General features: G+C 43.2%; 2 protein-coding genes across 5 annotated transcripts; one reads left to right on the top strand and one right to left on the bottom strand.

Moving 5' to 3' along the window:
* Positions 1–23,338: 23,338 nt before the first annotated feature.
* On the bottom strand, positions 23,339–52,617 carry LOC126543698 (uncharacterized). 3 transcript variants are annotated; one of them, XM_072285059.1, is made up of 6 exons: positions 52,524–52,617; positions 46,067–46,238; positions 42,024–42,187; positions 40,764–40,837; positions 35,398–35,481; positions 23,339–23,470 (listed from the first exon to the last, which is right to left on the bottom strand). In XM_072285059.1, the coding sequence occupies exons 1-6, from the start codon at positions 52,562–52,564 to the stop codon at positions 23,460–23,462; spliced, it is 546 nt and encodes a 181-aa protein (XP_072141160.1). In that variant the 5' UTR covers positions 52,565–52,617; the 3' UTR covers positions 23,339–23,459. The 3 variants fall into 3 exon arrangements, with proteins under 3 accessions (XP_072141160.1, XP_054934117.1, XP_050046761.1); XM_055078142.2 differs by lacking the exon at positions 23,339–23,470 and adding an exon at positions 32,938–33,309; XM_050190804.3 differs by lacking the exons at positions 23,339–23,470; positions 46,067–46,238; positions 52,524–52,617 and adding exons at positions 32,938–33,309; positions 45,500–45,831.
* LOC126546220 (uncharacterized) lies at positions 27,730–65,843 on the top strand. Of its 2 annotated transcripts, none has more exons than XM_055078143.2 (7): positions 27,730–27,899; positions 51,437–51,532; positions 53,603–53,673; positions 56,594–56,689; positions 59,273–59,326; positions 64,542–64,589; positions 65,614–65,843. In XM_055078143.2, the coding sequence occupies exons 1-7, from the start codon at positions 27,800–27,802 to the stop codon at positions 65,683–65,685; spliced, it is 537 nt and encodes a 178-aa protein (XP_054934118.1). In that variant the 5' UTR covers positions 27,730–27,799; the 3' UTR covers positions 65,686–65,843. The 2 variants fall into 2 exon arrangements, with proteins under 2 accessions (XP_054934118.1, XP_050050328.1); XM_050194371.3 differs by lacking the exon at positions 27,730–27,899 and adding an exon at positions 50,931–51,076.
* Positions 65,844–72,089: the final 6,246 nt, after the last annotated feature.

Here is a 72,089-nt window from a genome sequence, read left to right as displayed (position 1 = left end):
CATTTTACTGGAATGTACGAATCTCCAGGCCAAGGCTACACTGCAGGCCGACAATAATAATGCGCTGGCACTAGCTTTGGGCGATCACTAACTCTGCGAGCAGCCCGACTGGAAATCTGTTGACTCTAAAACGGTGACTCGAACGGTGACTCGAACAGTGGCGGCGTACATGGAAACAGCCGAGTGTCCATGAAAAGAAAAAAAATGAGAATGGCAATAACATTACATGTTTATGTTCTAGTTTTCTTTTTTTTTTCATATTTACAGGTCATCTTTTCTTTCATATTTTACAGGTCAGATCCGAGCTTCATCCTCCCGTAAATCATCCGATTCAAAGAAGGCCACCGTGATTATCATTACCATCATTGTCTAATTTTTGTGCTTGTGGCTTCAGGCATGCTTATGTCGTTATTTATTACACTCTATCTGTCAACTTTCCAACCAATCATAGCTTTATAAACATAGCAAGGCTATGAGCCTTTACGGACAACGAAAATCCTTGAAAATTGTTGGTATTACGCGATATCTTGTTGAAAACGGTTACTTTGCAAGGTCACAAAGCCACTTGAAGTGAAAATAAGTTTAGGGAAACACATGCCATATATACATCCCTGTGATGGTTGAGCCACCTTACCACACTAGTGTTAGAGTTACTTGAAGTAATTTTTGAAGGAACCTCTATGGTACTGACATGGCTTCTGATATTGCATGGGTAGGTGAACTGTGAAATCGGAGTCCATGGTTCTGGTAGCATGACTGAGATCCACCGGAGTTTTTGTAACGTGGCTGCTACATCTTACGTTTTTTGGCAAGGCACCTACTACTAACCCCGGCAGAAGTAATGTTGTTTGCACTCCCTAGGTGCCTGGAATATGTTCCCACAAAATTTACTAAAAGAACTCTGGTACTAGTGTCTACGGGAGCTGAACGCATGGCAGGTCAGAGACCATGGGAATTATTCTTAGTACATGCATTTGCATAAGCGTCATCCTTCTGGCATCAAACGACTTTGTAACCTTGCAAGTTTATTATATATAAATACAATACTGCGTAATAAACGCAACAATTCGCAATGATTACACATGAGCGCAAAGTAATATTGCGTTCTGATATAGAAATACAGGATTTCTTCGAAATTTACTCCATCAACGGCAGATATGGAGCAGGGAATAAAACCGCAGGAATGAAGATTAGACAAACTTATTTGCCAGCCACTTCCCATGGTAGCTTTACGATTGAAGCATCAGAGTTGCCTCTGGGAATTTTAGTAGAAAAATCTGAGGTTGTTACCAAAAGAAGTAGTGGTGACGTGCTCCCGCAATTGGCTCTGACATAACTCTGGCGAGCGGCCGAGCGTCCTTCTTGATCACGATTTCTCCGATTACGAGTGACCTTCACAATGCCAATCGGGACGTGGAAGAAATTAGTCGGGTGTACCATGAAAAACTAAGCAGGCGAGATCAAGTACCGATTTGCATAAGATACGGAGAAGTTTTGTAACAAGAAAGCATGGTCAGACCATTGTACTCACCTTGCAAACAGAGTACACAAGTAGGAAACGCAATGCGCCGATGAATGTCCATTCTACGGAATGTTGGTATTGTCATATGATAAGAATACAAGTGTGATCCTCGAAAAAAAGGCACTTCTTGAGACAAGTCTCGAATTATTCGCCTTATAGAATTTTATCTCATTTATATGTTATGCCAGCATGTCAATCAGCGCTGATGTTTTACTGCAATTGGGTGCTATTGAATTACGCTCAAAAGGAACAGCTGGTCCAGGTGAGATGCTGTAATGAGCTCCCCGGGTTCATTTTGGCTGCCTTCGACTTGAAGCAGACACGTTTTGACATTCTACTTTCATCGGAACTTGACACAGGGGTCAATGGTCCAGCCCATGACTTCATGATCAGCAAAAGAATGCCATAGCCTGTTAGCCACCATGTTGGGTAGTTGCGTGCTCCTAGCATAACTAAGTCGCTATGCAGCGCGGGCCAACGATGTTTTTTATAAAGCATATATATTATAGTGTGTTTAATTAGAATTCATTTGCTGAGCTATCAACAGCTGAAGTATCAACTCCAGCATTAAGTACCCCTTGCTTAAATAAACATTTTGAGGCAACAGACACAACTTAACAAATATGGTACATTTAGTTTTGCGGGACTAAATTATATGGCATGCATCATGACCTAAATATTCAACACCACAGATTAGTTTCACAATCGTAAAATTAAAGAAAGGGGTCACTGCAATAATAATATTATATCGTGTGGTTTAGCTGTCAATGCTACTCCAGTTGATATAAGCAATATCACACAGTGCAATACTCTGAGCATTATTTTATCACAAAGATTTCTTTCACTCACATGAAGCTGCCGAAAGCAAAGTTTTTAAGCTTTGATAATGGTATAGACGCCATCCCCGCGGTTGCTTTTTTTCCCTATTATGTGACCGGCAACATTAAAAAATGTAAGCCGCAAAACATAAGAGGAAGCGAATAAGTAAATTGCAAATTTATTCAAAGAATAATTTTGGCTGTTTCCTGTGGGTAGCACGAGATCATTAAAAGAAGAAAGCTTTCAAGCTAACCAATCAACCTATAACATCTAATCTTGCAAGAATGTTTCATGGTTTTCGCTTAGTGTTCCAAGTGTTCATCCAGCTTTAAAAACTTAGCTTTTTCTCTCCAGGCAATAATATTATCCGAACTTTCTTTTTTCAGCTAACTATACCATCGAGACTCATGTTATCTTCTGGGAACCCTACAACTGCTTAATCTTGCGTCACCATTACGTTGCCAATGGTACGAACACTGCAGCTGTTTTTTGTACTTACTCTAATTCTGATATCTGCTCATTCTAATTCTGTGGTGTAGGGGCCGGCAAAATGCTTATTTGGAAAAGCAGGAAATGTTGAGTTTCTGCTCGGAAGTGATGAATAAGTAGCATTTACAGGGAGCACTACTCTAGCAGATTGCACCTAAATAAAAAAAAACATTGAAGCGTATTTCATTTGCAGCAATCTTACGGGAGACAAGGAAAAACTGAGCGAACAGCTTGAGCAGACCCGAGTGCCCCATATCATATTTTCTTAAGAGCAGATAAATTGTCTTTCTCAGCACTCGCCGAAGTCAGTATGCGAATTCTTGCTGCACTTAAAACAGCGTTAAAATCACCCGGTATTTTGTACCATCCTGATCATCATTTCATAAATAGGAAAAGTTAAGAAAAGTTAGGCATAAAGTCTACAGGCTGTACTTGAGCAATAAAAGAAAAAAATATCCTCATTCAATAAAGTGTAGCTATCTGGGCCTTTAGAGGCTGGAAAATTCAGATTTAGCAGATATATATAAAATATGCACAATATAAAACATGCTTTGAACAAGATTGTAAACATTGTGCAAGCTTGTGTTGTTTCGGAAGTAATTCCGAACTATAAACAATATTGTAGCGGCAGGAAAGGCGAGGGAAGTCCACCGGCAGCTAACGGCGCCTTTGATGATGATGATGACCTTAGTGTGTTTGGCGCATACCCACTCAAGGGGATTGGCCAAGAGTCTGGTTGATTTTAGATCTGATGATAATAATTATGAAATGAACATGTAAAACACGAGTAGCAATGGGTGCCCTATTTCATGATGATGATTATGAAATGAACATGTGAAACACTCGTGCCAATATATTCAACGAGACAAAAAAGTGATATCTGTTCTCTAGGGCAAGACTGTACAATTTCGGAGCTGTTCAGCAAATTATTTCAAAATTTATTCAGTTAGCGTCGGCCTAGGTGAAACAATAGGTTGCCTAAATGAAAATCCTGCTTCTGGCAGTCCGTAAAATTCAGCTTTTTTGTCCAAAATTGAATATAATTTCTTGAAACCGTGTTGGAGGTTGTCCCGGTGGAGCATTTCTGCCTTGCAAATGTTTATGCTTAGTGAAGTTCGAGTTACCAACGAGTTAAAGGTAGAGTAATATGGGGGGGGGGGGGGGGGGTACATACAACACGTTTACACTTCGTCTCACCCCTTTCGTGCAATCCAGTGAAAGCTGTACCAGAGCACAAGTCAGTGAATCGGTTACGAGAGCTGACTGCATATTCGAAAGAAGGGAGGGTGCCTTGCTTACGTTTATAAATACGTGCCCCGTATTTGTACAGTTGTCGCAGTTACTTGTCCAGTTTCGCACTATTGAATAAAAGGAATATTGCGACGTTTTTGTACATGAATTTGTGTGCTGTAACTGCATCGCAGCCAATTGTCGCGTTGTCATTCTTTACGGCGTTTTTGACGTATTCTAGCATGCGCGTTTTTTAACCAACTTGTTCTTCGACGTAGTCATTGCGTATTTTATTTTTACGCGTCCGTGCAAGGGGTTGTGCAACACACTGTAGCGGGCGTAGACCCTGTGAGGTCATTATTTCTTTACTGCCTTTCTGCCCTCCCAAAATCTCAGTTGTTATATAAACATTACTCAGATTTCATTGCATGCTACTCACTTGTTCGCGAAGCTGCCATCCATTCGTCATACTACAGAGAGCGAACAGGTGCTGACGATGACGGAGCTCTTTTTCTAGTTCTCTCTTATGATTGGCTCACGTAGGCAGTAGATTGCTCTCGGTTCATTGTACAGAGTCCCTTAGATGGAGCATATAATATTCTCGACGTCATAGCGAATGTCATACGCTACAATATGGTTTTCTGTACCATCTGCTGCACAAGTTCATTCCTCCATAGCTCGCGATTTTTTTCCTGCCAAGGGCGCCATTCTCGTCCGGTATCAGGAGCCTCGCACTCCCAAGCAATTTTCTCTGGGATAGGCGTGACGGGCTCTCTGCCGTCAGGACCGGTGTAACAGTGTCACTAATTGGCTCCCATGAACTCGAAATAATGATTAGTGCATTTTAGCTGTTTATGTCTCACTGAAGCAGCCCATTTATATGATACAATAATTGTTCTTCACAACTCTGGTGTGCACACCATTAGCATAGTGCACGTTTCTATGCCTGCAAATTTATCAGCATCCTGTCAGAATTTCTAAAGAACGAGGAAAAGGCGACACCGCTTAGAGTTTCTACAAACTCCATTGTATTGATTGAATAATATAGGAAGCAGCAGCAAAACACCGAAACTTGTCTGAGGCCGGATCACGCATATTGGCTTCTCCTGTTAGCAGTTTCAGTACCTATGTAGACCACTCGTCAAGAGACAAACGCTGGTAATGTTGTGTTACTGTGACTACCTTTATTTATTAAGGCGCGAAGTGAAGCACCAACCAATTGAGTTGTGGAATAGTGGTTACGTAATAAAAAACACCAGTGATTAAACTCTGTAGGCTTTTGGTCGGTGCTCATATATCTTCTCGGCCAGGCGGACTGCCGTCAAGCTTTACATTTCACTGCTACGGTTATGCAGGTTTTGGATGTACCTATTGGCGCCACATCGACGCACTGAACAAACCGGATCATTGCTGCCAGTTCATTTACGACGAAAACTGTGGTACGGTCCCGAAGCACAAGATTTACCACCTGCGATGTCCTCCAGGAAGCAAATGCTGAATGCCAAGATTCCGATAGTGCTACTGAATGAACACGCACAGTGTCGTTCACAGTCATCCCATGTCCATGTCCAAGCCTCATTTTCTTGTACTGCCATGTACAGCATGCCCTGCATGAGCTGATGCATAAAGGTGGTGGAAGAAGATATGAGTTATGTGGGGAAACCTGCCTCAATTCAAACTTCTAATTTTTCTGTGTTACGACTGATGAACTTGCACCAACGGCGCACTGGGAATCATCTTCATTGTTTCAAAACAATTTGCAAGAGAAAAATTACTATACCGCAAGTGCTTGGTAGAGCACGTGCTACCCAATGATGGTTGGTAGTGTAGGATATATTATTAGTGAAACATATAATTCTTAAGCATATAAGTATCTTTTTAGAGTAGCAGAAGGTACTTCATTTAGTACAATACGGCTTCAGTCGCTGTTTTTCAGCAATCACTCAACCCGTTCAAAACATTTGATTTCTCGAGCACCATTATTAATGGGAATGAAATGGAGGTCATATCTTCATGATTTTTCGCAAGGTAGTTGTCAAAATCGCAAATGGCAAGCTACTCCACAAGTTGAGTTAACTAATACAAAATCATAATTTACTTCACCTATTTGCAAAATACAGATCAGCTTATTGCGCTAAATTAATTTCTTCTAAAGCAGCATTTGTTGACTTCAATATCGCCTAGGGTTTGTTAGGTTCAAGGCCCGCTTTTATTTTGGTAAATCTTAGAGAGATTAATTCAAGACCGTTCTGTCCGTGTTGAACTCTATGCTGATAACTGTGTACAAGTTCGATATGTTGAAGACCAAATGTGATTGAATAAAGACTTGAAACAGTAATAATAACTTGTCATAATTGGTAACTGGATGTCATTTTAGCAAAAAAAAGCTGTACATGCTAAAAAAAGGACGTTCTTTGATCTGTATCATTGCGGCGCTACTTCGTTCAGTCAGATGTTACAGAATATAACTATTCTAAACATTTGACTACTAAGACTCCCTTTAGTAATAAACATATCGATACTGGTTTATGTAACCATCTTCGTGAGCTGTTATTTAAGGTGTTCTTTAAAGTAGGCAACGTCCGCAGCGCATCTCTTTGTTTGCAGTACAATAGTACCACATGTATTAGGATATGCAGTATTAACACAGGATTTTGTCACGAAAATAGCATTAGTAAACTAGGAAATGTGTCAAAAACGGCAGCGAGATTCACTCATAACTTTTCTGGCAGCACATACATCCCTGAGCTCCCTAAACGAATTGCATTGACCTTGTAGTATACAAAGAAACCGTAAGTGTCACTCAAAGTGACCGTTTACAGTTTTTTAAAGACCTTCAATTTCATAGCGAAATAAAACGACTAAAATTCAAAGTGTCTAATTGTGCTGTGATTACTCTGAAACGCGACATGAAAATTTTTAAGAAGAATTTTTTGGTCGGCGACAGCGATGTCACGCGGTTTTGTGGGTAAACTGATAGGGCATCAGATTTCTGTCAGAACTATTACTTTGTGTTAAACGGTGAACTTATTACCTTTTTATTACCCGTTTCATACCGGCGCCGCATGTGCAATCAATCCAAGGTCTTTGTGCGACGGTCAAGGAAGCCCATTGTGGTAAGGAATCCCTACGCTGGCGTTGTGAGGACGCTTGCATGTCTCAACAGCACTACGCGTTTTCGACATCCTGAAAAAGACGTCGACCTTCCCACCACAACCTCAACGTTACTCGCACTGCTCTGAGCATAGTGGCTGCGCACTTGGTGGCGCTCTTGATTGCACGGGGGTCGCGCACTTCAGCATGCATCAATGCACCACTCAGTTCATCTGCATGGAGACAGAGCCACTTCTCAGCACGTGATAACTGGAAAGAAAAAACAAATTACTCTATGACACAAAGTTATCTGAAGCGCATCAGATACAATTTTACGCCGCACAATAACATATACAAGCGAAATGACTCTCCATACGTGGGATTTTCGTTACTTCGTGGAACATAGATTGGTTGACAATGTTTCCCGTCGCGCGATGGCACATGTCATTATCGCGCTGCTTTCAGAGGCAAATTATAGTTACTTGTTAATGAGACATACGTATTCACATTTCCGTCAACGGGATGCAGGTTCTTCTCATTCCTACCACAATCCAGACACATGTGCAAGTGTTAGAGAGCCCCTTTAAATATTTTGTTTCGACTAATCTATGGTCACCGCGAAATTGCTCCGGTTATGCCACACGTAAACGACGTTTTCAGTTCATAACACCCTTTCTCCCAAGAACTGATTGTTTCTGCTGTTTTTTTCTAGAACTCTCACGGAATTAAATAACCTTACTGACAGTATTGACACACAGGAATCACAACCATTATTTGAATTAGACTTTAAATAGGCGCATGTTTTGTTTCTGGCTGTTTAACAATTTATGTTGCCTATGCTGCTAACCTTTACCGTTCATATAAAATTTCGTTAGATATGTAATTTTCCTTAAATTTTAAGGCATTTCTATGTATTTGTATGCTTGCATAAGCTTGATGTACTTCCAGCTACTTATCCACCCTGCAAAGATCTTTGTAACAGATCACACTGTCCACGCCAAAGACTTGAAAAATTACAGACCGATCAGCTTACTGTCCGTTGCCTACAAAGTATTTACTAAGGTAATTGCAAATAGAATCCGGAACACCTTAGACTTCCGTCAACCAAAGGACCAGGCAGGATTCCGTAAAGGCTACTCAACAATAGATCATATTCACACTATCAATCAGGTGATAGAGAAATGTGCGGAATATAACCAACCATTATATATAGCTTTCATTGATTACGAGAAAGCGTTTGATTCAGTCGAAACCTCAGCAGTCATGGAGGCATTGCGGAATCAGGGTGTAGACGAGCCGTATGTAAAAATACTGAAAGATATCTATAGCGGCTCCACAGCCACTGTACTCCTCCATAAAGAAAGCAACAAAATCCCAATAAAGAAAGGCGTCAGGCAGGGAGATACGATCTCTCCAATGCTATTCACAGCGTGTTTACAGGAGGTATTCAGAGACCTGGATTGGGAAGAATTGGGGATAAGAGTAAATGGAGAATACCTTAGTAACTTGCGCTTCGCTGATGATATTGCCTTGCTTAGTAACTCAGGGGGCCAACTGCAATGCATGCTCACTGATCTGGAGAGGCAGAGCAGAAGGGTGGGACTAAAAATGAATCTGCAGAAAACTAAAGTAATGTTTAACAGTCTCGGAAGGGAACAGCAGTTCACGATAGGTAGCGAGGCACTGGAAGTGGTAAGAGAATACATCTACTTAGGACAGGTAGTGACTGCTGATCCAGATCATGAGAGTGAAATAATCAGAAGAATAAGAATGGGCTGGGGTGCGTTTGGCAGGCATTCGCAGATCATGAACAGCAGGTTGCCATTATCCCTCAAGAGAAAAGTGTATAACAGCTGTGTCTTACCAGTACTCACGTATGGGGCAGAAACCTGGAGGCTTACGAAAAGGGTTCTACTTAAATTGAGGACGACGCAACGAGCTATGGAAAGAAAAATGATAGGTGTAACGTTAAGGGATAAGAAAAGAGCAGATTGGGTGAGGGAACAAACGCGCGTTAATGATATCTTAGTTGAAATCAAGAAAAAGAAATGGGCATGGGCAGGACATGTAATGAGGAGGGAAGATAACCGATGGTCATTAAGGGTTACGGACTGGATTCCGAGGGAAGGGAAGCGTAGCAGGGGTCGACAGAAAGTTAGGTGGGCAGATGAGATTAGGAAGTTTGGAGGGTCAACATGGCCACAATTAGTACATGACCGGGGTAGTTGGAGAAGTATGGGAGAGGCCTTTGCCCTGCAGTGGGCGTAATCAGGCTGATGATGATGATGATGACACTGTCCATACAGTAAAAAAAAAGACGCAAATAGGAATAAGTTCTTAGAACACAAAGTTTTGTGAATTCGGCTCCTTGTTTTTGGCTTAAAGCTGGTGTTTGAAAGAAATTTATATGTACTTTTACAGAAATAACAGACACAGGAAAAATTACGCAGCCCGTCCCACCCTTCATGTTGCTATCCGTCTCACACTTCATCCGCAGCCATCGGCAGGCAAGTGAAGTGTGTTCGCCTTCCGTCAGAGGGAACAGCCGCGGCCTGTGGAGGGTAAAAACAGCACTTCTTTCTTGAAGGTGCTTTTGATACTGAAGATAGCAACTACGCATGAATACAGGGGGCTTTCCTTTTGCGGCAGAGCATCCTTTAAAAACGTAGATTGCGTTCATACATTAGACGTCCAGTCGTTCGTGGCGATCCCAAATAGAAGAAGCATATATATATATATATATATATATATTATTCAGAGAAACAATCTTGCAATTTGTCCAGGGCGAAAGGTACACCGTGTTGGAATTGTTGCTCCCCTCTTACGCAATCCTCCACCTCACTTCAGATCGTGAAAGACGGCGCCATTGTTTCGTTCGGTGGGAAACCTAAGGGACTTTATAGCTCAGAAAGTGATGCACCAGTGTAACATCTACGCAGTCGTTCGTTTTGCCCACTTAAGGCTCCGTGCAGGGCGTGTTCGCTACATTGCCGGAATTCGCCAGAGAGGTTCTGCAGGGCTCGTGCCGGTAGTGCTGCTACTTATGCACGATTAAGAAGTGGTACTTAACTGGGGGTAATGAGTTCTATTAGTAGAGGTCGTGTAGAATGGTCCTCAATATTTTGTAGTCTGGCATCGCTACAGGAGACGTGTACCCTGTATGTGTGAAAGCACATGCAGCAAACAAGCACTTACCCTTTTCAGTATAAGGATGATGCTTGATAGTGCAAAATTTGCAATCTACGTAGACCAAGTTGTACACATCTTCAGGTTGGCTAACCAGAATAAAATCAAAGCAAACGTTGTTATTTTATAACAATCAATGTTAAGAACAATTTAGGCAGCTCTCTGTCGCATGTCGTAGTATCCTGTTAATCATTTTATTAAGTGGCCTAAAGTTTAATGCTCCGATTTTTGTGCCATTTTTCTCGAACAGCAGAACATGCAAGTTGTGCGCTGCACAAGGCAGCGCGAAATAATCGCATGTTTTCATTTTATGTATACAGACATTCTAACATGAATCAAGCGCTGTAGATTAGTCAGAAAGTGAGGCGCTCGCAGGGGCATATATATAGGCATCTTGCTGCTTGTGGGACGAAGTACTGCTAGTACCTACTGTGTCGCTTGTGTGTGTGTGTGTGTGCGTGTGCGTGTGTGCGTGTGCGTGTGTGTGTGTGTGTGTGTGTGTGTGTTTGTGTGTGTGCGTTTGTGTGTGTTTGTGCGTGTGCGTGTGTGTGTGTGTGTGTGTGTGTGTGTGTGTGTGTGTGTGTGTGTGTGTGTGTGTGTGTGTGTGTGTGTGTGTGTGTGTGTGTGTGTGTGTGTGTGTGTGTGTGTGTGTGTGTGTGTGTGTGTGTGTGTGTGTGTGTGTGTGTGTGTGTGTGTGTGTGTGTGTGTGTGTGTGTGTGTGTGTGTGTGTGTGTGGTTAAGCAACGTTAATCGCGTCCTTCATTTTATAAGACCCTACAAAAGAAGCAACGGCCGCAACGTGCCGACGTTTCTAGCTTTGTAGCATGGTGCTTTGTAGCATGGTTAAAAAGAACATTAGGTTATTTTTAAAAAATAACGAAGGAGACGCCATGGCGTCGGGGAAGCGTGCTCATCTCGCAACCCAGAGGCCCGGGTTCAATTCCGATCCAGACCGAAATTTTTCATATGTTATTTTCAAAGATATTGATTTACTTTGTATACAGGAACCTCACTGTACAGTTTGACGTCAAGTTGAACATTTTTTGCGTGTTCTTACTCTTTGCGCCGCCAGACAGTTTTCGTACAGCCTCTTCGTCGCGCTGATCGAGGCCAACGGAATTTCGCGTAATGGGGCATATAATGCTTTCACATTAGAAATAATTACTTACCCTGCTGCCATTCTCTTATTTTTGCACGTCATCCCTCAGTTGCGGAAGTGATGAATTAGAGCCGGAAGCAAGCGCGAGTCCCACGAATGCCAATACTGCGCATTCCACAAATATGTTGTCTTTCTCGACTGCGCCGATGTAGCTCCGCAGTATTGTAGCTCAACCTATAGTATTGCTCCAAAAAAGAAATAGCGGAGGAACCACACTTTATGTGTATTTTGTCGGTCAACAGTCTGAAAGTTGGTATAAGAGCCTATCCGGTTCGAAGAGATGTTATGCGTACATTTTAATGCTATATTTTTTTGCTAGTCGCATAAGCGGGTGTCGCCTTTTAGCTGCGTCACAGCATTCCTGCTTGCAATATTATGTAATGATGATGCAAAGATTTTACAGCTCTACTGCTTCAGCAACCGCGTGTTAACAACACCCATCCTTTCTCAGTCGTGATACCCGCAGCGGTGGTGTAGTGGCTATGGTCCTCTGCTGCTCAACTCGAGGTCGCGAGTTCGATTCCCGCCAACAGTGACAGCGTTTGGATGGCGGCGAGATGCAATCAACATACAAGGTCCACATTATTATGAGCGTAATTGCGATACTCGGAAGCTCTGAAAGACGATGCTATGCTGGTATAGAAAGGCCTCTCGACAAAGAATGAAAGCATGCGACACATTCACATGCTGCTTGTAATTTAAATAGTGTCTGGTCTACACAGGCTGCTTATTTCTGGTAATTATGTAAGCAGCTATGAAAAGGCAGAAGTGGTCAACGCGGTCATGTAAGGGTCTGTTTGATAAAATTTGCGCGGGTGCTTAGTGGGACATTCACATCCTGCTTTATTTTTTTCCCATATTAAGATATTATTAGCTTTCAGATTTGATTTCATGTACAATTACCTGATGTAGAACACACTCGCAATGCTTTAGACACAATGAGATCAGTTAGACGCAAAGCGACCCTCTCCTTATGTTCATATACAGTGTGATTCAAATTTATGACATTCGAACATACAGCGTCCGTTGAGGTAATCCTTTAGACAGAGCGCGATGCTTCTTGACATGTCCATTGAATAGCGAATCCAAATGTAGGACAATTCCACATATTGCGTGCATTGAGGGCGAGAATAACTTCTCATGCTTTCTAATTGTTTTTCATATGCCTCACCCCTCTAGGTTTTTCTTTTTTTTTTGTTTGTGTTACCCATTCGCTGTAATGATCCACGTACCTTGTGAGTGCTCACGAAAACAGGATGTCAAAAGTTTTATGTGAACCTGATTTGTGAAAGTGCGGGGACCTCAGCAAACAACGTTTTGCTGTTTCACTCACATCGCTCCGGAAAAGACTGCTTTGTGCAAGATTTTAGCTTAAAGTGATAGCCAACCAATTTTCATGGTACCTACTTTTTTAATGCAATGCAAACCTTACCGTCAGAGGGTCTAGTGAGTTGGCAACGCGGAAAACGCGATGGAAAATTTTTTATCAGAATTTTTCGATCTGCAGTGAGCATGTAATCGTTATTGGAAACATGCTGAAAACGGTGATAGGTGAGCGCGATAGCAATTATATGCCGGTATTAGTGGGAGGCAGACGATGAGTGCCGCTGTAATTGTGAGAAAGTATTATTTTGTTTATCAAGTCGATGTTCCTGCCATTTATGCTTTCCGAAGCGTTAAAATATATCTGCGATAATAGCTACGCGTTTTCGTGGTTTCCTGTCCAATTGCTGTGGTACTTAAAGGAACACTAAAGTCAAACAATAAATCAGTTTAGACTAATGAAGAATTGTTTCAGAACCCTGCAGGCAGTCATTTTAAAAAAATTGTTTGATTATTAGATGAGAAAGTGAAGGTCCAAGTACCAGTATTTGAATTCCGCGCCGAAACCCCAGCGACCGTACGTCAGCGTGACGTCAGGGATTCAAAAGTATGTTTTCGCATTTGGGCCGCGTTGGCTGAGTAATGTTTCCCGAAACGTGCCATGTTTAATATTTGGTTCCTTTAGAACACAATGTAGTCAATCTGTACCGCTATATATAATTAGTAGGCCCTAGAAGATGCCATAAAAATCCATGACGTCACAGCCCCCAAGTGCGGGAACTTAAGTAGGCGTCGCCACCCGTATTTCGTTCTTGCGCTTTTTCTGGCTTACCAAACGTCTTATCGTTGTAAGAGTGGTGTTTTTGGTGTTGTAGAAAGGTAATTTACTGATGCAGAAGAAATCATTTTTCACTTTAGTGTCCCTTTAAGGAGTCAAAACGAAACCAATCAGATTGAAAACGAAACGACGCTCTTACGTGTGATACGCAGTTCAGCGGGTTGCTGTAGCCATGCGTGTGCTTTTGATTTCCGAAGCATGGAATAAAGCGCAAGTGTCTAATAACACAGCAACTGCAATTTTAAGCAATAATTACGTTGTACTTAATCACAACCGACTTACCTGCAGTAATCTCATATACTACATCCGAAGTACCATGATTTCACCTCCAGACCTCTCCACTTACTGGTTTTTCAGTTTTTGCCAATTTAAAACTATAGTTCCTACTTAAATCGTGAAGAGCGTGCTGGATTCTGTCACTATAAATCATGGTCATTTCCTTTCCATCAACATCTCAACACATTCTGGCTAGTTGTCAGTCCCTTTAACATTTCGCATCTCTCAACAAGGAACTTTCGTCACCAACACATTGTCAACACCACGGGTGTATATTTTATTATTCGCTGAAAAGGCAGTAAACATTCATAAACAATGATTTGAATAATGTTCGTTCCTATGTAGTAGATGTGGTGAATGAGCCTTATTTCTCGTAAATAACGTGAAGGTCCCTGTAAGGGCTGCAAGTTAAGGAAGCTGTTTGCTGAGAAGAAGCCGTACGTCTCTTTTTTTTTGCGAGAGCTTGCCCTGTGGCATAAAACGTTTTATGCATCAAGCGATATGTGCAGAGTAAACGCACATATAACTATGCGTATGTAAATGTACTTATATGGGAAGCCTTATAGTTCTGGGCCAACTTCAGTTGACCATTTCAAATGCGTATGAAAACGAAGAGATGCTTTCACTGGCCATCCTCTCAACAAATTTGAATAAAATTTGTTGCATTTCAGAAAGGAAAGTATGGTCGGCATTATATTGAAGGCGAAATTTTACGAGGAAATTTTACAAGGATTACCGAGAAATTCTTCAAGCAGTAAAATATTGAAGCACGAAGTTTACACCTCTGCAACTCTGCACCAAAAAGGTATCTAAGCAAGCATGACACGCACGATGACCCAGCTTTGTAGGCTCTCTTGTGGCTTTTTCCGTCTTTCGAATTCCAGACAGATTAGTTGAATGCGTTATTGCTTTCTTAGAAAACCGCATTTACTGGATGGGCCACACCTGCCAACGCCTATTTATTTATTTATTTATTTATTTATTTATTTATTTATTGATTTATTTATTTATTTATTTATTTATTCATACAGTACTGCTAGCCTCCAGATGGGGCTGTGAGCAGGAGGGGGTGACATAAAAAACAGAATAAAGTGTTCATGCATAAAAGAAATCAAGACACAACAAGCATGTTGCACAAACAGACAAGAAGTTAAGAAATGCACTCATGAAAAAATCTGCTGCAATGTTCTGTGAAAAAATAAAGGATAAAAACAAGTAAAGCACACGAGCAGCGTTTGAGCTACTGACGATTGCAACTGATTGCAAAAATGGTTACAACTGAAGCGCTTGCAGAAATGTATAGGAAGTTGGGCATACCACAATAAAGGCTGATAATCGGTTCCATTAACAAATTGTAATTGAAAAAAGACATTAGCGAATGTTTCAGTGCGGCAGGAATATTCCTTTATTTTTATTATGATGCGATCGGGTTCACCTGGACACTGGCCCTACGTATGTGTACTTGTGTATACCAAGTTTATCGTGGAATAGCAAGTGCATGTACTTTAGTTCGTCACGTTGGCGCCGCTTTTGTAAACAATTTAGATGGCTAGAACAATCTAGCGAATTTATTTGAATATCTTGATGTTGTCTGCATAAAGCAAGAAAAACCATTTCTTTATGACACTGAATACTACATCATTTCGAAATACACAGAAGAGAAGGGGCCCAAGGACAGAGCCCCGTGGCACATCACTGGTAGCTATATACGTGCTTGAGCACTGCTCCTTCGAGGTGACATAGCATTGTCGGTCTGACAGGCATCCTTGCAACAACTACATTAAAGATACACCACCGCAAATACAGTAAACACCACTTTCATAGAGTTTTAAGAGAAAAGGGCCATGACTGACAGCACCAAATGCCTTGATTAAGTCAAAATGAACAGTGTCCAGCTGACTCCTTTTTTCGACCGCTTCCGATGCGTGGTTCATCAAGGTGACGAGCGTTGTGGCTGTCGAACTAACAAGTGTACACCCATGCTGATTAGGCATTTGGCTCTTTCGCACATTGCATCAGTGTGTGCAGCAGACTCAGATTTTTGGGGCAGTGCAGAGGAGAGATATTGGTCTATAGTTGTGCATGTCCATTTTAGAGCTAGCTTTATGGGCGGGACTCATTTGTGAGCTTTTCCATGTCATAGAAAACGTTCGTGCTGTGAGACAGGTGTTGCATGTGCAAGTTAATATTGGACTAAACGCCTTACTGAATGATTTCATTAAAGCGATAGGAATTTCATCAGAGCCACATGATAGCGACGGTTTTGAACTTCGAATGTTTTTGCATAAGTTCTTCACTAATAGGCGCAGTGATTGGCGCGTTAGCACTGAGCAACGGAAAGACGGAAGTAGGGCCACGGTCTCTGCTGAACAGTGATTGAAAGTGTTGCGCAAACGCACCTTAGATGTCCTCGATAGGTTCCTGATTGCTTGTTAACCGAGGAATAGTATCTGCTTGACTCAACATTGGCCACAGTTGCTAATATTTAAGTAATTGTCTAGGTTTCTTTTTAGAAAGAACACTTTCGACTCAGCTGATGTAGGTAAATGTGATCATGGTCGTACAGGTTCTTACAAAGACTTCAGTACTCCTTGAATTCCCGTCCACTTTATACGATCTGCCTTTCGCTGTTCTGTGGACGCGTTCTTTGCATTTCAGTGATTTGCGGTGTTCGTTCGAGATCCAAAATCGGTAGCGTGAACGGCGACACTAATGTCTCAGGAAAAAATACATAAGCGTCCCCTCCTGCATGACCTTAGTGAAGTGTTGAACTTGCTAATTTGCATTATCAGGCGTTATCATAGCGGACCAGTGTGCCTCGGATGGTGATCAAACTGATCTAATCTCCACGAGCGAAATTATGCTGCAGAGGGGTCGACGTTCTTGCTGCCCTTCTTTTCAATCCTTCTATGAGTGTTAGAATTGTAAACAAGAGCGATACTCGTCAGATCGAACCAGTTCTCCGTCATCATGGGTGACACGCAGGCTTTCACTGCTCGGCAAGCAGAAATCATATATGTAAGCATGCCAATTCGGCACGTAGTTCACCTGTTGAAGGTTGTTGAAAGAAAACGAAATCAAGAAATATAGTGTTTGCAGGAATATAGTGACAGCTTGTCGCCTTCTTTTACAGGTGTTTTATTATCTCCAAGTAGTATAAATTTATGCTTCGAGTAAGAAGTGATGTTCTCTCTTTAGTGTAGGCTCTCATGAAATAAAGATGGATTACTCGAGAATGATCTACAAAATGTACCTAATAGTAGGCGCTCTCGCCCCCTCAGGGCAAATCTACCCAGAAAGCTTCGGGCACAGATTAAAGGTCCGCACACAGCATGCACGCAAGGGTACTAAGAACAGCGAATAGGACTTCTCCTCCGATGCTCCTATTGGTGTGACGGTTGCTGAGGTATACGTAATGGTTAGTTGAAAAATAGCCTGATGCCGATATATCGGCAGAAAGTAATGCTTCTGTCAAAATTAATATGGAAGCAGGTGAAAAAAAAAGAAAGATAATAATAAGAAAAAAAATAACAAGTACAATTGTGTTATAGTTTCAGAGCGAACGTTTATTCATCTTTTGCACCAACCAAGCACGTCAGTGCTTTTGAGTTGTCGGCCGAAGCAGGCAATTAAGGCCCTTGATTTACTTCGTTTCATTACGTTTTTGCCCGCGTCGCACTGGTTTTGCATCACCCAATTATGACAGGCACTCATCGTCGAAGATTTTGTACTTAGGTGATGTTCCGCAATTCAGGTCGTAGATGAACTCGCAGGCGTCACCGGACAAATGCATTGTGTCCGCCCGACGCCATAAGGAGCAGCCTCGTCCTGCACAACAGAATTATTTTTTTACAAGGAGACCTCTATGAATTGTGAGAAAGTTCATGCAGAAACTATCTAACATAATTCTTCAAGGAAACAGTAGCCGAGGCTGCCGCGGACGTGCGTTCACCGATTTCAATAGTTGTCGACGATTTTCGCTTCAGTAAGCAATTTTACTTTCCTTCGGCATTCTGCATCGCAAAGAGCTCATTGCCGTCCGGAAAAGAATGGGCCCCGGGACCCCTAGTCCTCTCCCACGGTTGCCCTCTCCAGTCAAAGGCGCCAGCCCCCGCTTTTACGAGTGCCGTCAGTCATGACGAGGCTTCAAGAGTGGTGCCCGATGCTTTTTCCTGCCCTCCAACCTATGGTGCTCGCACGCTGCCCTTTCTCTCCGCCAAGGTACCCGGCATCCGGCGCCTAACCAAGCGAAACAGTGGCTAATGAAGGCTACTTGCTTTAAAAATACGAAAAATAGTTTCATAATATGTGAAAAGGTTAATTGGGGAAACTTAAAACAAGCGCTTGAGACCAGCTCACGAGAAAACAGAACACAGAAGTTCGGTGATAAAACACAAGACGAACTAATCAGTCAGGCACCATTAGGAAGAAATGAAATTGTTTATGTTACGTCAGTAAACAAAGCCATGTTTTTACATATGACTGCGACATTCTGCGCTCTCTTTAATTGTCTTCAGGGGTCACACTGCGTAAAACTTGTATTTTACGCACTGGGGGGACGGACTGCCATTTAATATTTCAAGTCGTGTCTAAGCAAGCCTTTTTTGGCAGGACGTTGACACAATCAAATTTGCTCGAGGTAATGTTTGTACCAAGTGCCTTGGTGGCGCATTAGGATATGTTGTAGCCAACACTGCTTCACTCACCTTCACCAGCGTAGCGATGCCGTAGAGCGACGCATAGACTGCAGTCGGCGTAAATTACGTACAGCACTTCGGTAGGCAAGCTAGCTGAAATAAACAAAAGATTGTAAGCAAAGTACGTAATAAAACAAAATATTTTAAATTTGGTATCATTTGTTGCTCTACACCAGTATACCCACTTTGCTTGCCTGAATGATGTGTTCATTCTGTAGCTACCTATACAAGAGATCAGTGTCCGTGCTTACCGGAGATGGTCCAACAACTGAACATTTTTCCAGTCGAGATGTTCCACAAGACGGAGCATTGAGCCCCACTCTTTCTAATCCGGATCTTGTCGGGCTGGCTGAATTGCTACCGAAGACGGCTCACTCTACGCCGAACCTCTGTGAGCTTGGTCTACTGAGGCGACGCGGCTCTAAACACGCGCAATAGGCGTTCAAAAGGCGGTAATGGTAACATCTTTCCATACCTTCGCAGGCAAGGATAAAGTGTCTCTGCGGAAAAAGGCGCATTGGTAGCGTTTAGGCACAAACCGATCGCTTTCTACACCGTATACGTCGATGGTCGGTCGGTTGAGTGCAAGAAGACGCACGGATACTTAGGCGTTATTGTCCGTCGCGATGGAACCTGTAGTCCCCACGTCAATTACCTTAAAGAGAAGCTCGCTTGCATTGATCATCTGTTCAAGTTCATCGCAGGTAAACCATGGGCACTATCCTTGTGAGCTCTGTTGCAGCTACGCAGAGCGCTTTTTCTCGAATTTCTTCGTTAGTCTCGCAGCCTTGTCCAACACGTTGCAAGACGAACATTCACGCACTAGAGAGCGTACAAACCCAAGCACTTCGAACATGTCTTGGCCTCACGTAATGTGCTTCGATGGCTGCAACAATTGTCATTGCACGGGAGTGCCCGGTCACCACACGCATAACCACTGACACCCTTAGCACGCAAATAGGGCATTTTTCAAGGAATGCCTTCGTACTTGTTGGCCAGTGCGAACACGACAGGCTACATTCTCAGCCATTGCTGCCAGTCACAGAGACTTACTAACAGCTGGCTTCAAGCCAGTGAAACACCTCACGTCTGCGTTGTGGTGCCATCGGCAACATCAAGTGTTCCTGGGAATTCCAAGAAGGCTGACGTGACATCAAGAGCCTTGAAGCTGCTGTCTATCTTACTCATAAATGAGTCCTGTTTTGAATTCATGCATACATACACCGACGGTTCAGCCCGTTACAACAGTTCTTCCGGTGCTGTAATTGCTCCTTCATGCTACGTCTCCACATAGGTAAGGTTTTCGTATGTTTTGACATCGACAGCAGCGGAACCTGTGGATTTTGAAGGTGCCGTCGATTATGCGATTCAGCAACCACCGAACCGATTAAATATGTTTTGAGATTCCTAGGCCACCCTACTAAAGCTATACTTTGCCTTCCGTCATGGCACTCATGAGAAAATAGTTTTAGAACGTATACATGCTAACCACCAAGCTTTCCAGAATGAACAAAATATTGCAGTGACTACCGACATATGCGTATCTACCGGAGGGAGGGGGGGGGGTGGTACTTGTCCCCTTGCTTTCAGAAGTGAAGGGAGCAAAGTAGGCCATTTACTCTCCCTCTCCCCTTCTTAAAGCGGGAACTGTGGGCACCACACTGTCATGTTTTCCTTCAGAATAACGCCCCAGCAAGATTGCTTTATTTACGTATGCCCTGCTTGGGCTGTTAGCATTGTCTTTCAAGCCTCGCTGTCACGCACTGTAGAAGATGACGCTCGGATGGAGGCACTAAGCAGTTAAGAGCTACGGTTCTTCGTAGTGCAAGCCGCCTGCGATAGGTGCCTTGCAAGTCGGCATTGCAGAGGATGCTGTCGCCGCGAAGTCCAAAACAAGTTTCACCTTTTGCCGCAGGCATAACCCTGTGTTTGTTGGCGCCATCTAACCTAACCACCTTTTAAAGCTCATAATCAGCCTTGCTTTTTAAATATTTCTAGTCTAACCAGTGCTGCAGTGTTAGTGACTCTGTCAGTAGATTTAGCGATTTTCTTGTATGTTAATCGACATAGTTGTCTTTAAATTAAATTTCAATTTAGCGACTTCTAAGTCTGGAGAGTTGCATTGAAAAGCGGCCCTCTAGAACAATGTTTATTATTCAAAAGCTACCTGTGCGAGGCCGAAGCACGCTCTACGACGCATAAGCTCCGTGACCATGATGAAGCAACGGTTTCCTGCACATCGGTAATCTTCATATTGAGATTGTGCTTCAAGGCGCCGTGGTCATCACAGACCAAATTGAACTCGCAAATTATATTTTTTTTATTCTTCACAAAACCGACTTGCATGGTTTAAAACGCAGTGGGTTCGGCATCATCACTACATTCAATCTATTGATGGTTGTTCACAAGGGTACCCGTAAATAAATACGCGAACACAAATTGGAATAAAGTTTATACTCAGATTTGGAGCAGAGCAGGTGAGTCATACAGACCAACTATACAGAAAGCCGTAGATATTGGAACGGCTGAGCTCGTCTACGGCAATCTGAAATAACTGATCCCGTCTTTCACGGTTTTCAGGTCAATAGTTCATGGTGGCTTTCAGGTAGACCAAGGGGGGAAGCGTAATATTTTATCTTTATAAAGCTCGGATAGTAGTCATCAAGAACGTTCCACAGAATTTACTTCTCCCAACACGGACGTTGAAAAACAGCAAAATTGAGGTGGAATGTAGACTGAATGCGTTTTTCGTGCTAGGAAAAAAATGCTATTAGTGATTTTTTTTTAAATCCTGAAGTGTTTGCAACATTACTGTGTGAAGGTAAGCGAGGAAATTATGCTGTCGTAGTACGTTGTGTAAAGATATTGGTAAGATAAAAGCCACCTACGCCTTACAGGTAAATTCACTGTTTATTCGTAAGCGGCCAGGACATTAGGCAAACCCAGAAGGACTAGCCAAATTTACGTCCAGTTAGCCTATATTACAATGTTTCAAAACGACTGTGATATATAAAATTCACTTGACAGTTTTAGCGACAATTCCCACGACTTTTGTTTATAATGCACGGACATGCCACAAAACATTTTGACAATACTAGAATGTACTGGTTCAGTATGTGCAATTGACAATCAGGACTCTCAATGACAAAGGTAGATCTCAGTTAAATTTTCAGCCTCTTCCAATGCTATGATAATCGGCACTACACACACACACACACACATATATATATATATATATATATATATATAAACGAGTAGAAAGGGGGTTAACCGAGGGGCCCGTTTTTTATTAGTCATATCATAAGAAACCAACAAACACTGACACCAAGGACAACATAGGGGAAATTACTTGTGCTTAATAAATGAAATAAAGAAACGATAAATTAATGGAAATTAAAGTGGGTGGAAAAACAACTTGCCGCAGGTGGAAACCGAACCCACAACCTTCGTATTTCGCCTTCGATGCTCTACCAATTGAGCTACCGCGGCGCCGTTTCCCCATCCACTTTCTTGGGTATTTATGTGTCCTTGTAGAACCCTGGGAGTGCTAGCCAGCGCCACCTCTCACAGACTTTGGCGGCGGACGTGTAACGTCGTTTTTGACCTCGTCGACGTGACACCTGCGGCAAGGCATTGCAAAATAGCTTGATTCGTAGTAGACGGAATTTTCGGGGCTGTTTATATAAAATGAGATTGCCACTGTGTTACACTTACGGTCGTCAGGCACGAAGGTGCCGAAGTTCCTAGCCACATAGCAGGATGAAGAGTCAAGAGTAAGATGACCTTTCCTGAAATATTTGAGCAGTACCAACCAGCCTGTTAACAAAATACGCTACCGGAGAGCAATTTCTGTGACCATGCTTATTACACTCCTATATGACAAATTTCTGCAGTACATTTGGTCACTTAAGAGCGATGTGTCTCTGATTTGGGTATTGCTTTACAGACAACGCACCATTCCCTAAAATGTTTACCTGATTTCCGAACAGCACCTAAAGAATAATCGGTTAAAATGCTGTCAAAATGCAAATGCAGTGTCTTTAGGCTGATGTGAAATAGTTCACCCATCTTTCACTTAATTATATTTCACACACTCTCAAATGCGGAAGAATTGCTGCCACAAGAGCCTCGTGGAGGTGCCCAGCACTGTTAAGGCAACGCCAAATTCCAGGATCAATAATAATTAAATAGGAGAACTGCGTGACTTATTTGTGTACTTACTGGTAATAGGGGGTATCAGCTAGACAAAGTTTTGAAAAACGACCTTCATTGAGAGCGTAAGCTTGCAATAGGGTTTTTTTTTTCGGTTGTCACTAGTTGAGGAACGTTACATTCCTGACGAATCCACCACCAAGATTTCACACTGTCTTCTAAACAGTGCAAATCTTTCGCTCCGACAAAACATCCTTCATTGATTGATGCCACAAATTACCCAATTTTATTTCAGCTAGGGCATAATCGCAGGTGTAATCTTTAATAGTGTTCCTTGTCTGTGTACAGTGGTAAATTAGGATAAATTTTCCGGATTCTCTGGCGCGTTCATTTTCCACAGCACGAGCAAAACGATAGAACATAATACATTTAATATAATATATATAATAACATAAGATATTTAAATGGTGGCTTGAGGCCTGTTTGGAGAAATGGATACACACATGCAGACACTCCGAATGCACTTACACTGTTTCAGAATAGCCATAGGCGAAATTTGCAGGCGTTGTGAAGTTTTCGTACTTTCCAAACGTGCTGAATGTAACACACTTAGCTTCTCCCCCCATGTTTGGGTCGTAGTCGTAGTTGCGGTACATTAGGTGCCAGTTTCCGTCGTTAGGGTAGCACTGCATGTATACATGTAAAGATCATCAAGAATGCAAGGCACTAATCAGCCAAACGCAGTAGTGACACCGTCTCCTCCCATCACTTCGAGAAAAACAAGACAAACAAATTTAGTGACAACTTGAGCGCGCAGAGTGCAGTCATTGCATAATTCATGTTTATGCTCTGTTACATAGAAATTATTGTAAAATAGTTTGTTGTGGTTGATGTGTGTGAATTTCAAAACATCACGTTTGCTTTTTACGATATCGTTTTCTCTCACCTAGCGTCTACGAGAGTTGTTGAACGCGGGAATCTGAACCTTTCTGGAAGTTTTACTGGACGAGTTGACACTTTAAAAATTGTATATTGTAATATGTGCAAAAGAGCACTCAAATGCAAGACAAAACGTGGGCCGAAAGAGAGAAGGCGTAGCTTTACGTCCAGAATACGGGCGAAAAATGCCCTCGGTGCGGGAGAAAAAACACCACAGTCCGTGTGAGAGTTCCACGGCATAAGCTTATATTTAAGTTTTCCACGCATGTGGACAGCTAGTGCTTACACGACTGAAATGGCTAGGCTAAGATGTAGAAAATTGGCAAGGATTCTCACCCGGCTGCTATCCTGGTATTCTTGCAAGTCACTCCGCAGCTCGGGATACAAGTAACGGTCGTCGTACGCACGTACAAGTTGTGCGAATACCAGCACAGCGCCCGCGAAATGCATGTTGCCCTATTCAGCAATACGCCCGGCTTTCTAGAGCCGAAGTGCAGGAGCGAAGAATCTTGGGGTTTTTAACATGGATAGCTTCATACATTGCGGCCAATCTGCATCCATTCTGGGCAATAACCAGAAAAATATGAATGCCCATGCACTGACAGCTTCAGTTTACGTGGCATTTCCTGTTACGTTATTATGGGCACGAAAACCAAGTCAATGCTAAATGTGGAGCTACGAAAATTATGGCCCTACTCAGACCTATACCATTTGTTTACAATGGGTTCTGCGGTGATAATTTTACGAATTGTTTTCTACATGTTCATCGTATAAATATAGAACACCAGGAAGAACCTATTTCATGTTTTATTTGGCAAGAAAGCCATGAATCACCACGTTGCTGTCGCGGCCAGGTCATCCGCTGTTTGTCATGAATAACGTTCAGCCTTCAACGCCCATTTTTCTTCTTCAACAACTAGAACCGAATTCTCAACTTTTTTTCTTGTGCAAGTGTCCTTTTCCATTAGCCAGCTGGCTTCGCTAGTGGTATGTTCAACTTCAGGATTGGTTGGAATTTTCTCTTGCGAGCAATTCTAGCGTAAAACGTTTTCTTTTTTTGTGAATACGGGTGCTGATTTCATTCGAATAACAAAGGTACAGAGCCTTCCCAAAAAATTAGGTCACAGGCACTGTGACAACCGATGTTATGCGTAACAGTTTGCATTTAGCTGGCTGTCTAGTCTTGTTTGGGGTACCCCAACGTTCCTCTAGTAACACCACATAAAACAAGGGCTCAACATAAAAGAGACACACAGGCGCTGTCTATGCTCCTTTTGTATTCGTCTCTCGCTTTACGCCTTTACGTGCTGTTATTGAAGGGTAATAAATAACTACGCGTATGAAGAGTAAATATCGAGACCGAATCGAATATTATGAATCCAATGGTTCAAAAAGCGGATCAAATCCAATATCGGATACTTTTCGAATAGTATGGAATAATGAACATCTTTATTTCACATAAAAGGCAATGTTCCCAGCTTCATAATATTTACGTTAGCAAATTTCAGCAATTACGTTATGCGCTACTAGGCTTCGCTCGATAAAACCACAAATGGAGCTCTAGGAAACAAATATGCAACTTGGTCGCATACCCAGGACTATTGGGTAGTGTCGATGATCGCGGTTTGACCGTTAACGTCTACTCCTTGATCAATGTGACCTGCTCCACTACGTTACGCCTTATGTTTTATACCTACTATGGCCGTGGGGATGTATCGTACATTTGCTCAAGTTTATGTTTGATTGAGCAGAGTTGACGATTCTGAAATGTTCAAAAGCTATTAAAAAATTATTTGTGTTTATTAATAGGGACTATTCGATTCGAAAACCCAATCGAAGAGGACAATGTTTGATTCGTTATTTGAATGTTTGGAATATTCGCCCACCTCTATGAATAACCAAGTAGCCCGACTTTTCAGCCCTCTGAAGTTCCTCAAAGTGCTTCCAAGTGGCGCGACCTGTCCACGAAACGTCCGGGATAGCTACAGGCACAGGTAAATATACAAGACATAAGTAAGCTTTGTAAAATGGTAGACTGGAATAAATATACAATAAATACTTATTAGGTCGAGCATGGGCTGGCCGGCTAATTGTCACCACAGCTTTTCAATATGGATGTCATTAGAGATCATCAGCTGTCATCATCGTGCGAACAATTCTGTGTGACGATGGACAATTTGTTATTGATGTTCATAGGGCTACTGTAATGTTCTCCTAAAATGAATACCTAAAACTTAGCTGATGTAGAGGGTCTTCCGAGAGGTAATATGATATAGTAATATGAATACTGCAAAGAAGATGTCCGTTTTGAGATTCAGAATATAGTCATTTTCATTATACGAAATACACAATACAAACAACCGATTAGACCCATAGTCTCCGGTGATGGGTCTATTCTATGTAAGATTGCTGCAATCCTTAAAAAAAAGGATATTTCTATGGAGAGTCGTTGTGACTATATTTTTGTCTTAGCGGAGCACAAAATTTGTGTGAGAAAACTGGAGTGTACCCTTCCTAAAATATCCACTATTATCACTATATATTCCTTGCACTTTTCTGTGGCACCTTTCAAAGCTGACGAATTGCGCCAAGAATGCGGCACCATGCGAATAAGATAAAAATCAAGGGCTCTCACATTCCTTTCTATTGTCTCCAAACTTCGATGTATTCCTAGTGACTCGCGTTCAGTTGTGCAACCTCACTGATAAGCCACTCACAATGTAGGAAACGAACGGTTAATGTCCGATATTAAGGCTTCTTTCCTTCGTACAGTTTAGAAGTGAGAAGATTCCTGACAATTCAATTGTTGTATATTAGGGCAGTAGTTCTGGCTTTGTTGTTTCAAACATTACGAGGTTCTTGAGTATTAAAGAACAAGAAAAAAAATCGCAGCTTCGCGCGAAAGGCGAAGTATCGATTGCGATAGCAAATTAGTGGACAGCTGTACGAAGTAAGGATAGCAGTTTTATCGGCCGCATAAGCTTGTAAACATAAGCCTACTAACTAAATTAACAAGGATGGTGTCACGCGCGCGCAAACAAACATGAACACATCTGACTCGATGGCCGGGAAAACTCGCTGTCGAAAAGCTGGCGTGAGCAAACGCTGCAGCAGCTGCGATTGAAGTGACATTCGTGCTGTCTATGGCTGCAACGCAAAGTGAGCGCCGAGAATACACAGCATGCACAATGCTACGAGCCGCCGACGCAACTAAGCTCTGCCCCCCACGCAGATCGCTCTCAAAATACGGCTGCACGACCACGCGTAGCCGCCACATGCGCAGTTGTAGCCGGAGTAGAACGCCGCCCCCCCCCCCCCGTCTGTCTCTCTCTTCCCTCCCCCCGGTGGCTCGCCACTCTGGGTGCCTCACGCACGACGGAAGACGGCGTGCGTCCTCACCACCTTCGTTTCTTTTGCGCGGGTGAGGTTGAACCAGCCCCCGGAAGGCGAACGCTAGTTTCGGTTTCAATAAACAGGCGCGCTCCAAGTGGTTGCCGGACATCCTAATTTATTTATTTTTATGCGAAGCATACTAGCCGCACAACCACGCTCTTTCTTGCTGCGCCGCGCGCGGCCGCGTAGCTACCATATGACGTCATAACAGCTGCAAAAGCGGAGGCTCAACTCGTGCGCTCGCTTGCGGCCGCGTAGCTACATAGCCGGGTCTCAGCTCGTGCGCTCGCCTGCATGAGTTGTTTCTTCGTCTAGCCGAACCAAATATAGCCAAGCAACAGCAGTTCACCAGGCTAAACAGTGGTTCAACAACTAAAATAAAGGCTAGTATGCTTCGCATCCTGGGCTTAACCTTAGCTAAGCCACAGCCATTTTTTTTTTATTTCTGTGTGAATTTTAAATCGCGCGAAGCGCGGGAAGTGGTGGTCTTCCTGCGTCCGTCGAGCTTACCTCCGCTCACCCTTGCCACTCGCTCAGCGATATAAAAAGTCGGATCGCACTTCGTCATCTGCTTCGGTTGTCGTCCCAAGTATGAAGATGGGAAAGATAAGACAGAGAAGCTGGATCAGGCGTGCAACGAACGGAAGACGCGGGGAACTGGGTCAAACAAGCATTAAACGAAGATGGCTAAACGAGGCATCGCATGTGTTGCGCGGCTGTGTGGTGTTCTAAGACCGGGAATTCCAGTTCTGCGACGTTTTTCAGGCTTGTTAACAGCACCTGGTAAGCACAAGTATCTCACTTTATTCTCTGAGCAGGTATTCATTTTGCATGAGTAAACCAGTTCTGTGCAAGCCTGAGTGGACCGACATAAGAGCAGTGCCGCTCGACCCATTCGTCATGATGGCAGCCCATCTGCATGCTGTCGGTGAAATACTTGTACTGAAAGGCTTGAGTGCGTGTTTGTCGGGCTATACATTTTGCGCACTCTTTACCTTGTCGACACATACAACCAAGGCCAAAGAAAAAAAGGTAGCCGTGACATTTTATCAAATTTCAAGAGCAATGACGGCAAAGCGATGCACGCACGTAATTTCTTGTTGTGTTTGAACCATTGCACCACTACGAAGATATCGTACTGAAGAAGGTTGAAGCTCTCTATTTTATCTGAATTTTGAAGTGCAGACGGTATCATATGCTTCTGTTACCTTGCTTTAGGTACAGCTTCCGTCTGTGCAAGTTTTTGAGCACCTGTGTTGTAGTCGAGACGCAATGCTATTTTTTTCAGGCAAACACGTATTTAGTAACACCAGTAATACAAGTATAGGACATCTAATGCTAATCAAGTGCGAACTGGTAATACCCTTTGCGATAAAGAGTGCTATTAAGTTTCTTTTTGTGAATGGTCAGTTCCTTACATTGCTGTTGTGTCAAAACTGTGTCCGAATACACGCTGTGCTTTTCTGTATATACGAATGTGACACGAAGTATGACGACAGGCAGATTATATCCGCTAGTAAGTGCTATAGCAATATGTTCCGTCATTCGGCATGTAGTTCAAATAATGAGAGCAATTATAGGCTACTTTCTGTTCATGCCGATACATGTAGCCACATTAAATTCTGTGGTTCCTTACTTCTTATACTGTCAATAAAATACATGTACAGTACTCTACCTTCTTTCTGTAAGCCACAAGATGTGTCGCTATCATAACATACGTGATAGTCGAGTTCCGTCTGACCAGTCCAACATGGTTAACTTTCGCATTGGTTTGGGTCTTTTGGTTCGCTCGTTATGTGCAAATTTCACTTGTGAATGAAAATTGTATCTCAAGATTGACGCTTTCCCACTTTGCGGAGGTCAGTCTTTTTCCAGTACCGAATGTGTGAATAAGAACAAAAGCGTTCCACCTTGTGTTCAGTTTTGGCTGACTGAGAAAGCGGCCAGCTTTAGTTGATCCACTTCAGAACACGCGAACAATATTAACGATTGATGATGGAGAAAGTTATTTTCTTTATGCTATCCCCACTATATCTGTGGGCTAGTTGAACTGCAGCCATAAGCTTAACCACAAGTTAGGAATTTCAACGCGACTAGTTTCACGAAATGACGAAATGTAGTATATTACCTGCGAATATTGGTTAACTGCACGACGGTTTGCACGAGCGCTGCCCCAGTGCTTTAAAAGATGAATAGAAGCTTCCAAGGTGAACGCGGCAGAAAAAGATTATGCAGATCCCACGCAGTGTGGGAATCGATGTAAGCGAAGCTCTCCGTGCTGGATGCTTTGATGGATGATAATTAGAGGTGAGGTTGACGACTAAAGCTTATTTCTTCAACGTTTTGTCCAACACAAGAGTGGTGAGTTTATGTTAAACGTTACCTTGCGTGCACCACTGCTGTTTGAGTAGTACACAAAACACAAATGGAGAGGTGTTTGTTCGAGGCGTTGTTGTGCGCCATATTTCAAAACCTTTGATAGGGTTGAGCATTCTCATTTCCTCACATCGCACCTCGCATCGTGGCACAATATTAAACTTGGATTATGGAACTGCACGCGCCAAAACCCCAATCGGATTATGAGGCAGGCCGTAGGGTGCACTCCGGATTAATTTTGGCACCTTGGTGTTCTTTAACGTGTCCCTAAATCAAAGTACGCGAGCTTTTTTTATTTCGCCCCTGTCGAAATGCAGCTGCCAGTGGTTGGGATCAAATCCACGGCCTCTAGCTATGCCATTAGCCGCAAAGCTAACGCGGCGGGCACGGAAGTGTTGATTTGACGGTCAACCACTTCCGCAGCGTCACCTGGATCCTACGGTGCACTTTAAGTAATGCGGCTCTGCTTCTGCACGCCCTGCGTAGTTTGTCCGCTTGACATATTGGCATGGTGTTTATTTTTCGGAAGTAGCAGGAACGTAATATACCGTACTTTGAACTTAAGCTTATCCAGTTTCCCCGCAACCGCCATCGCGTAGAAGTAGGGTTTTTTTGCCTTCTCACATCACCTCCCCCCTCTCTCTTGTAAGGAAACTGCCTCTTCTCCTGCCTCCTTCCTGTAGTTCTACCTACGTCCCCTCCAGATTCGCACATGACAAGCGCTGCAGTTTTTGCAGTGCTTCAGAGGGGAGTGATGGATAATTAGAGCTGTCAAGAGGCTAATGTGGTGACGGCCAGGGAGTTTCAGAGGGCATGGCGCAGATTCGACGCGGTGGGGTGAAAACGAGTTTTTAGCGTCGCCTTTCCTCTCTGACTCGCTCCTTTCATGTATGCACACTCTGTGACCCCCCCCCCCCCCCAACGCGGTGTGTTTGACAGCAGAAGCCACAGCAGGAGCAGAAGCAGTGGGAAAGTCGAAGGAAGAGGCAAAAAAACCTTCGATTTAAAAAGCACTTCGTAAATACGGCACACTTCAGCGGGCTCTGCTCCGCATTTTGGCCGATGCGCCCGCGCGGCAAGCGCATCTGCAGGAAAGCACGAACACAGCCGGCCTGCATGTGAAGTGGGAAAGGAGGGCTCCGCGGCTTTCGGGGCAAGCCTCCTCCTCCTCCCGACAGCGCGCCCTCTCCCTCTGACATCATCAGTGACGTCATGCCCACATTGTTTTGTTTGTGATTGTTTCCAGTTGGATATCCGGCAACCGCCAGTGGTGGAAGCGGCGCTACGGCCGCCTATCGGCATGGGACCGAGGGTCCCAAGGAAGGTATACGGAATTTCCACCCCCTTGTTTGAGCCACAATCGTCGGCTCCCGTGGCACACCTTCACTCGCACATACTGGGTAAAGTGCGGCGATGGTTATTGCCAAATTTATAGGGAACCTCACAGTGACGCACTTAGATATAGTAACGGCATTGGCGTCTTGCAGACACTAGAGGAACATAACAAGCGTGCAAATAGCGTAATCTATTAATGTGATTATAATTTTTTTTACACTTAGCATGAATGAAGACTCGGACAACGCTTCATGTGCTTACGAAGGAGTCGTTTTTGAGCTGGAAGCACTCGCTTTGTGACGCCAAAGACTAAGCACAAACGTATGTCCTCGTGTCCTTTGCTATTGCTTTTATCTCTTGCTCATACACACCTGTTTCCGCACGGCTGTCCAGACCAGGATGTAATAAAAAGTTGTAAATGTTTGAGGCTTGTAAGTAATGGTTTAGTGACCCCGGTCAGAAACGAGTTTTCGCTATCACCATAGGATATATCAAACGAGAAGCTTTGGATACAAACGCCACGGTACATTCCTAAAGAAATATTGCTACTTGGATGCACATATTTTCAAGGTATACATTGCTGTATCCAGAAATATTGCCCTCGTCTTCCCGTTGAAGTTCTAAAGATAGCAGCTGAGGTGCTAAACATTGAAATATGTCGATGATGACAGTGATGCAGACAATTTGGCCTCCTGGGCATCCAGTAAAGTGAATATGTTTTCGGTAATGCACAGCGAACATGTTGAACTTCAGTTTTTCGTAATCTTAATACTTGTTACATTCATGCGTCAGTCTGCGTGAATAGCTGCTTACGAAGCAGCTATCCACACAGAGCAAGTAGCTGCGGCCCACTGCAGCACTTGCTGGAGCGAGGCCTCAGTGAGACTACGTAGATAACTTTCGGGCTAGTGCATTTCCCACGCATGTATGTGTTAGAGCTTGTGTGCGTGCTTTGTTCATCTTGCACTCTCTTTCATTCCTTACCATTTTACTTGAAATAGCACGCCAAGCCCGTCGCTACAGCAACTTTTTTTTTATTTAAAGTTATTCGCTGACATTGTGGTTACGGAAAACATACGTCCATCTGCAAAATTTTACTGGCTAAACAACCAATAAAATATTGAAAACATTTTGAAAATGTCAATGTTCGTCAATTATTCTTTACCATGCGGTACTATTGTTTATTAGTGATAAGCATTGTTTAGTTTGTGTTTATGAACTGTGGTTATCTGCTCAACTGTTTAACCGCTCACCAGAACTGTTGACCGCTTGAAAGTTCCATCTTTGTGCGGACCTCTGCCTAGTTTTCTCTCTTGGTTTGAATTCGTGTTCATTATATTTCGACCTCGTGATATTTACTGCCGTTACCAGAGCCAATGGTGACTACACTCAACACAAACGCACTGTGCGATTTGGCGCTACACATTGTATTTACAAACATGTTTAGCATAGCTGAAAACTATGCTCGGAAACTGCAAGACTGTGTCGAGACGATCGCGCATCATATCTGCATCTTGCAATGGTTTGTACATCGAAGAAAACATTCGGCGCGATAGCTTGGACATCCGCCCTATGTAACAGCATAATGTTCCAGTCTTGCGGTGCCGTAATATGTGCCAGTAGAAAGAAGCCTAAAAACTATTTAATGCCTATGCACAATTTGCGCCTCTACAATACAAAAACGGGTTAATCCTACGCTCTTACCATTCGATGATCCTTGATAAACCAGAAAAGGCGCAAAAACGAATGTCAAGGGGCGACATCTTGGTGTTCCCGATCAGGTCACCATGGCGTTTCGAATTTTGGCAGTGTCAGCTGGGGCATATTCTTTTATCGTTAAGGACTCACTACATGGTATTCTATTTTGGATGTTGTATTTGTTAATGACCACTTCTCAGAAGACCAGATAAGCGCTGAACTATTAGATGGAGTATCTTACCACAAACTATGGTGGTGTACGAGAACAAAATGTATCCCCAAGAGGGAAGAAAAAAAGCGGGGTCAGTTCATTTTTAACTGTTTATTTGTATGTGCAGCATGGCCATAAATATTCAATCATGCACTTTGACAAAGACACCGCTTTTCGATACCTCGCACCAAACTAGGCCGCCCCGCGTCCTTCCACATTAACTTGAACACATACGTGCAGAATCCTGTACCTCCTTCAAGACAAGTCACTGGAGGAAGGGCACCTTGTCCGTAATCTTACGGCTGCACACGAAGAAATGAGCAAAAACCAAAGTGCAAGAAGGTCATCAGCTTTTCTTTTTTCTTCCGCTACCACGACAATTACGTCCAAGGCAGCACCTGGCAGGCTTCCCAGAAGCAAGGCAGTCAGTGTGTGTCTGGGCCTACAAGGGGCAAGTATGGTCAAAGAACTCGTATTTTGGTGACGCGCCACAGTTTTGGAAGTAGATGTATTCGCAGCAAAGGTTCTCCTCGTGGAAAGTGTCTATGCGGCGCCAATAGCTGCAACCGTAGCCTGCGCAATTGAAGTAATCGGTAAGATCAATGTTAGACAAGAACAAAACACAAAACACCGAGAACTTGTTTCTTGTTTCCTTCATATCGCGTTTTCGCGAGATGCCTTATGTACAAAACTGTTTGGCAACCAATAATGCATTTTACGTTATTTACATAGCTGACATTAAACTACATTGTCCACAAACTGCAAGTCGTCGCATGCACGCTTAGCGTAAACAATTTTTTGTTATTTAGATAGCAACAGCGATAACTGTTGCCTGCCTGAAGCCTGGCTTTTCAAAAGGCTTGTCAGGCGGTGCAACACATAAGAATTGTCAACTTATTTTATCTTTTGCCCTTGTTTTCACAAATTAGAACACGCATGACTTCTTCGTTTGTACGACTAAGGAAGAGGAAGTTTAATTACACTGTTACATTTCTGCTCAAGCTCATCCTGTTTTTCTCAATGTGTATACCGATCGAGGGCAATCTTATACATGCACAGTGCGTGTTTCTTGTGGACGATGCACGCGGGCGTCCCGACGAAGACGACGAACGCTCGCTGGCTCTCGACCTGTCGGCTGAACTGGCCAGCGCTGCAGTTATCCTCTGTAGATATGCTTTGTAAATAGTCTCCAGTTCCTAATCCTTCGTTCCCGTAACAATATTAGAGGAATAGGGGCCTCTATTCCATTCCTACTCGTTTGTGGAGAGTGGAAACCATCGCAACTGACCTCCTTTTAACTTCTCGCATATGTTGAGAGTTGCACTATTCGCACTCCTGGTGTGGCGTAGCTGTTCCATTCCACTCCTCCAATGTATGTAAATGAAACGCGATCTCTAAAATTAATAAATACGTACATGCCTAGTAAGTAAAGACATATTTTTGAAGTCTTAACAACGTTACGGATGATGTAACCAGCTATTTTTTCTAGTGTGCACTTTTATCCTGTCACTTCGAAAACTAATAGAAAAGGTAAAGACATAGATAAATGTTTTGCAAGATGACTAACTTGCATACCAACGGGCACCACTCTTTCCTGCACACCTCTGCGAACGCCTGCTATCGCGCCCCTAAAATACTCGGCAGTGTTCGAAAAAAGAAACATGGTACGTGTCCCTCATCGCCGTGTACTCGCGCGTAGGTCTGTTTGTGACGTGGTTTTTGTCCTCCATACTTGTGTCATAAGTCAACCATGCCCTTAATAAACCGAATTATTCATGACAAATACGGACGACTGGTTTTTAATACACTGGAACATTACAATGCAACAAAGCTTGCGTGTCTTCATAAGTGTAGAATCGGTATAATCCTGCATTGCATGTAATTACCGCTGCCGAATTAATGACCTATAAGTAGATACTGATAAAGTCGGTATTGAAAAAAAAATTCAAAAGTGCAATGAATTAGTCAAGTTTGTGCTAGTACATTAAGAAGTGTGGTTTTGTAGTCTCGCCTAAAATCCACATCCCGCACTCCCGAAATACGTATCAATTCTTTCCTAGCTACGTTCCTTAACCTCGAGCTGCCAGTCTTTCTATCTGTTCCACTGGTGCCATCATTCCATTCTGATTTCATTCTGGGTGTGTCAAAATATATCATGGTTCGGTAATTATTCCAATTCATTCCATCTGTCATAACATAACTTATCAGAAATGATTCCGCAATCATTTTTGATAAGAAGTTGTCCCTTCGCAACTCTGTCTGAGACACATGTACGATCACTATGCAGGGTTTTTTAGGAGATGTTGTGCTTGCCTAATTAGAGAAGGGTAGCTGACATTAAAGAATATTTTATGCCATGAAAGCAAGAGTCGATAATTGTTGACGCGTTTTAGCAATTCTTTTCATTGGCATTAATATAACTGTGAAGGAAACTGGTGATTCATAAATATGGTTTGGCGTATGTGGGGTACAGTTCTATGAGAAGGTTGATCCCTCTCGTACTTTTTTTTACTAGGAGCTGAATTCGGTGTAATAATTGCTGCTGTTGTGCGCTTTATGGGCACATTGCTTCCAAGATCGATGCAGAATTTATTATTAGGAAACGTGGAAAATCCTTATTTGTTTGAACATCAAACATGTCAAAATTAGGAGATTGCTCACCATTTGCAGCATATGGGTGACGAAGGATAGAACAGAATGTACAGTCAGTGTATAGAACACGAAAGTTTCTCGGGGAAGAAATATCTGAAAGAAAGAGCAGACAAAATATCTTTCACGCTAACTTAGGCACTATGGTAGTGGAAAACATTTTACCTTTTGTCTTGACGCACAATAGCAATTACCGCTGTACATGAAAGGGTGAAACAGCTTTGAATAAACGAATAATTTTGCCTTGGGATTCAATTATTTACAAAATGAATGTATAGGTTTCCATGTTTTTATCCTTGGACTATGCAAGTGCTTATTTTTTCCCTTGTGTAACAGAGGAAAGAGAGAAAGGATATATGGAAAGGCAGGGAGGTTAACCAGAGGTAATTGCGGTTGGTTACCCTGCACGGGGCGAAGGAGTAGAGAGATAAAAAGAGAGAGCGGAAGTGGGAGACGGAGAAAAGAAGAGACGTGCACTAACAAATCGCGTGTACTATAGAGTAGTAGGGTGTGGCGTTCTTAAAGTCTATCGCCAAGGTTCGTAGACCGCAGGAATATTAGTAACGCGAATAAGGCCTTCAGCGAGGGCGTTCTTTGAGAGTACTGGCCTAAAGGTTTAGTTCTGATAGTGGACGATTGTTCAATTGGTCCTGCACTCGGCACATCACTTGTCCCTCGGCATTATAGCGCGGGCACACATAGATAATGTCTGCGAGCGTCTCTTCACAGCTGCATCTGTGGCACTTGGGACTGTTGGCCATTCCAATAAGGAAGGCATATGAGTTTGTGAATGCAGCACCTATCAACTGACGGTAGACCATGGTGTGTTCACGTCGTGGCAACCCAGGCGATAGATGCATATGCATACCCGAATATTATGCATACTGAATACCTTTTTCCGCAAGCGGGTTAGCCGAAAGTGGACGTGGAGGAGCCCGAATGGTGAGACTAGAAATGAAATCGACTTCATACTCTGCGCGAACCCTGGCATCATTCAAGATGTAGACGTGCTCGGCAAGGTACGCTGCAGTGACCACAGGATGGTAAGAACTCGAATTAGCCTAGACTTGAGGAGGGAACGAAAGAAACTGGTACACAAGAAGCCAATCAATGAGTTAGCGGTAAGAGGGAAACTAGAGGAATTCCGGATCAAACTACAGAACAGGTATTCGGCTTTAACTCAGGAAGAGGACCTTAGTGTTGAAGCAATGAACGACAATCTCATGGGCATCATCAAGGAGTGCGCAATAGAAGTCGGTGGTAACGCCGTTAGACAGGAAAACAGTAAGCTATCGCAGGAGACGAAAGATCTGATCAAGAAACGCCAATGTATGAAAGCCTCTAATCCTACAGCTAGAATAGAACTGGCAGAACTTTCTAAGTTAATCAACAAGCGTAAGACAGCGGACATCAGGAACTATAATATGGATAGAATTGAACAGGCTCTCAGGAAAGGAGGAAGCCTAAAAACAGTGAAGAAGAAACTAGGAATAGGCAAGAATCAGATGTGTGCGTTAAGAGACAAAGCCGGCAATATCGTTACTAATATGGACGAGATAGTTCAAGTGGCTGAGGAGTTCTATAGAGATTTATACAGTACCAGTGGCACCCACGACGATAGTGGAAGAGAGAATAGCCTAGAGGAATTCGAAATCCCACAGGTAACGCCAGAAGAAGTGAAGAAAGCCTTAGGAGCTATGCAAAAGGGGAAGGCAGCTGGGGAGGATCAGGTAACAGCAGATTTGTTGAAGGATGGTGGTCAGATTGTTCTAGAGAAACTGGCCACCCTGTATACGCAATGCCTCATAACCTCGAGCGTACCGGAATCTTGGAAGAACGCTAACATAATCCTAATCCATAAGAAAGGGGACGCCAAAGACTTGAAAAATTATAGACCGATCAGCTTACTGTCCGTTGCCTACAAAGTATTTACTAAGGTAATCGCAAATAGAATCAGGAACACCTTAGACTTCTGTCAACCAAAGGACCAGGCAGGATTCCGTAAAGGCTACTCAACAATAGACCATATTCACACTATCAATCAAGTGATAGAGAAATGTGCAGAATATAACCAACCCTTATATATAGCTTTCATTGATTACGAGAAAGCGTTTGATTCAGTCGAAACCTCAGCAGTCATGGAGGCATTACGGAATCAGGGTGTAGATGAGCCATATGTAAAAATACTGGAAGATATCTATAGCGGCTCCACAGCCACCGTAGTCCTCCACAAAGAAAGCAACAAAATCCCTATAAAGAAAGGCGTCAGACAGGGAGATACGATATCTCCAATGCTATTCACAGCATGTTTACAAGAGGTATTCAGAGGCCTGGAGTGGGAAGAATTGGGGATAAAAGTTGATGGAGAATACCTTAGCAACTTGCGATTCGCTGATGATATTGCCTTGCTTAGTAACTCAGGAGACCAATTGCAATGCATGCTCACTGACCTAGAGAGACAAAGCAGAAGGGTGGGTCTGAAAATTAATCTGCAGAAAACTAAAGTACTGTTTAACAGTCTCGGAAGAGAACAGCAGTTTACGATAGGTAGCGAAACACTGGAAGTGGTAAGGGAATACATCTACTTAGGGCAGGTAGTGACCACGGATCCGGATCATGAGACTGAAATAACCAGAAGAATAAGAATGGGTTGGGGTGCGTTTGGTAGGCATTCTCAAATCATGAACAGTAGGTTGCCACTATCCCTCAAAAGGAAAGTGTACAACAGCTGTGTGTTACCAGTACTCACATATGGGGCAGAAACCTGGAGGCTTACGAAAAGGGTTCTGCTGAAATTGAGAACGACGCAACGAGCTATGGAAAGAAGAATGATGGGTGTAACGTTAAGGGATAAGAAAAGAGCAGATTGGGTGAGGCAACAAACGCGGGTAAACGACATCTTAGTTGAAATCAAGAAAAAGAAATGGGCATGGGCCGGACATGTAATGAGGAGGGAAGATAACCGATGGTCACTAAGAGCTACGGACTGGATTCCAAGAGAAGGGAAGCGTAGCAGGGGGCGGCAGAAAGTTAGGTGGGCAGATGACATTAAGACGTTTGCAGGGACAACATGGCCACAATTAGTACATGACCGGGGTAGTTGGAGAAGTATGGGAGAGGCCTTTGCCCTGCAGTGGGCGTAACTAGGCTGATGATGATGATGACCCGAAGACGACGACCGCAAATGACACATGGTGAGAACGTTCTAGTCCCACAAGGGCAAAGTAGATTCACGGGACATCAATCGTAGCCCAGCTGGAGCGTCTGTTTCAAAAGCCGAATCAGGACACATTGACCACTTTCATGCGAAGATCAGACGGCTTCGTCGGCGTGATCAGTGCCGAGTACTTATCAGACATCCGCAATATAGAAAGCCGAGGAGGAGGTCATGATGTTCTAGCATCGAGTAGGAGACCAGCAAAAAAATGTATGCAGTGATTCGCTTCTGTTTCCCTTCCTTCGCTGTTGTTGAGCCTTGACTGCTGCCCCCCCTACTAGAGATTTTCCTCTCTTCTTGGCTTCTGCTTCATGTTGTCGCACAGACTAATCGGCCCTCCAGCGTCGCTTTCTTTCGCAAGCAAGCGCCCGCTGTCGCTCGATCCGTGCAAACTGTTCGGCGTCCATGGCGGAAAATACCAGCTCTTTGCTCGCACGGTCTATGTAAAGAGGCTGTGTCGCCCTCTGTTGACTAGTTTCGGTGTCAGCCTGGGCACGTGACGACCAACCACATTGTACGGACGATATCCCGACCCCTAGATTGCTCTGCACTTAAAGTCTAGGGTGACGTTTACCTTTGCGAAATGGTAAAACCATGGATGAACAAGCATTTTTTGTTTTACTCGCATTTCCCTGAATCTGACGTTCATGCAGCACAACACCCACCTATGTTCCTATGTTCTGATTCCAGTTTCTCGAGCAGCAAACTTGAATGGCCGAAAAAATGTATTGCAGCTTCATTCTCATACTTCCTTGCACTTATGGCTTCCTGCTTGAAAGATCCATAAAATATTTTAATACGATTAGCCTTTTGGTACTTCCCCTTGTTTGCGGTGGGTCGGTTGATGGGTCGGTCGGGTCTAATCTGGTCTGGTCTGGTCTGGTCTGTCTCTGTCACCTCTTTCGCGCCAACTTGGCTCATTGGGAAGCACATGTAGCCTAATAGGTAGAGCCTCGAGCTGCTATGCTGAGAGACCAGGATTCGAAACCTGTTGTCGGACCTACTAAGGTCATCAGGTAGCGAACACTCGGCATGTGCCGCTTTGCGCTTCAAAGAACATTTTTCCCGCCTAAATAGGTCAGTGGGTATATACCACTGTACAGTGAACTTCTCTGACCCCGACTTTGGTTACTGGGTATACGCGCTACTGGATATGTGCCACTTTTAGTGAACGTCATTGGTATCCTCTTGGATTTCCGAGTATTTGGCACTGGTGTATGTGACACTCTTCAACAACAACAACAACAAGATTTCTGTGCGGGGCGAAATTGAGTACGCGTCATTTACATTCAGACAGACTTGTCGGAATAAGTGGAATTTGTGGCGGCACCATTGGATTGCGCAGAGTTTCCAGAGCGAAGCGCGAGAAAGCAGTCCGGATGCAGCATATGTGACTCATACATGAAGCGCTTCGGCGATAGCAATAAGGCGTGTCGCCGCACTGTGCTTCAGTGCTGATCGTATTAACGTCGATAGTCCTCCTGAGATTCTTTCGTCCGGAATATGTATCGGGACTGAGTATTCTTTGCATGCGAAATTATAGTTTTTTTTCGAATACGAAAGTGCGCTGCAGCATTTTTCCAATGAAAGATATGTGGCATTCCCTAGGCCGGTCGTATTTGTTAACTTACTTTTTTTACTGAAGAAAAGTTCACCTAGCTTTAGTCTTGTACCGATGAGAAACCAGAAAATGGTTGCTGATGGTATTACCTAAATCATCCGAGTACTATAGGGTCGGTGACGTGATTAAATCTTCGAAATCCAGGGTTTCAGTGATGTCACCCAGCGTGTGAGTTTCAAGTTCAAGCTCTTCTTGAACAACTTCGTCTCGCGGTAATATTGAATCATGCTTTTGTGTGATGCGACGAACCCCGGTAGCTTCTTAGCACCATCATAACTTATTGGACTTCCACAACACCACTATACTTTCATGGCATGTGGCTGTTCACGCGAACCTATGAATGAAAGTTTGAGGTTGCAGGAAATAACATTGCGGCGAATTTCTTCAAAAGTACCGCGTGATAAAGAGATTGAAAGACAAAACGCCAACTGCTCATTTCCGAGTTTTTGCTAAGGGATTGGATGTAGGAGCATCGCAAAATAGTGTCGACCTCAAATAATTTGGGACACCAACTGAAACCTGTCCTTTTCTCATACTTACTGTCGTACCGCTGATAAATAACTCTATCTTTGGCCGCGTAGCAGTCAGATGAGGTCATGGTAAACTCCCCGCGTCTGAAATACAATTGAGAAAAAATATAGTGATTTAATATGCAATTCTTAGTATCTTATTGTTGCTCTAATGTGTTACAACAATTACACTGCTGCAACGCGCATAAGTAATTAGCTTCGACATATGAAAGCTCGTTTTGTAATCCATGGAAGCAAAAACACGACTTTGAAAGTACAGCCCTTTGAAAAAACCCTCGAATCCCCGTAACTATTTTACCCGACGTTTTATTCAGCAGCCCATATACGACTTATTTACAAACTATCGCACCCTTTTACAAGACATAGCAGGAGCAAGTACAGGGTGAGAAAACAGGTACAAGGTTAATATTCAGTAACCACAAAAACACAAGTATCTTGCGTCACGTGATACACATCATATGTCCTTGAGACATGTGTCTCTGTGTAATGTGCATTGCTGAGTGTGCTCTGCGATAGTATGCTTGATAAAATGACGCATGCTGAACAGCAGTCGAATAAGGGATGTCGCAAGAGCCAACGTTCTCGACAAGAGTAATTCGTGCACATAGCCCGTGTTCATCCGTTCTTTGGCAAGAGTCCTCGGGTGTTGTTATGTGCCGCTGCAGCATGGACAGCGCTGCACGGCGCGGCGAATGTGAATTTTCTCTATGAAATTGAACAATCGAAACAAGCTACCGCCACGCAGAAAAGTTGAAAATATGTGTTCTAGTGTAAGAAAACTGGGGGGGGGGGTGAGGGCAATGACCATTCGAAATAGATGTATTAAATAACGTAGTCATTACACAAAGGCAAAAGTAAAACGCAGTAGCCAGTGCAAGCGCTTCCTTTTTGCTTTATTTTGCTTGTTTGTCTGCTGCCTTTAGGAGGTGGTCGGTTGTCTGTGCATACAAGAAGCTGCCCGGTCAGTTCCCTTTCACTTCGGCAATCCATCATGAATTGCGCAGGATATATGTTATAAAGCGACGAATCCTCATGTTTTCTGATGGTACCAATAATGAGTTCCTATGTATGTCAGACGTCGGCAACAACAAGCTCTTAGCGACTGGGTTGACCGCTGCTTTCTTAATAATATTGGTTTCTTTCTGCAGTCAAGGCGTCTAAGCTACCTATATGATGACCAGCTAGAAAATATCAAAAGTGAAACACGTGTCTACTTTTCAATAACCCACGCAGGGTCGCTATAGCGAATTTGAGATGGCAAAATTCTTACATTGATCCTTCTGAGCCGAATGCAAACTCTACAGAAGTGCTGTGATTTTCAAAGGAATATGTTCCGTATCTTCGGAACTTCACGCAATGACGCACTCCACCAAAGTCTGGGTCCTCGTAGAAGTTCCTGAACATAAGGTACCACTCCCCAACATCTGGGTAACACTGTACAGAGGAAAAACAAAACGAAAAACATAACGTTGAAAGAAATGCAAGCAGCTCCTCAAATATCAGCAAAAAATAATGCCACTGTTACTTAGCAAAATTGCCGAAGTAAGCCTTTTTCTTTGGCGAGGGTGTCGTAAGGCTCAATTACATAATACATTTTCTATATAGATGCATCTACAACATCAATTACAACGACGTGAACAGACTATGCTGCACCGTATGTGGCCAGGCGCAGCATTTACAGCCATCTAGTCTTTCTTGTTGAGATATATGTGACCCGTAGAACGAACGCGGTCGGTACCATGATACAACAAACACAGTTCGAGTTGACCACTAAATACCAGTCACCTCTTCACAATGCATAACTAGGACGTAGAACGTTTTTTTTTTCGGACTGGTCGATACTGGTACACTGTACATGACCTCCTTCGCAACACACCCAGCCAACTTTTTCGTGTACACGTTTTAATGGAGGGCAATTTACAAGTGAGTCAGGTAACCTTGAAGAGTGGAGAGTGAAGGCAGGTCACCGGAAGCACTGAAGGTATCCTTCTAAACGAACTCAGTACGCCGAATTAAAAGAATGGGATAAACGACCTACTTTACATAAATGTATCTCGTGCAAATGGAGCATTGCGTTTGTATTTTACGCTTTTAAGTTTTCTTCGCTGGTAACATTGTTCTTCAGTCATGTTTGAGCGTTGAATCACTCATATTATGGGCAATAGCGTTGCTGGTTTTTCAGCTAATTGTGGCGGTGTTCACAGCTCGGAGACAGCTCCGACACTAATGAACGTGACGAAGACGTCCCAGTGTTTAAGTTTCCTAACACCACCCAATTCTTGACCCATGCCACATTGTTGGTACCGGCCATGTTTAATTATCATGATTATCACTGTCATCATTATCACGCTTGGGATATTTATTCTTACTTCTACGCAATACTTCTTAAATAGCCTGAAAATTAATTGCTTAGCTAGGCTGCCGGGGTTCATTGTGGCATTTTTATTATTTCTTTTCCCCTTTCTCTTGTCTTGAACGGCAGAATTCGCATATGCTTAGCTTTAAATGCTACCACTCAGATGCAGCAATGCGCGAATGTCAGATTGGCAGTCAGTTTTTCAAATGTTTCCTATATGCCATGCATTTCTCTCGTTGTTTTCTCTTTCAGCATTGCTATTAGTAGAACGTTAGCCATAGGAAGTGAAAGAAGAAAATGAACATCGAACCAAGAGGAAATTTATACCTACGGTGGTCTGGACAGGTTCCTTCATCATTATGCTCATTCTGGGGCGAAGCTCAGAAAAGATATCTTTTTTTTCTTCTTTTTCTTTTTGTTATACTATAGAGAATATTATAAAGAATAGTAGAGGATATTCCACTCTGAAGTCATAATCCGGGTTTATATGTGCCGGTATATTGGAGCAGTTTACTTCAGCTCAGACGCTGACCCATTTTCTCAGCCCTCTGGTGTTTTCTTACCACACAAAAAATATTTCTTTCTTCAGGCTAGATTAATTATTCCTATTTTCCTTATCTCGTATTGTGCGTCCTGCGGTATTTTCCAACATTTCCTTCCACACTAGAAGCATTTATCTGTTTTTGACGACTTCCGAAATGCTAATTCCCTCCATCCTTGTCCGTTTATGCTACTTAATTCATGGCCAGGCCTCCAGCAAGAATATGCACCGCGGCCATTCAGGACAACTATGATAACACAACGCATGGTGTTGACGCGTGTACACTGTTTATATTATTCCGGTGACTGTTTTCTTTCGGCTAACAAATGTTACGAAGTTATCTCTTGGCGGAAGACGCACCTTTCTGTACTGAAGCTTTCTTGAATGAATATTGGTGTACATTCTGGAACTTACGCAAGCACCAGCGATTACACTGGAATGGACGATGAGTCATGTATATATCACCCTACATCAGAGTTTCGACCCCCAACAACTGTGTGGACTGTTTGGTATCGGTGGGGTTGAGTGGTTTTTTTTTTCTGTGCGAAAGTTAGCCTAATAAAGAGTTAATTCTCGTGAATCGCAGTTCTGCCTCTGTCTGGTTCTTCACTGTCACGAAAACGTTGGAGTATTTTTTGAGGCCACAGCAAGAACATGTCATGAGGGGTAAGTGCAGACAGAAGAAGAAGCAACGAAGCAAATTCGCCATGAGATTGCTGAGGAGATTTTAACAGGTGGCTGTGTCTCTCCCCGCCTTCAAGATTCTGGTCACCTACAGGTATTAAACGTACATCTAAGACAACGATGTGGCAGGCTTCTAACCATCGAAAAGTCCTCGGTCGCACCACTTTCCATTAATCAATCAACCAACTAAACAGCTAATCAATCAATCCATCAACCTTTATTTTCCGCCACAATGAGCAGAAGGCTACACGAGAAAAATCCGCAGCTTGACGAGCTCATGAGCCCCATACAGTTCGACAGGGGTCTGAAATTAAAAACAGTAACTGCAATGTAGACTGGACACAATAAGCAATAAATACATACAAGGAACTGGCGTAAGAACGGCGATTATGAAATACACAACTGGTATTCAACTAACATCAAGAATGCCTTGGCAACAGGGTGTCACCAGTGCAACAGAGCACCAGTGCAATGAAAGGGCAGGATAAATGTTATCTGTCCGCGGACTCGAAGTTGCGCCGCATCCGATAAACGGAATGCACCGCCTCCCGTATGGTGTCGGATGCAATTTTTCCAGCTAAAATAAAGAGAATGATCGCAAGTGCTCAGGCCTGGAGCAGCTGTGTGGTTTGAGAGCGCTGAAAACGATAGCATGTCGTCCTATACACTGCGTCCGAGGTAATGTAGTCGTCCTACCCATTACACTGTTCTTTTTCATACGTCGTCAGCATCGGCGCTCGACCCATCTTTCATATGGAATCGGTCCACCGGTGGTGGTAAAGGGCGAGTGGAGAATGTTAAGAATGTTAAGAATACAATCGAGTGAAAGGAATCGCTACGTCGTATAACTGTGCAGCATTCACAGCGTTTGCAGGAGGCAGCCATATTTGGCCTTGGACTGCTGAAACTGGCGAAACGTATGGCCGGGATTACGGAAAGTCATTTCCGCTCGCATTGTGGTCGCTCCCAGTAGTTATATCGTAAGCCCCCTCATCGCTGAAGACAAGCCACAGTCCCTGCGTGGGCTGCGCCTATAGGTGGCGACTGGGTTCGAGATTAAGTAATCGTCCCCTAAACAAGGGGAGGGGGTCTAGTAGAAAGAGAAATTCTGGTTTATGTCACCACTATAGTCGGTAACTGCTTGAGATCACGAGACCAAGCTTACCCTGCTGGCGTCTTGGTAACCTTGAAGGTCACTTCTGTGTTCTGGATAAATTAAAGTACCGCATGCAGCTCTTCTCAGGAGCACGAACGCCGTCAACACCACGTACACTTTCAGCACCTCCGATGCCATGGCTCTCTGGCTAGAAATGTTATTTAAGATAATTGATTACGAGTCTGTTCAGCGCAGAGGTGGCGGAAATGAAAGGTCGATTGGCTCGATTGACACCAATCGGATGTCGCGAGAATTGGCTGTCACCTGAACACTTGTGATCATTCTTTATTATCTAATTTTCACGGCCTAGTAAAAACAACGATTCCCGTGTCCGCACAGGCACGCTGACTGTCGATTTAACAGTCATAATAATGGTGATCGTGATCGCAGGAAAGCCATCGTCATACGACAGCTGTTGTTTGGCGTTGTAACAGGGACCAGCATGTTTGCGCCATCAACCTGGCGAGCCTAAGAGCGGTAACATTGCGCTTGTCATGATGTCACAGAAAGATCACATTTATTGCCTTTGAGTAATCGGCCCAACTTTCAATAGGCAGTGAAGAATGAAGCACATACCAAAAGCTTCGTAAAATATTGTGTTTTGTATATATTGTGGAACATGTCGTTCTTTTCTATAGACGTTCTGTCGTTCGAGTCCCACATGTCACCGGCGGTCACATTCCAGCCATCAAGGCATGCCCGAATGCATGTCAGGGCTCCGGCTTGTGTGTCCAGTGAGAACGCCAGTCTGCAGATACAAAAAATATGCATATTTAATCCACATATTATAGTACATGTATATGTGAAGCGAACCCTTCGTGTAGCGGTTAATTATACGTTACAAAAAATTCTAGCAGAACCAATTCCACGACTCTCTATGTTAATGCCATTGCCATTCGAGCAATGTGTAGCGACACACCCTAATCCTCCGAAACGCGCCATGTAGTAGCCGCGTACTGTAGCTGGGCTCATCACTCGCGCTTCATTGATTGATGATGATGAGTTACCAGCAGCCCCTGTGAAACAGGGCGGTGGCAAATAGTCCCCTGCATGATTTTATCACGCATGTTATACATGCTTTTCATTCTAGCACTTTTCTGTAGATTTCCTTAATTCTTTTTCTCTTCCTCTAATCTTATCTATCTACCTTGTAACACTACCTATGGTGCAACAGATCTGGTCGTACCGATCCCTTCGCTGCTTTTTTCGCAGCAATACTCTGAACGGCTCTTGCTTATCTCGACTGTTGACCGGTTGATGCTTTCGTCTACATTAAATCCGAGCGCTTCTAGAACGTCCACGTTACCTACTGGCATCACGGGGCGAATCCCTCGCGCCTTCCACGATGATGTGCTGAGTTAATTGTGTCCGGATTTTTGCAGGAGCATGCACGTGCCTGATCTAGTTGCGAATATTTGCTCCGGCATGTTTTTATCCTTAGGTAACGAGTGCGAGCCTCCAATAGTAAGGCTCGAGCTCTTTTTTTTTCTATCCATTCTTCGCATACAATTCTCTGTTTCTCTCACATTCCTTTTGGCGACTCCTGGTTCTCTATTTACACTTTCAGTTATCCTGTACTTGGTTGCGAACGTTCTTTACCTCTTCCTCCATTCTGTGTGCACGCTTTTCAGGTACAGATACATGCGCACTTTAGCCACCCATTTATTTTCTTTCATGTTCCCCAGTCATTCTTCAAAACTAATTTTGATCTGCGCTTCTCTGAATTCAAAAGGAGTCCAACCCGCGTCACCCTGCAATACCTCATTTGTGGTTTTATCATGGACTCCCAAAGCCATTCGGCCTACCAATCTTTGGTTAACTTCCCACACCGACAAGACATGTCATTTAAATACAGAATGGCCCTTGCGAACGTTATCGCTGGGATCATTACTTCTTTCCAGATCCCATGCACCATGTCATGTTTATTGTAGCCCCAAAGTGCTTACGTTTCAAAAGTGCTTCATTCCACTTCCCGTTTATTGTCACATTATCTCCTGAGCGGCTGAGTAATTGTTTCTTTCGTTTATGTATATGCCGAAATATATTTATATTCCTTGACTATGGGTCTGACTTGCTGTTGAATTGATACTACGTAATTACTCGTCTCTTCATTAAAGACAACAATTCCCGTTTTCTCTGAGCTATACTTGAGATCTAGACTGGTCGCTGCGTTGTGACACATATTCGCAAGTCTCTTTAAATATCTTACATTGTTCGCTAGTAATATTATGTCGTCAGCTTACATCAGTCCGGGGACCTTCTGTTGTACCATTTGTCCATTACGTATTGAAGTTAAATCAAACCCTAATTCACGACATTTCAGTCGACTTTCTATGTACTTAACATAAAGCATGAACAACAATCGAGACCGAGGATATCCTTGCTTCAGTGCTTAGTGAATTTCCACAACTTTGGGCCTTGCCATACAATTTGTGCTTGGTTTTCTCTATATACGTCCCTCAGCAGCTCCACGAAATCATCATTCATGACTTCTTGCTTGAGAATATCTCATACTAGTGCCTTGTCTATTTTGTCGTAGGCTCCTTTAATATATAGAAATGCTATCCATAAAGGTCGATTCTGAGCCACAGAAATGTTTTTTGCACTGAGTTCACAGAAATATATTATCCTTTACATCTGCCCTGTCTGAACCCATCCTGTATTTTCCCACTGTAGATAATTTTTACACCCACTTCTATTTTACGATACCATACCATACGATACCATACCGCACCCACTTCCACAGCTCTAATTTTATGGCTTGCATTGCCATTTTATATATCATATCGCCGATGTTACGGTCACTGGCCGGTAAAAGCTCATCTTATCCTTATCACCTTTCCCTTTTTAAATGAGATTCATCTTGCTTGCATGCCACCCAACCAGACTTTTCTTTGTTCTAATCACTCGCTCTTTGGCATTAGTCAGCAATGTCTTGCTCTTTGAACTTAGTTTGTTTTTAACTACACTGGAATTTGACTGCGTCCTGCGGCCGTGAATTTTTTTCTATGCTAAATTTGATCTCTCAGTCTTGTGTGTTATTGCTGTATTGGCTTGAGCCTGACCTACGCTTATTCCGTGCCGAAGTTATCCTTAGTATCATCTGTGATGTACCTCAGCGCATCGTCTCTTTCAAATGTGTTACCCTCTCCATCCCTTATGACCACTTGCGAATTTTTAGTTGAAGCTTCAAGTGCTCTTACATGGTTCCAGAATTTTACGGTGAGCTCTTGTGTCTTTCGTGAATGTTATGCACCCGACGTTCACTTGTGCATTTAGTTGTTTCATGCTCAAGTTCACTCACCACAATTTTCTTTTCTCTGTATTTGTTCCATCTAAGGAGCACCTCTTCTTCGTGTAATCGCAACTTTTTGGCTTCCCGATAATCCCTACTCGCCTGCTTACGCTCTTCTATATACAAAAAGGGGGCCTATCTAAGCTAAGTGCGCTAAAACTGAAGCAATGCATGCACTTCGCTTTACTGACATCATATACCTCGTGTAATCGCATGCAGTGTTTATATTTAGGACAGTTAAGGTGAAAACCTTATAATCATGTAATATTTGCGTTTATGTGCCACTACTAGCTGCTCCCAAGTTATGCCGACATTGCCGGCATGCCGGTAGTTCCTCCGCCCGAGTGTCTACTCTTACCGTATTGGGATAAACATGAAAATGAATAAGTAGTATTTCGCAGCAAATAGTTCACTCCGTATTTGATGAGGTTATCAAGTGCATTACGCGATTGCTGACGTGTAGCATTATTTCGTAAGCTTCACCATTCTTTTAATAGGGTTGTGTCCTTAAAAAAGATCGCAGTTTCGCCCGAAAGGCGAGGCATCGATTGCGACAGCAAATGAGTAGACAGCTATACGAAGTAAGGATAGCAGTTTTATCGGCCGTATGAACTTGTAAACATAGGCATACTGTACTGCACGGACAACTTTTAGGGGCTATGAGGGGAAAGCTATGAACGCGTGGCTGCTGCACATTTGTTACCGCACGAAATAGTCCGGGAGCGTCTGACAGTGGTTTTGCTTGCTTGGAACAGACGGTGAATCGACGCAGTTTCCACGTGCGGTGGTTTCGCCTTTTCCCCGACGCGGAAGCGAAAAGCCGCAAAATAAGCAAACCATTGCACCTTGCGGTGTGTACTGTCTTATTTAACTGTTGCTAATAAGGTGCTTATATTTTCTCTTTCCCAGCCTAAACTAACGTGGATTAAAACGCGGGACTCTTTTCACAAACATTATCACTTGTGCGCGCTTTGCCTCTGTAGGCTTCCCTTCATAGCCACAGGAAGTTGTTCGCGAATATAACTAAATTAACAGGCATGGTGCCACGCACGCACAAGCAAGCATGAACACATCTCACTCGATGACCGTGGAAACTCGCTGTCAAAACGCTACAGTGCGGAAACGCGGCCGCAGCCGAGAGTGAATTGACGTTCTTGCAGCCGCTCGCATCAACGACACCTACGCCTTGAAAACATAGCGCAACGCGGACTGTACTCATCGCGTACGGTTTACTAGAAACAGCGGTCCTGCAGGGCGCGCGGGCAGCCCGGAGTAGAATGCGCCCCCCTACCTCCAATTCCTCCGAAGCCCAACGCGCGACGGAAGGCAGTGCGCTTCCTCCCCGCTTTCCGCCGTTGCGTGCTCGAGATTGAGCCGCGATCGCCGGCTGACCCTCCCATGTTTTCGCTCGCACATACAGCATACGGCGCGCGGCGCCGATTATATCGCACGTGGACTTTATAAGGAACCTCACGACGACGCCGACGGCAGAAATGGGCCTGGAGTGCCCATATATTTGCTATCGCATTAAAAACTTCATAAGGTGGTGAAACGCCCCTCTCTTGAAAATCTAGTGTCCTCACCAACGTGTTCGCTCTGTGCCACGCCCATGGTGGTATAAAACATGACGCCCGAGTGAATACCCTTTGCGGAAGAGCGGAACACATTACTTGACGAATTGAAACATAAGGCGTCTCTGGGGTTGCTGTGCAGTAATTGATTGCTTTCCAAGTCCCATGCACATAATATAGCTTCGTTGCATCCAAGTGCTAAACGTGCTTCATGTATCAATTATCATGTATCGTTGCTGCACAAGTGATACCATGGTGTAAATATTCGTAAAGCACGGCAAAATCTTTTGCTATGTTTTCAGCGTTTTCCACTTTACAAAAGCACAGTTTATCCTAACTCCAGAACAAATGAACCTGCGTAAAAACCAACCGCAGTCTGTAGGAACACTTGCTTCAAGATTCATGTCTTTTGTCAAGATTTTTATTAGGCTGTAATTCTTTCAGGCTATGCAAAAAGAAGCGAGATAGTGCAATAAAAATAATTTCCACCAAAAAGTCAAGGAAAAGTTGGTTTTATCTTTTGTCCGTCATTTGTCTGCAACGTGTTACGTGCCTTACCGCCCTATTCGAAGCGTATCGGGGTCTAAAAAAACAGTATATTGCAAAAATGCTTTGCACCTGTGTCCTATCCCTTATTCCGTCCTTCTTGTGGTATTTAGCATTATACATAACTCGCTCATTATAATGTTGCATGCGGCGACAGGTGCTCTTTTCGAGAAGGTACGGTATCTATAATTTCCCACTACTAATAACGTCTACTAGTCATGAAGATAACATATTTCATTTGGTACCACTGCTTTACAAACTTTTAGCACCTGTCATAGTGATCTCTACTGTCGAATTAGAATGAGCACACACCGCAGTTAGATTCCCATACCTTTAAATAGTTCCTCCAAGTTGTGTTGTCCGAATACCACTGTAAGCGGTGCCCATTTTAGGCCAGCGTTCTCTTAAGTAAGTTCAGGCAACGATGAAGCTGCGTTGCTGCTGTTTCCTGTGCTGACGGGAATATTGTACGTCCAATAAGGGCAGTAAACATAAATAATAGTACTGACACCGCCTCTTTCACTGTGCTCGCAGTCATGGTGCTAAGCCCAACGTGTTTGGGAGTCGCTCTCTTGTTGGTAAGAAGCCTGGCACAGCCCCAGTTCCACAAGCGAGAAAAGTGCCGTCAATGTAAGCCAACGATTCTACTCGATAAGTGTCGGAACCTCAAGGGTCACTAAAGAGAAGCACTGAATCAGTTTTGACTGATGAATTAGACTTGAAGAACTTTAACATTGTTGATATCGTGGTATAGCAGGCTCATTATTACAAGAATAAATGATGCTCAACGTATCATTTCTTTTTAATTTGGCGGAACCTTCGGGCATTCTTTCACATTTCAGTGTTTTTGGTTCAGTAATACTTCTTTAAACTTCCACTTCCTCTTTAATCTTCGACTCTTTAGAAACAAAATGTTGTTCCTTTCTACCGATAAAAAAAATTTAGCTAGGCCGCGCAGACTTCATGTTTTCAGGCATACGAAGCCTGTCGCCGTAACCGCGGTTTTTCGTTATTGAGGAGGGGTAATGTGCTAACACAGCTCAAATCTTTCTTTTTTCTCTTTAGTGTCCATTTTGTGTCAGAACAAGAAACAATGGAGAAGCAGACAGAAATAAAGGCAGCCTGTGACCAAGAAGGGCTTAGTTTGACATAAATATAAGTTAAATGTGTACATGAAGCAAGTGAACCCGATAGATGACACACTGTAAAATTCGGCACAGAGCATTTTCCAGCGGGTCTGTTAAATACTACGTTCGTGGCCATTACTTGCCTGTTTCGTCCACGATAAACTCGAAGAACCTGATGCCTGCTGCAAACGTTACTCTAAACAAAGTCACGTTTGCTGCCAACTAAGGTCCCTGTATATATAGCAGTTAGGTTTCATCTAGCCGTCAACCTCGTCATCCTCATGCACTCCTGAAATTGTCCGTGCGTGATTTGCGTTGGTGCGGGCGCACTGATCGTCAGCGCCCCCAGAAGGTTCCAATTGTTTTTTTTTTCAGGTAGTATGGGTCACGTAAACATACGCATCAATATATATTTACTCCACAAGATACACTTTCAGAACTAGTATTGATAACACATTGTAGTACGACACAAGCGAAAATCTGCTTGTTCTTACACGTGGTTGGAGGGACTTGGAATCTTTGGAAGCCTTAGCATTGCTCCATGTTGAGGTATAAGAAGAGGAGGGGAGTAAGAAAGGAGGAATGAAGCTTTCTTGACATTTATCTAAATACTAAACCGCTGCGACGAGGGCGCCATCTGTCACAGCTACGGTAAAACGCGTCTTTAATTGGAGCAGTGTCAGATGGCGCCACCGTTCTTCTCCACAAAACTCAAGATATCGTTAGTTCGGTCGCCGCTTATGAAAAACACAACAAGAAGGCTACAGGTTAGCTTGGATGGTAAAGCAAATACACCGTGAAGGCCTTGGTCCCGGGTTCCGTGCCCAGACGCAGGCAATTTGTTCTTCAACTGTGAAGCTTTGTTTCTGAGAAACCGGTATGGGGTTTCTTAGTACCCTAGTATGCTACAGTTGGGTTAATGGTAATTTTGCCTTCCGTGAATCTTCGTCTTCTTCGCAGGCTTCCACTGACCTGATTTACCATGTATAGTTGAATAATGTATTTATAGAGGCATGGATCTTCGGGTGAATGTGATTTAAGGTAGTGACGCCAGAAGTGTCTGTTTCGTTGAGCGCTGTTACTCAAAAGAATCAAAAAATTTCATGCGTGCACACACCAAGTCAGAGAGTCAAGCCTGATGGAAAGCGCTGCCCACGAAACATGCAAGCAGCTATTTGATGTCTAAAAGATGTCTTGAACGGCTAGTTCAAAAGTCTAGTAGCTGTCTTGATCAAGACATTTTGTAGCCATAAACGTCTAGAACTACTTCAGTAAGCCCTGCTAATGTTACGCTAAACGTTGCCTAATAGACAGCTTGACAAGAACAACTGAAGACTTATTTTAGACATATAAGCGTCTTCGAAACAGTTCCAGGTTCGTTTCAGAAATACCTGGGCTCGAAACTGCCTCATTTGTCGGCGTATATTGTTTTTAATGTGGCCAGAATGGCAACGTAGTTTATGTCCTGTCCTTTTTACCGTCTTCTTTTCTAAGCCTGCTGAAACTTGCTCAGCGTTCTATCATTCTATGCACTAACTTTACACCATCACGCATTTTTTTTCTTTTTTCTTAGTGACTCGATATGCTTACTCCTGCTTGGTTAGTACACCTGCAACTGGACTACCGGTCCATATCAAGAATGTAGTAAGTGTAAAACCTGCAACTAACCGTAATCTCGAGAAGCTTACCAGACGACATTTATCATGCCCATGTATTAGGATCGTGAGCGTAAAAATCTGAGCAATACAAGTGCACCTTAAATGAGAATCAACTTTGAGGGTTTACTCAATGCAACCAGAAATTTTTACAGATTTCTTATACATTGACACGCAACAATGAAGGCGTCCCGCTAGCATTAACAAAATTTTTATAAGAAACGAAGAAAAAGACAGCTGCAAGGTACGGTTATCAAATCTGCGGGGTTCGGTCGTGATATATGTGATGAAGGAACACTGCATACGTTTTGTAATTGTATCACGCACCGTGTATTTTCTTCCTTTCTTTAACAACTTCGCTAACGTTAGCGGGAACATACGGTATATGTAGTTAAGAAATGTTAGCAAAATTATATTCTTGCTTCGTAAGTGCTGCCCTCCATAATTTATGCGTTCTTACATGACGAACCAAAAATATGTTCGGAAATAATGCATAATGCAGCCGTACAAAATAAGTTATCGCATACGTTTAAAGGGAAACTAAAGGCAAATACTACGTCAACGTGGGCTGTTCAAATACCTTTCCAGAAAATGCGCAACGCTTGTTTCGTGCAAAGAAAAGACATAATTAAGGATAAAATTGCATCTGAATAGTCCGAACACTTCTTTCGAAATTAAAATATCCCGCCACTCTACCGGGCGAGTGGTGACGTTGGACCCTTTGCTGCCGTCAGTGAGTAAGACGGCGCCCGACAGACGGCGGCACCGAGCCAATCAAAGAGGTGGATTCGCCGCTGCAGCTGCTTCTTGGTCAAGTGGCGTAGACCTTTCGGGCATCTCGCCGCATCACATGGAAGTTGAATTCTCGGCTACTTGCGGTCTGTGCGAGTTTCGCGAGCCAGCAAAACGAGCGCAGCACTACGCAATAACAAAATTATTGAAACATGAAAGCGTGGGTAGCGCAGAGTCGAGCGAAAACGAAACCTTTCGACCACATCCTTGTCAAAGATAACTTCAATGAGTTCTCTTTTCTAAAAATGAAATAGAGCTGGACGATAGCATTTTATTTCGTCTTATAATCCTATACAAGGAAGTTTTTTGCAACGAGCCGTTGAGTACTAGTGGCAGAATTTAACTGAGAAGCGCTTTCGTCATCAGGCAACTACTTGAATGTCTCTAATCATCTCCTGCATTTACCTCAATTTCACTATTATTAAGGCTCTGTTGGCGATAATATTGACACCTTAGAGATTCTCGAGCCCTTATCTATTAATTTAGCTCAACTTATATTTGCCTTTGGTGTCCCTTTAGACAATCGATAATACAGAGAATATTTATGTACGTACTGCACATTGTATTTGGCGTTTTAATCAAGAGTTATTCGCTGGGACTCTTTGACACTTATGATTCATACATACTAATAGGTAAAACGAGAACAAGGTAAAAGCGGGAGCCAACGTTTCGACAAGTGGACTTATCTTTTTCAAGGTGACATACGCTTTCCTCGGCACAATATATGCAGGGTGTTTCAACGAACACTTTCGAAAATCTTTAAAAGTTGCCTGTGTTAGATATCGCAATTCTGGTTCATGAGCTGCATGGTCAACTCGAAGCGGCGGACAATACTTGTACAAAAAATTGAGATGCAAAATTGACTAATGAATCAAAATTTACCAATTAAGTTTTTAACTAATGACATTATGGCCCATATTTCAGTTTACAAATTGTAGCCGTGGAGTTCGCAAGGCGGATCCACTTGGAACAAATTTTCAAGATGACACCAGTTTGGAGATATAAATTCCCGAACTTTGCGAATAAATGCGTTGGCGTTCGAGTTAAGTTCTTAACAAAACGTCGTTTCATGCACTGGAGCACACAAGAATTTCTTTCCATGAGTTCTTTAAGGATTTGGTGCTGAGCGGGGGACAATTTTTTTGCGTTTCCGGCAATGCCGGGCTCGCTCTAGAATTTTTTTATATTAGCTGTATGTATAAATCCAAGTCTGGGCACTGTTCAGCATCCGGTGTCCACATGCTAGGTGCTCTAAGAAAGCCTCTATGCTGTATTCCTATGTCTGGCCTATCGAAAAAGAACTCCTTGATGCGCGTGCGTCTTGAAAGCTCTGTTTTATTATTGTGGAGTTTGTATTCCTTTACTGCGTTGTTCGTGGGATAAGACGTCAGACCACATTTCCGGAGATCATCTTCATCGGGGCTTAGACTCAGGGATATGTCTACTACGTTGCTGCAGTGCTCTGGATGCTCGCTTGTAGCACCATCGTTGGAGCTATGTGCTGTAGGGGTTACATTAGTTTTCTTGGGGAATCTGCTACTCTGATATCTTTGTGCTGGTATTTATCTAGTAAATTTTCCTCCCTTGCGTCAACGAATACTGCAGGTTCTCTTTTTTCCGGTTCAGATACATTTACGCTGTCGAGTTGATTAGTAATTATTGTAAGTTGTTCTTTGCAATGTCCTTCGAGAATATCAATTAATTCCACTTGTCTTTAAGCCCACATGTCGAAACGTTGGCTCCCGCTTTTACCTTGTTCTCGTTTTGCTCACCGTCCTGAATTTTCATCTCCCACCTTCCCCGTGTTTTCCCTGAATACTAGTAGGCAGCCATTCTCACAAGCCACTTACACATCGATACTTATGGTTAAGTTACTGTAAGAAAAAGTTTCAATTTGCCAATTTTGATTGAATACTCAGTGGCGTCAGATGTGTCTTCCTGAACACCGTAAGCATGTGCTCCATATAGAATAAGTAAGTAAATAAATAAATAAATAAATAAATAAATAAACAGTGCAAGTGATTGAACAGTAGAAAATAAAAATGCCCCAAGCTCTCATGTGCGTCGTTTCCTCATTAAACTTTTATTTGCGTCTCGTAATCTACTCTTCCCAACAGTTCAAGGGCAGAAAGTTCAACGATATGGTCTTGCGCTGCTATTATGAAAATACTGAATGGGCCAACTCTCAGCATATGTGCGAAGGCGTTATGTCGGTAAGTGCACGATAAAGTCAGATTACTCAGTAAATCTGGTTTCACGTAGGTGCTAACTGATTACGTAAAAAAAATTCACATTCAGTTGTGAGCCACCAGTCAAGTGCGTCCCTCAATCGTGTTAATTGAAAGCTCACCTGTGATTTATTTTAGGAAGAACGCTCACCAGAAAGTGTCATTTGTTCCGCTCTTGGTATAAACGCGTGAAGAAGACAGTCATAACCGTGTATGACGCACGCAACAGAAAATTTCATTCTGTTTTCTTGGAGTATATAAATAATTATGAACAAAATTGATGAGGCGAGGTGCTATAATATCAGTTTTGGTGTCGCTTCTTTATTGTTTCCTATTCGTCATATCATCTACCAACATAGTGCACGCTGATGACGCAAGTTTTCTCCTGTATATAAACCATCTTCGTCATTAAATATTGCTGTTTGTCTGAGTCCACTTTAGATTGCTCGTATTCCTTGCACGGCACCAGCCGCCATGCAGTTTTCCTCAGTCACCGTCTTCAGAACCCATTGTGGTTGTCAAAAAAGAAAGATGGTGGAATTCGATTCTACGTTAATCTTCGTGAACCAAAGAAGGTGATTGTCGTCGATGTCTTTCCTCGTCCTCCCCTAGAGGAAATGCGGCGCACTATCGCCGGAGCTGCGAACTTCTCCAAGTTGGACCTCGCATGGACATATGATCAGGTGCTGCTGCGTCATCAAACGTACGAGTTAACTTCATGAATAACGAAGGACTCTAGTGGTTTAAACGAGCGTGATTTCGATGGCCATCAGAGCCGGCAGCTTTTCAGCAGATGATGCCCCAGGTGCTTAAACGCTGTTCTTGAGTTTGTTTTATATAGACGTCATCGCGTCTGTGAAAAGCAAAGAAGAGCAACTCTCAAATCACGGCGCTGGATTCTGTAAACTCAAAGTTGCTGGGCTCGAGCTGAACGAAACATGGGAATGCTGCATGCCAGAACATTTCGTTTTTGGCCACAAGGTAACAGCTCACGAAATCTGCCCACTTCCAGGATAGCTAGGTGCTATCATGAACACTCCTGCACCCACCGACAATGCAAGCTTGCACTGATTTCTCTGATTGGTGGAATAGTATGGTGAATGTGTGCCAGATCTTCCTGACGTAGTGGAACCGCAAGTTTGACCCAGCTCTACCCATTTTTGTCTCCATATACGCTTCTTACTGTGGCCTTGGTATTGTTCTCCAAAAATTCTTGGACATACTGCACGTACTATAGCTTTCACTTCTATCACCCTATCTTCAGCGGAGAGAATATCTTTAGTAGGAAAACGCGAGGCACATGGATGTGTCTGGGCATGTGACATATACCTTTCGGGATGGTACAGACCACCAAGGTCTTGTTTCTGTTCTGTCATCTCATCATACCCTTCAACTACACTGTGGAGTAACGAAAGTGTTAGATCATAGAAACAAGTCACGGACTCCCGAACGAAGGCTCGCCTCTGTGAATGCTTTTGGTGGCCGGACATTTTGGTGGCCGGACAGTGGCCGCACTGTGCCTTCCTAGTACCGCGAAATCACATGAAAATTGAAGACGCAACCTTGATATGGCAGCCCACACTATATTTCAACTTTTATAGCTTTTCCTTTGAGTGGTGAAAAGCTGTTTTTGGCAGATTAAGTTAGAGGAGAGGATCGCTTTGTCCTCTTATATGCGGCTGCTTCTCTTAGCAGCTAAGCATGTTATTTAAAAAAATCGAGTATTTGCACTGCTAACAGCAGTAACTGATAAGAACAGAACTGAAAAGCCAACATATATACCCTCTTATGCTCTCCGGAGGATGTACGAAACATCTCAGAAAATGCACTGAAAAATATTTCGACATAGGTAAGATGAGATATACTATTGCAAGTTCCTTGGTATTGCTTTTAGCACAGCGGCATACATATTACAATAACTCAAGTTAGGAATATGACAAAATATTAAAGTATTGGACGAATACCTTTTAATCAGAAAGGCCATCCGAGGGCAAGCCTTTAAGCCTATTGCCCGAAGATCTGAAGCTACTTCTAAACTAGTAAAAAGCTCACGTAGTCAATTTCTGTGAAGGAAAGAATCCCAGCCAATTTCAGCCAGAAACGGAAATTAAAATTCCTAAAACGGGCTTAACTGTCACGCCACTAGCACATGACAATGACAGACGTGACTGTTTCGGCTTCTCCGTTGGTACGTAAGACCAGGAAGGTCCCGGCGTGATAAAGACATTTGTAGGATGCGTTTGAACCCGAACCAGAACACACCTATGACGTCGGGCACCAAGACGAAATGGCACTGAATCGATTTTGGTTGGTGCAATATTATGTGAAATGCGTATGTGAGGAAAGAGGCTAGAAGGCAGCATGTGCGACACGAACGCTATATTCTTGATTCGCTTTATTCCTTTCTTTCTACCCCAATCTACTCTTGGACCACCCCCACATACTAGAAAAAATATTACTATTTAGTACATGTGCACTATTACTATACAGAGCACTTCAGTCCAACAGTATGATTCTTCACTTTGGGGCCGCCATTTAACAGAACGTATTTTATATCTCCTCCTGCAGTTGCAGATGATAATGACTTGCATGAAAAGTACAATGTTCGAGACTCCAATACCGGTGAGTACTGTATCGGTATTTAGGATTCTAGATAATGAGTAAATAATTTTTAATTCGATATTACCTCGGCTATTAGAGCACGATTTGCGGGCACCGCTGCTTGTCACACGTCATGCTCTGGATTTCCATTCTTTGTCATCACGCATATACCTGGTGCTTCAGCGAACCCTTTCAAAAATTTTTAAAGGTTGCCTGTGGAAGATAGCTGAAGTCTAGTTTATGAGCCAGTCTACCCGAAGGGGCGCATAGTACTTGCACAAAAATATTGAAATGCGAAATCGACTAAGTAACGAGAATTTACTAATTAACTTTCTAACTAATTATCGTATGACCCATATTGCAATATGCAAATTCTAGCAGTGGACTTCGCGAGGCGAATCCACTTGGAACAAATTCTCAGGACGACACCAGTTTCGAGATTTAAATTCCCGAACTTTGCGGAGAAATGCAGTGGCGTTCTAGTTGTGTGGTTCAGTGCATGAAACGATGTCTTTTTAAAAAACTAACTGCATCGGCTATGCATTTTCGCTCAACGTTCGGGAATTTATATCGCGAAACTGGTGTCATCGTGAAAGTTCGTTCCAAGTGGATCCGCCTTGCAAACTCCACGGCTAGAATTTGTAAATTGCAATATGGGCCATATTGTAATTAGTTAAAAACGTAAATAGCGAATTTTTATTAATTGCACGATTTCGCACCTCCATTTCTTGTGCAAGTGTTCTCCGCCGCTTCGAGTAGACCATCTCATGAAGAAGAATTATGATATCTGCCACAGGCAACTTTTAAAGATTTCTGTAAGTGTTCGCAGAAACAGCCTGTATATATATTTGACTTTGAGATATATGTAATTATATATTGATAAGCGAGGATTTCTTTCTTTTTTCGTAGCCGATGCGATGTATTTCATTAGGTCCTTCATTATATATATATATATATATATATATATATATATATATATATATATATGTTGTGATGCAGCAGTTATCACGCCTATTATTACGCGTCGGAGACGCGCCGAACCGACCACGCCCAAAACACGGATCACACTCAAGAGCGAACCCCACAAGCGATGATGAAGGACTTCATGTGAACCCCACGTGATGATTATCATAAACAGTTGACAAAGAATAGCTTATAAATGCCCACACTAATGTCCCCTTGTTACGCGAGAACGGCCATCCTGGCCGCAATTCAAAGGGGCGGCGAACGATTCGTGAAAGGCTTCATACGGGAAACGTGGACAACCTCAGCAGCGTGGCAGCGGCGGTCATTTGGAACAATAACTGGTACCACACGATAGTTTACGGAGAGGTCTGCTCCAAGACTTTGTAGCGGCCGATGAACCGAAGCTGAAACTTGTCACGCAAGCCAGGAGTACGAACTGGTGTCCAGAGTAGCACTTCCTCGCCAGGGAGGAAGCACATGACGCGATGAGAGGCGTCGTAATGCTGCTTGCGGTCCTGTTGCCGTGCTTCAGTGTTGATGCGGGCGAGCTGGTAACAATGAAGATTGCGGGACACATATTCTTCACAGGAGGATGGACATCGATAGACAGTTGGCGCGAAGATAGAGACGTCAAGACAGGAAGAGGGCGAACGACCATAGACAAGGTAGAATGGCGAGTAAGCGGTCGTGCGTTGAACGGCGGTATTGTACGCGAAAGTCACGAATGGAAGAATTGCGTCCCAGTTTCTGTGATCTGATTCGTTGTACATGGCTAGCATGTCTAATATCGTGCGATGAAATCGCTCTGTTAGGCCGTTGGAGTGAATATGGTAACTGGAGGTAGTCTTGTGGGTGGTTCCGCAGGCTCTGAGTACTTCGTCTACTAGTTGCGAGAGGAATGATTTTCCACGGTCGCTCAGGAGGACGCGAGGAGCACCGCACCGTGACGCAGTATTAAGGCTTGAACTATGAATGCAGCAACTTCAATATATATATATATATAGTAGGCAAGCTTCCCAAGTTGTCACCGGTAGAAAAATGGCGGAAAAAATTCAGTACTTCTCTTTAGGTTATGAACCTTTGTCCTTGTCTAATCTTATATTGAAAAGTTAAAATGCAAGTAACTAAGTATTTGGCACGAAGGACAGAGACGCACAAATGCGTGGACTGAGCGTTTAATCGTGTTAGAAACAGCTGTACATTCAAGGAAAGTTAGCGTGGCGTATGGAAGACTCCAAAACCGTATTTCTCGCTTGAGTGACACAGGTGTGTTGTTGCATTTCTCGCAGCGTGTGCGCGAAGTGCAGCGTGGAAGTATGCAGCAGCGAACGCACGTCAAGTGACAGCGAATATTCGTAGGCTTCCAATTGCCTGTTCCTGGCAATTCCGGCCCACCTGGTTAAATTGGCTAAATGACACTTTTTCATCGTTGGTTTCGGCTGCTTTTGCCTCGGCGATGCGTAAAGTGCCTCAACTACAGCAAGGCGGAAGTGAAAACAGCTCATTGTGTTCCGCCCAGACATCGTAGTTTTTTCTACAGGCATCACTACATTCAAGCCAACAAGGCAATAATTTGTAACGGTGTACCATGCCATATACCGTCTCACTTTGAACGTCCACTATTGAACGTCTTCACCAAAACTTTGTAGCATTCAACCAGCTGGTGACAAACATCAAGTCATCACATTCTCGCGTTGGACTTTCTAACAACTTCCAGAGTGGGGACATCGATGCATTTCTACTTTTTAGACGATCGCTTCTCAGGTTCAGCAGTGGTGACGCCAGCACAAGTTGAAGCCATGAACACCGTCCTGCTGTCTTTCCACTTCACAATCGCTACTTTCTCGTCCCCTAGTGTCTGCCCATCAAAATCACCTTGCTCCCTTTGAGTATACATATTCAAGCGGACATTTTTTAACGATTTCTCGTAATGGTGTTCGTCCCATCAATTTCCTTCTTCAGAAGCTCATCCGTGAGGGGAATAGGGAAATATATGTAAAAAAATACGGTGGACTGCTCTGGTAAGGTGGGCACAAGGCTCAGCATTGCGTTTCTACCAAGGCCGAGTGGTTTGTTGGCAAGGAGCCTGAACTTGCCTTAATAGATTTCGAAACCCATTGCCGAGCCCTCACCTGTAGCGAGTAGAAAGTTTTTGAGCCCCATTAGTCTCGCCTTCCTTTTGGTATTATTTGCTCGTCGATCGAGTAGGAAATGGGTGGCCTCCAGAGCTATAAACAGCGGTTCCTGACTGCATCAATTATTGCCTGCATATTCCAAAGCCTATTCGCGTTATCTGGTTAACGTTGACTTTCTGTGTCTACAAACTTTAAATTCGATCTTAGCTTCTTGCACTCTTCCCGCGTCATCACAGTGCTGACGAGGTCAAAATGGCACCCTCTCTACAAAAAAAAAAGTATCGGATGCAACCTATGTTGAGGCACATGCCTAAGTTGCTTCATCTTTTGCAGGCAGGCTTGCAACGCTTTTCAATGTTTATACAGGTGGTACGTCTCTTCTGCAGCAATTTCATCAAGTGTTCGTCAAAATGGTCACAAAAATGTGTCAAAGGACTCTTAACTTCAACTATAACCGTCATTTTCGCCATCTTTGGGTGACTCCAGCTTCGCAAACTTTCTCAATGGTTTCTCAATGTCTTCGACCTTGTCACTGGTGTTTTCTTCAAAAACTTCTCTGAATTACGATGTCGTCGTGTATTCGCTGTCATCGTCTTTATTGAAATCAATATCAGAAGAATGGACGATATTCAAATTTCATCCATAACGTAATCATCCTCGGAATTCAATATCCCTGCAAGTAAAATAGAACAAATTAAACTTACACTGCTAACTCATCGCGACGAATGTGCTGCAAAGCACTGCCATGCACGTGGCACAAAAAAATTTAAACACACGAAAAACGCAGCCATTTTCGACCGTGGTCACTGTGCGCGGCCGAGAGCAACTGAGACACATTTTTGAGGAACATATTCAGTGAGGTCTTCAAATACCGCCCTATGTTCATTATCCCACACATACATACATAAAGAAAAAATTTCAACTTGTGTCTCGAAGGAAGCCGGCATGGTCTACCTGAACAAGGTGACATTTTTCAACTGCGATTGCGCGCTCCTTAGTGACGAAACTGCTGAAACCTCTGCAATCAAGATAACATCAAATGCGCTGACAATGCAGGGTTGGGAAACTGAAACCAATACAGCTGGTGTGCTGCGTGTGCCTTTGTGTACCTCCACGTTCGTACGGAATAGGCTGTAAAGGGAAGCAATAGCCTGACTTCTTAATTAATTAGCATTAGGAGTGTCAAAGTCGGGAAAGAGTGTATGTATGAAATGTTGGAAGGTGGTCACGAGGTATAAATCGACAGGGGATAGAAGAGCTTAGAATGGGGTGTATACGTGTATGTGCGTGTGTATGCATGTATGTATATACGTACGTGCCTATGTATGTATGTATGTATGTATGTGTGTGTGTGTGTATGTATGTATGTATGTATGTATGTATGTATGTATGTATGTATGTATGTATGTATGTATGTATGTATGTATGTATGTATGTTCATGGAACCAGGAATTCAATGAAGGTGACGTAATGCTAACGCATTTCCCTTGAATTTACTGCTAAATTCCACAGAACTTTTGGATGCTGTATTCTAGAGGCAGCAATGCGAATGTCCGCAACATAATGGCGGGAACACAATGAACGCATTCCCTATATGTGGAAACTTCAGTGAAGTACATATATCCATCTCCAGATGAAGGCATGGCGATCATTTTGAGAGCAGTCAAACTAATCAAATAAATGACAAATTACAACTCATTCCGTGTACGAAATGTTAGCTCCCAAACCTGGCGCCAGCACTTACCTTACCGTTCTTAGCACGCGCGGTGCTCCTGCCCTAAGAAACGCTTGCGACTTCATCGCCACTGGTGGAACTTGAATTTTGCTTGTATATGGTCGGCGGTTTTGGTAATAAAAGTTTTAAGTAACGTATATACATGGGGAGGAGTGCGATACAACTAATATTATTTACATTTGGTCAATATACGTGTAGTAGATTTTGTCAATCGGGCTTTCTTATATCTGCCGATTTTCTTTTCCTGTGATATCTGTAGTATCACAGTAATTTTAATAGTGGTAGAACTACTTTTTCTACAGTTGTTTTAAATTTACATACGGTGAAACGTACTTTCTATAAACACTGCGCCGTCAAAATGGCGTGCCTACGCTTCAATCTTCATCCCACGCTTTTTCAGTCATCATACCAAAAAGTCTACGTGATTGACTTCGCCGATAAAGTCACTGTAAGTGCGTGTTTTATTATTTGTGAAACATTATTTCGCTAACTTGTGATATAAAATAATCAAATTAGGTATGCTGTGCTGCGATGAAACTAATTTTCTTCATACCTATTTGATACGGTGTCAATATTAGGAAAACATAATACACACAGATCGCATTGTAGCGAGAGAGAACTATGAACAAAAAGGGAATGAAAAGATTGTTTACTGTACATTTACATATTATAATAAGCAGGCTTTTCGTTTGGCCAGCTGTTCGTCAGAAATCTAGTAGCACACCGCAAGTATGAGGCTTTCGATGAGTTATCATATGCCCGGTTAGGATATTTAGATGCAGGGTTTGGGTACGGGCTAGTTGGTATTCCATTGCAAACTTGACCACAGCACGTACATATAGACAAAACGACCAAAAGAACGACGACAGCACTTGTCGTCGTCGTTTTTTCGGTCCTTTCGTATCTATGTACGCGCTGTATTCAAGTTTGCAATGGTTATTTAGAAACTGCATGTTGAAGTACACGATTCTGTATTACGACTATGGAAAAATGTTCAAGAATTTTTAGAGAAACTAGGTTGAAAGTGATAGATAACGTTTAGAAACATCAGGCGACGTGATTTTGATAGATTAGGAGTATACTGTTTTCCATCAAAATAAAGGCCTAACAGCGAACTTCCCAGTCAAAGGGCAATCTATATTGCCGCACGCTTGCGAACATAGAAATATCAATACGCATTGTAGCCTAATTTATAGCCACCGCTTTCATGTAATCATATGCCGGAAGTACAGTGACAGTGCAATTATTTTCTTCCCCACGCCGTAGGATTAAATCTAACCTGCCTACTGTGCACTAAGGTGAAAGTTTTAATGCATTAGTCTTTTATAAATCTCTTTACACATTGCAGAAAATAATTGCATGCAAAATATTAGATATTCGTCAAATTTCAGCCCATGCAGTCAGCAAAAACTTCCCTCTATTCTTTGCGTGATTGATTGTATGAAATCCCCAATATGAGTTTCCACTTGCAGGAATGTCTCGCCACGTTGCTGCACCACCCAATGCCTTATGGCAGAAGCGCCGCTGAAGTGATTGGTGAATAAAAATCTTAACTCGCCTTATCCGCTGACGTCTTCTAGGCGGCTGTCCCCTTGGAGAGGTTCTCCTTTTTGGATTAAAAGCATGCTACCTACTACACAGGTATATGAATGTTCTGGTGAGTTGCCTCGAACCCAATAAAGACGTATTCGCATTTTGCTTATTTCTTGAATGCAACGTGGCATTGAACTTCTGACTTTAGTCACGATTTCCTTGTTCACTGCAGTTGGCGTTTGATTCCCAGTGGTTACGGTAAGCAGCTTTGTTTTTCTTCGTCACGTATAGGAGGTGAGGAGGCATGAAATGATAGCCGCGATGTCCCGAATATAAAAGATACTGGACGAATCAGGTACCGAGCCTTTCACTGTTGCCGCAGTAAATAATACAGCAGAATACAGTAGCAGCTCAATTTATTGCACTTGCTTCGACAGGTAGGTGTCCGGTCTTGTGCTTTGTGTGATGTCGAGTTAGGACAAAGACGCTCTGAGGCGATGACTTGCCACTGCCATTCATGGTATAATCATTGCTCTCTCATCCGTTTCCGGGATTACCGACTTTAGATAGATTTCATCTTTCCTCACTATTCCCCGCTTTCTGTGTCTAAAAAGAAAGCTTTTCTGGCGCGTGCGCCTCGCTGACCCTCTCATGCGGGTCCAGAAATTGTGCACATGAGGCCAGCGACGGCTGTCCTGCTTGCGGGTCAAACTCTGCTAGCCTTCTCCGAGGAACAGCTCTACCTCTAACTGAGAAGTGGCTTGCGACAGTTTTAAGATACCAGCAAGGTGATAGCTCCTGTAGCACTTGCAGTAGTATCTATTCGCAAAGTTGTAGCTATTACGAATATCCCGAGGCACATGCCATGATGGATCAGAGTATATGGCGTCGTTCGGCCAAGCACGAGTCCGATGGACTCGGTTCCTTGTCATTTATTTGTTCATTTAGCAATTATTGGAGTGAATTAGAGTTTAAAAGGCGATGGACTTCAGAACCACTTGTGCACCGTGTTTTACGCACATGTTAAAGAACCCCTAGTTGAAAACATTAATCCCGGACTTTCCACAACAACATCCTTTATAGCCCACTGTACAGCTTCGTGGTGCTGAACTCCATAATTTCAGATATATGAGGAGGACTAATAGTGCAGAAAGAGTATATCCTCATAAGTAAGCATTCAGTATGGCTTCTATGCACGCTTTCCTTGTGATTCTTATACAGGATACAGAATTGACGTAATAGTTCTGCGGAAACCCACAAGGTGGAGAGAAGTAAATAATAAAGGGAAAATCAGTTTCCTTTGCAGCAATTGCTACCAATGCGTGGATGTCTGATTTTACCTTTATTAGGATACAGAATTATACAGGACAAGTTTGGCTGTGCAGGTAAGAATGGGCCTTAGGCGCTAAATTTTACCGACAGCACATGATATGTTGCCCTTAAGATATTCAAATTTCTCATTCTGCGTTATATGCTCGGAAAATATGACACCGCGTGTTTTCAGAAAATCTACAATCTAACAACAAGCTCTATAAGTTCAGAGCCCACGTAAAAGCGTTCAGGTGAAACTATTTTCTTTCCTTTCGGCACGTATAAATAACTGTTCTTGTTTTGCTAGAATTTAATGTCAAATGAAAAATTAAAACCTATTTCTTTATTTCAGAAATCACTTAGTTTGGCTTGCGTGCTAAACCTTCTTGTAATCTAGCTGCGATAAAAACTGTTGTATGATAGGCATAAGCTATAAGCGGCGCATAATTAGCATATCTTATTTGTCCACCTCGGTAATTTCTTAGACTCCAACTTGCTACAGCGAAGCTGATTATGGTTATGGATCCGTGCATTTTTCTGTCAGTCAACAAATCTGCGTGAGCAAAAACTACCATCAGCAATAACTCGAGCGTCGTCGTCTCCTTCCACAGCTGGCTCGTTGGCGCCCCTCAGCGCAACCGCCTATTGTCACGATGACCACCGATCAGAACCATAAATGTTTTCGCACTTTTGTTCAAAATTCTGTGTCGTCTCTGTATCGTGTGCTAAACAGCTTCGCTGGTCGTTCACCTTCACAGAGTTAAATGGCTCATTATTTTTTACCTCCTTCACAACATGGTTTGCGCAAGCGATACTCATGTGAAATGCAGCTAGTATTGTTCGCGTACAAGCTAAATGTAATAAACAGTATTCACTAGCTGAGTGCATAATTTTAGATGTTTCGAGTACTTTTGGCAATGTCCTGCTCTACAGTCTTAGTCTACTTAACATAGACTCGAGACTTCTAACGTGAATGAGTGCTTTCTTTTGACACCACCCTGTCTTTGGCTGCTAACAACAGTAATAATAAGTCCTCTCCTGCGCATTCTCATGTACTTAGGGCTCAATTTTTGGCGCTGTACTTTTCCTTATCTATTTTGGTGACTTGCTTTCATGCGTTTCATCTAAAGTTCATTTGTTTGCAGACGATCGTTATTGTTATAAAAATAGCATGCCTCGATGTTATAACCAAACTTAAGTCGCATACTAATTCTGTTTCTCTCGTGTTCAGCGATTAGAGAAGAGAAACACATGTACAAAAAACGCATATCTATGTGAGGTTCCAGAATAGATAGCATGCTTTCTATTTTTTTCCACAACTTAAATAATGTTCCATTGGACAACGTTTTCTAATATGAGTATCTCGGTGCTCACATAACATGTAACCTGTCTTGATTTATTCCCGTTCAGAACATCATTCGCAATGCAATAACAATGTGAGATTACTGTCCTTGCCGGTGCGCATGGATCGCTTGTGATCCACTGCTTCAATGAGGGTGCGCAGGAACACATGCGATCTATGAGCTCCGGCACGAGCAGTAATATCCCCTTGCACTGCAAGAGCTCCGATAGCAACACCTGTTTGCCTTATTTGAAAAATACCCACTTCCTTTCGAAGGCAAAATCAAAAACGGAAAGAGAAGTAATCGAAGCGAGAATTCCTAACAAATAGGAAGGCTACCCTCACTATGGGGGAATTCAAGTTTGAGGTGAGGGACATGGGCAGTGCGAGCACACCTCATGGCTCCGTGATGTCCCCCAGGCTCTTTAACTTCATTATGATAAGATTATCGGAAAAGCTCGAGGACATCGAAGGACTCAATCACTCCTTATACGCGGATGATATTACCATATGGATCTCGCAAGAACGCTGATAGATAGATAGAACAGAAATTACAGGAAGCGGTAGCTAAAGTGGAGGAGTACCTTACAGGCACGGGGTTTGAAAACTGCCCAGAGAAAGCAGAGCTTCTTTACAGATCCACCCTCAAGTGCAGGCCACTCAATGGATACATCAAGGCGAGAGAGTACGACGAGATACAGATTCGTGCGAAGAATGACGGTGCCATCCCCATCGTTAAACTAATTAGGATCCTGGGATTTAACATTGAGTCGAAGGGAACTAACGGCGAAACTCGTAGAAAGCTCGTTACCAAAATCACTAACGCCATTAGGCTGATCAGAAGAATCACGAACAAGTATCAGGGAATGAAGAAGGCTAGCATTGTTAGTCTCATTAACTATTTTGCTATAAGCCACATGATTTACCTACCTGGGTGCCTTAACTGGTACAAGGCAGAAAAGGGCAAAATCGATACACTCATAAGGAAAGCTTTTAAACAAACCTTAGGCTCGCCCGAAAGCACCAGTACTGAGGGATTAATGCAGCTGGGCATGCATAACACTTTAGCAGAATTTATTGAAGCTCAGAAGATAGCTCAATCGGAAAGACAAGCCGGCACCCTCACTGCCAAAATTATACTCGATAAATTACGAATAAATTACCATAACCAGCAAGGACCCAAGGTTTCGTTGGCCAGAGAGATTAGGAGCAAAATTGAAATCCCCAATTTGCCCAAAAATATGCACCCAGGATTCAATCAGGGCAAGATAATGACCAGAGCTAAAGCTCTGCTAAACCACTATGGCAATGACGAGGAAACGCTATTCCTGGACACCGCAGATTATTCAGATCACCAAGCGTTTACATCAGCAGCAATTATTACAAAGTTGGAAAGCATACACACGTGCTCAATCAAAACTGGGGTATCTGAGGTTACGGAGGAGGTTGCCATCTCTCTGCCTACTGCTTCTCTCAACTATAGATACATTATTACCGACTCTCAATCGGCTATACAAAATTACACCAGAGGGCGGATATCAGTTGAGGTTGCAAGAATGCTAAACAGTAAAGACAAACTCATATCATCTGAGGAATTTCACGGCAAGGAAATCATCTGCTTCCCAAGCCATACAGAGTGCAAATCCACCACCACCCCTAACCTTAATGAGTCTGCCCATAGTGTTGCGCGAGGACTCATTAACCGTGCCTGATAGGGGGGGGGGGGGGGGGTGGCTCTGACCAAGGAGCAGATCGAAGGGAAGGATAGGGATAGACTATTCTCATTCGGTGACATTACCCAATTCTATAGAAATTCGGGGTGTACATATCCACCTCCTAGCCCGAAGTTGGATAGGTCTATGGCGGTTGACTGCAGGCACGTTCAAACCAGAACTTACACGAGCCTGGTAAATCTTAACCACATGGTTCCGGATTTATACCTTGATGCCAAATGTAACCATGTGACGATAGAGGAGCCACCTTAGAGCATATACTCTTGGGATTGTGAAACAGTTCAAAGTAGAATTGCAGTCCCCCTGGATGAACTAGAGGTGCGGGAGAGAGGCGCACTGACTAGCTCAGATCTTAAGGACCAACTTTGGGCCATCCAGCAAGCGCAGGAAGCTACCGAGAGGCAAGGTCTGTCAAGCTGCAGGATATTTAATAAAGTTGTCACACACACACATTCTACATCTCTAAAAGCGGGTGCAACTGCATTAGCTCACCTTCTTTACCACTATCAAGAAAATAAATATAATTCTTAGATGGAAACATGAGGTCTCTTAGGCGCTTTGAATGCACACGTGGCCTCGCTATTTTTCGTCGCTGCCTCACGTACGATTCCCTTGCGATTGTTCCTTGTTTTGTTATGTATAAATTCCTTATAAATTTCCTGCCTTCACGCAATAAAGCCGTTTGAAAGTCTGCGCTTTGTCTGTGAGTCTATGTTACTGATCAAGTCTTGTCTTCATTGCGCAGTTTAAAATTTTGCTGAATCTGTGAACCGACTAACCCAACAACATGTCTTACTTCAGAAGGTTTCAACAAATTGTTGTCTCCGGTGCTTATTCGGCGCCCGTGTTTAGGATGACAGCTTAACGAGTACACAACGCGTGAGGAGGACCTAGAAAGAGAAACTACAAACATGGGCGCTGATTTCAAACTGATGCATTCAAAAATAATGCGAAGCACTTTCCGGTCATGTAAGCTATATTCATTGAACTAATGACGTGCACTGAATAAAATTTATAATAGAGCGCCTGTGAGCTCTGTATTTCTGGCAATTTTTTATTGCGAAATCATTATATGCCCCATTACGCAAAAATCAGGTGTTGTCGGCGGCGCAACCGAATGATGGTACCTGAAATGGCCCACGGCAAAGACCGCACCAAATTAATACTCGGACTGGTGCCAAATTTCTCAGGGAGGCTCCTGTAAACAAAGTAAACCAATGCCTTCGCAACGAATATTAGGCTAATTTCGGTCTGGGTGGGAATAAAAGCCGGGCCTCCGGGGTGCGAGACGAGCACGCTTCCCCAATGCGACGGCAGCTCAACGGTACTCCTTGACATAATGTGAGCCTAGTGCGCGCGTCATTCCGCACGTCACATTTGTATACGTCTCCTTAATCTTTTTCCCCTTCAAGATCTACCTTGTAGCGCTAGATATGACTGTAACAGATTCGGTCGTATCAATCTCTTTCCTGATTTTTTCCACCAATAATCTAAACGTACCTTGCTTATCTCGACTGCAGACCGGTTGACTCTTCCATTGACCTAAATCAAGCGCTTCTGGAAGGTGTGCGTTGAAAACAGTAATCACTGCGTGAATCTCTTCGCATTGCACTAGTATGAGTGGTCTCCGCATCTTTGCTGCCGCGTACATATGCCTCATCTAGTTCCGAATACTTGCTCCAGTACGTTTTTCTCCTTAGGCAACCGGCTCTAGCCTCAAATAACAAGGCATTGTTTTTTGCATTATCGTACAGATTTTCCCTTTCAATTTCTTTCTTCTCATTCTCGTAAATCTCCATGATAATTTTTGTTTCCATTCCTTGCATCCAATTAACTCTCGCACCCTGGTAATCCTCCGAAACAGACGCTGCACAATTTAACGCCCTGCCGAGAAGTCAGCGTGTGGCGTCAAAGACGGCAATCTGTGCACGCCGGTGCCTGAGAACACTGAGAATTGTTCTCTCGCTTGCCGCACACTCAGTGACACATACTTAGTGACTCAAGTCTCAAAAGGCATAGTTGAAGAGTG

Source organism: Dermacentor andersoni, chromosome 10 (genome assembly GCF_023375885.2).
Source record: "Dermacentor andersoni chromosome 10, qqDerAnde1_hic_scaffold, whole genome shotgun sequence".
Classification (NCBI taxonomy): domain Eukaryota; kingdom Metazoa; phylum Arthropoda; class Arachnida; order Ixodida; family Ixodidae; genus Dermacentor; species Dermacentor andersoni.
The sequence above is the reverse complement of the archived record's forward strand: the minus strand, read 5'-3'. Positions and strand labels throughout refer to the sequence as shown.

Coding starts and splice junctions, on each gene's coding strand:
- LOC126546220 (XM_055078143.2), top strand. CDS start 27,800: ATGGCTAAACGAGGCATCGCATGTGTTGCGCGGCTGTGTGGTGTTCTA. Junction 53,674..56,593: donor CGGTCCATATCAAGAATGTA/GTAAGTGTAAAA, acceptor TCTTCCCAACAG/TTCAAGGGCAGAAAGTTCAA. Junction 59,327..64,541: donor TGTTCGAGACTCCAATACCG/GTGAGTACTGTA, acceptor ACGCTTTTTCAG/TCATCATACCAAAAAGTCTA.
- LOC126543698 (XM_055078142.2), bottom strand. CDS start 52,564: ATGCTAAGGCTTCCAAAGATTCCAAGTCCCTCCAACCACGT. Junction 40,838..42,023: donor TTCGGCTCAGAAGGATCAAT/GTAAGAATTTTG, acceptor ATTGTATTTCAG/ACGCGGGGAGTTTACCATGA. Junction 35,482..40,763: donor TATTTATCAGCGGTACGACA/GTAAGTATGAGA, acceptor TCTTTCTTTCAG/ATATTTCTTCCCCGAGAAAC.